Source organism: Dasypus novemcinctus, chromosome 18 (assembly GCF_030445035.2).
Source record: "Dasypus novemcinctus isolate mDasNov1 chromosome 18, mDasNov1.1.hap2, whole genome shotgun sequence".
Classification (NCBI taxonomy): domain Eukaryota; kingdom Metazoa; phylum Chordata; class Mammalia; order Cingulata; family Dasypodidae; genus Dasypus; species Dasypus novemcinctus.
Window position 1 is genome coordinate 74,384,861 of NC_080690.1, and position 72,089 is coordinate 74,456,949.

The window sequence follows — 72,089 nt, forward strand, 5'->3', positions numbered from 1 at the left end:
GAAGGCAAAATATCAAAAACAAACCTTTTACATTTAAAAAAATTTTTGGTATTGCAATTTATTCTTTCTTTAATTTTTCTAAATTAGTATGTATTCTATATCTAACCTTTAAACTCATCACTATATTCCATTTTAGTATTAATGGAACCTGGCAATATATTGGGCTTCATTTTTGGGGAGGTTTTGGATCACAGAGGGGTTTGATGGTGGTGGTGGGGGGGAATACTAGTGTGGGGTATTATTGGTGGGGGGTGGCAAATGGTTGGGAGGGAGTTCTCCAGGGCATACTTGTGGGGTGCATAAAAATGTTTGGATATTTTCATAGTGGTTACAGTTGGGAACAACGGCTGAGGAAGTGCTGAGTTCCTGGCGGGGGGAGCTCTGTCACATTCCATTATGAAGCAGCAACAGTCCTCCAAGTGCAATGGCTAAGACAAATAAGGAAGGATGGTTCAACAAGGAGCCCTTAATGCTAATGACTGTGCTTGTGAGACTGTGTGCCTGAAATAAGAACTAGGCCTAGAGCTGCAGGGTGCCTAAGAGTTACTTCCTGAGAGCCTCCATGTTGCTCAAATGTGGCCAGTCTCAAAGCCAAACTCAGCATGTAAATGCATTACCTTCCCCCCAGTGTGGGACATGACTCCCAGGGATGAGCCTTCCTGGCACTGAAGGATTACTACCAAGTACCAGCTGATGACATGGCTGAAGAATGACCTTGAATAAAAGGGTCAACTCAGACCAGCAGAATATCTCAGCTATATGTAATGTCAGGAGTTAAAAATGCTTTTTGACCTTGAATAAAAGGGGGAAATGGAAAGGACAAATGAGTTTATATGGCTATGAGTCCCCAAAAAAGAGCCAGGAGGTTATCAGAGGGGTCACCCTTATACACACCTCAGCAGAGTCCCAGAGACAGCTAAGGTAGATACAACCCCAGGTATTGGTTCTTCTGAGGGCTACAGAAACCCACAGGGTCTATGGTCATGGCAGATGGTCTTCAGTTCCATGTCAGTTGGCCCTACTTTGGAGTTTGTGTTCCTGAGTGTGATGCAGTTGAACTCAGATGTGATCTTTGTTCACAAGTCTCTCCTGTCACTTTTACTGGACCTGTGGTTGGTACTGGGGTTTACTGTGTACTCAGGGGACCTGAATCTCTGGGCTGCCCATGTGATAGCCAGGCCCTGAGCCTCAACAGACTTGCAACTCCTATGCTCTGGTTTATTGGACTTACCCCACTCAGCTAATAGGGAGTGAAGGTGAGCCACCACACCAGGGAGCCAAGAGTGCCTTCAACTGCAAACAGGAGAATTGCATCCATCATTCAAGTGGAATCTAAGCACCCTCTTGATACAGAGGTGGAGTGGATGTAACCATTCCAGGGTCCACAGAATGGAGGAATAGAGTATGGATTAGAATGGACTTACTGGAACTATTGTGATTATTCTATTCTGGAACTATTGTGATTAGTAATGGAAGTAAATGTACCATTGAGATGGAGAAAGTGGCCATGGTAGCTGCTGAGGATGGGGAGTGGGAAGAAGAGATGTGATGTGGGGGCATTGTCAGAACTTGGAGTTGTCCTGGGTGGTACTGCAGGGACAGTTACTGGACATTGTATGTCCTCCCATGGCCCACTGGGTGAACTGGGGGATAATGTAAACTATAATGTGGACCATTGACCACATGGTGCAGCAGTGCTCAGAGATGTATTCGCCAAGTGCAGTGAATGTCCCAGGTTGTTGTTACGGGAGGAGTGAGGTTAGGGGGGTGGAGGGGTCTATGGAGACCTCATATTTTTTAATGTAACATTAAAAAATAAATCAAGAAAGAGAATTTTTTTAAAAAAGAAGACAATGGGGAAGCAGATGAGGCTCATGTGATTGAGCTCCCACCTACCACATGGGAGGTCCCAGGTTCAGTTCCTGGTGCCTTCTAAAGAAGATGAGCAAAACAGCAAGCTGATGTGATGGGAAGGCACATTGAGCTGATGCTACAAGATGACACAACCAGAGACACAAGGAAAACCTAATGAGAGACAAAACAAAGCAAGTAGCAGAGGTGGCTCAAACAATTAAGCACCTCCCTCCCACATCAGAGGCCCTGGGTGCCTCAAAAAAAAAAAAAAGACCAGCACACAACAAACAGACACAACAAAAGCAAACAACAAGGGTGTGAGGAGAGATAATTTTTTTAAAGAAGACATTGGATGAGCACAAAGAAGAGTTTGAAATGATACATAGAAAAATATCAGATATTATGTGAATGAAAGGCACAATAAATGAAATAAAAATACACTGGAGTCATATAACAACAGATTTGAGGAGGCAGAAAAAAGGATTGATGACCTTGAAGACTGCCTCCTAAAGCAAACATACAAAATAAAAGAATGGAAAAAAATTGAACAAGATCTCATGGAACTAAATGACAGCAAGAGACAGAGACATACAAACATATTTGTCATGGGTATTCCAGAAGGAGAAGAGAAGGGAAAAGGGACAGAAGGAATATTGAAGAAATAAAGGTAGAAAATTTCCCAACCCTATTGAAGGACATAGTTATCTGTGTCCAAGAAACACAACATACTCCCATCTGAAAAAAATCCAAATAGACCAATTCTAAGACACATATTCATCTGAATGTCAAATGCCAGAGACAGAGAATTCTGAGAACAACAAGAAATAAGCAATATATCACATATAAGGGATACCCAATAAGATTAAATGCTGATTTCTCATCAGAAACTGTGGAGGCAAGAAGGCAGTGGTGTGATATATATAGGATACTGCAAGAAGAAAAATTCCAGTCAAGAATCTTGTATCTGGCAAAATCGTCTTTCAACAATGAGGGGAGTTTAGTATATTCACAGATAATCAGAAACCAAGAGAATATATAATAAAGAGAACAGCCTTGCAGGAAATACTAAAGGGTGTGTTACAATCTGAAAAGAAAAGACAGGAGAGAGAGGCTTAAGAGAATCTATAAATGATTATATCAGTAAAAGTATTAATAACTAAAAGTCTCAAAATTGTGGTGAGGTGAAAGTGTGGTGAGGTGCCCTATGGGATCTTACCCCTTCTCAGTTAAGCAGAATGGATATCACCATTCCCAAATCCTCAAGATTGGGGAATGAACAGTGGACTAAAGTAGGCTTATTATTATTCTACTATAGATTTATTGTTACTCTAGCAATGGAAGAACTCTGGTTTTTTTTAAAGGATATAATTCTATCTTTCATGTCTTTGACTCTTTTTTTTAAAGATTTTTTTTTTTTTAATTTCTCTCCCCTTCCCCTCCACCCCTCCACCCCGGTTGTCTGTTCTCTGTGTCTGTTTGCTGTATCTTCTTCATCCACTTCTGTTGTTGCCAGTGGCACAGGAATCTGTGTTTCTTTTTGTTGCATCATCTTGTGTCATCTTGTTGTGTCAGATCTCCACGTGGGCGGTGCCATTCTTAGACAGGCTGCACTTTCTTTCACACTGGCCGGCTCTTCTTATGGGGCTCACTCCTTGCGCGTGGGGCTCCCCTATGCAGGGGACACATCTGCATGGCAGGGCACTCCTTGTGCGCATCAGCACTGCACATGGGCCAGCTCCACATGGGTCAAGGAGGCCTGGGGTTTAAACCGCAGACCTCCCATGTGGTAGATGGACCTTCTAACCGTTGGGCCAAGCCCATTTCCCAGAAGAACTCTTATAATTGACATAAAGACAATTGGCCACCAGAAGTTCTGAGGGATGGGAGAGGGAAAAATAGGTGTAATATGGGGGCATTTACAGGATATTCGATTTCTTCTGCATGATATTGCAGCGACAGATACAGGGCATTGAATATTTTGTCATAACTTACGAAATTGTGGACAGACTGTAAACTATAATGTAAACTATAGTACATAGTAGATAGCAGTGCTTCAATATGTGTTCATCAATTTTAACAAATGTACAACACTAATGAAGGATGTTGTTAAGGTGGAAAAGTGTGGGAAGGTGAGGGATTTGGGAATATGAGAATGCTTTTTTTTTTTAATGTAGCACTTATGTAATCTAAATCTTCTTTTAAAATAAAAAAAAATTTAAAAAAATTTGTTGAAGATTAATTATGACAGATAAAACCCAAAGGTCAAAATGGGTGAAATAAAAAGTGCCTTTACAGTAATAACATTGAATGTTAATCGATTAAACTTCACAATCAAAAGACATAGACTGGCAGAATGGCTAAGAAAATATGAACCATCTATATGCTGTCTGTAAGAGATTCACCTTAGACCCAAGGATACTGTAGCAGTTTGATATGGTTATGAATTCCAAAAATAGATATTGGATTATGTTTGTAATCTGGTCTGTACCTGGGTATGATTAAATTATGACTAGAGTTTTGACTGGACCAGGTCATTAGGGCATTGAGTCCCCACCCCTTGTTGAGTGGGAACTCACAGATAAAAGGCATGATGAAGGACAGAGTTGAGGGTTTTTTATGTTGGAGTTTAATGCTGAAGCCTTAAGCTCAAGTCCCAGGAATTAAGCTCACAGAGGAGAGAAGAAAGCCCCAGGAAGAGAGGAAATCTGAGCCCAGGAAGAAGCAAGCCCTGGGAAGAAAGGAACCCTGAATCCAGAGAGAACCAAGACCCTAGAAGGGAGGAACCCAGGAAGCCTGAATCCTCACAGACATCAGCACCCATCTTGCTCCAACATGTAAAAATAGACGGGTGAGGGAAGTAATTTATTTTTTATGGCCTGGTATCTATAAGCTCCTACCACAAATAAATACTCTTTATAAAAACCAGCCCATTTCTGGTATTTTGCATTAGCACCCCTTTGGCTGACTAATACATGTACCAATAGATTGAAAGTGAAAAGATGGAACAAGCTATTCCACACATGCAGTAACCAAAAAGAAAACCAGAGTAGCTATACTTACATCAGATGATTGTAAGTTCACAACTTCTGTAACAAAAATATATTTTAAAAAATTATAGGGTGGGTTGTGGGGAAATCCACCAATTGTAAGGTATAGACTATAGTTAGTACAATTTTGATATTTTTTCATAATTTGTAACAAATGTGTGACAACAATTAAAGGTGTTGGTGGTGGGTTGATGTATGGAATGATGTTATGCATGTTTGTTTTGTAAGTTCACAACTTTTACTATACAGTGTTTATGTATGTTCATGGATAAATGCTATAAAAATAATAATAAGGGTGGGTTGGGGAAAAAATACACCAAATGTAAGATACTTTGGTTAGTAGTAATAACTTGAGGATACATCATTTGTTAAAAATGTTTCACAGCAATGCAAGGTATGGGTGGTGGGGTGAGGTATGAGAGCACTGTATGATGTTATGCATGTTTGTTTTGTAAGTTCACAACTTTTACTACACACTTACTGTTTATGAATGCTTATATATGAGTATTTACATCAATAAATTTTTAAATTAAAAAAATCAACCAAATGGGCTTTGTTGCAGATGGAAACATGTCCCCCACAAAAGGCATATTCAGGTCCCAATCCCTGGTCCTGTGGGTTTGACACCATTTGTAAATAGGACTTTGGAAGATGTTATTAGTTAAGGTATTCCCAAACTAAATGATGATGAACTTTAATCCAATATGGTAGAAGTCCTTATAAGCACAGGAAATAGGAAATGGAAGGAGAAGCCTGAAAACCAATGGAACCCAAAAGAGAAAGAAGACTGCCATTTGTATTGCCATGTGATGGAAAAGCAAAGAAATCCAAAACATTACTGGGCACCCTGAAGATACTGAATTTGGGAGGATGCAAGCCTTCTAGCCTCTGAAACTGTAAGCCAGTCAATTCCCATTTTTAAGCCAAACGATTATATAGTATTTATTTTAGCAACTGAGAAACTAGAATAGATATACACAACATTTTTTACAACTTCTGCAAAATTCAGATTTTTCAAGCACCCATGGAACATTTCTAAAAATTTATATGTTCTGATTTATAAATAAAATCTAAACACATTTTAAAGGTCTAAAATAATAGATATCATATTCTCTAAGCAAAAATACAGTGTTAGAAATCAATTATAAAAATTAGCTAAAAAGTTTCTTTAACTTTGGCAATTACAAAATAAACTCTATAAATATTCCATGGAACAAAGAAGAAATAATTAAAATTAGGAATTGCTTTCCCAATTTTGCATTCTGATCATTTTAAGTGTAGAAAATTTTGAAAGACTGAAAATAATGATGTATGTACCTACAAAATAGATTCCACAATTGTCACTATTATTTTTCCTACCTATTTTCCATTTTGCTATCTGCCTATTCTCTTTTCTGAAACATTTGAAATTAATTTAAAGATATTATAACAAAAGAAAAAAGAAAAAAGGAAAAGAATTTTTAAGAAGGTATTATAACATTTTACTTCTAACTGTATCAACGTGTATTAATCAGCCAAAGGGATCCTGAGGCAAAGTACCAGAAATCTGTTGGGTTTTATAAAGGGTATTTATTTTGGGTAGAAGCTTACAGCTACCAGGCCCTAAAGAGTCCAACTCAAGGTACTTTTTCACCCAAAGTCATTTGCCACGTGTTGAGCAAGATGGCGAGCAACGTCTGTGAGGGTTCAGCCTTCCTCTTCCTCTTAAGGTTCCATGGTCCCAGTTTCTTCTAATTTCAGCTGTAGTCTGGGATAGGTCTCATGTCTCTCTCAGGGCTCATTTCTCTTCAGTTCAGCTGCACTTGTAGGCCATCAGGCTCATTCTCTTCCCAGGGCCTCTACGCTATCTATGGAGCTGTCTGTTCCTCTATGTTCTTCTCCTGTGTGTTTACTTCCTGGGGCTCCAGCATCAAAAACTCCCACTCTTAGGAAATGGATGTGGCTCAAGCAATTGAGCTCCCACCTACTACATGGGAGGCCCCATGTTCCATTCCAGGGACCTCTTGGAGAAAGTGAGCTGGTGCAACAAAATGATGTAACAAAGAGACACAAAGAGGAAAGGCAATGAAAGATACAACAAACCAGGGAGCTGGGGTGGCTCAAGCAATTGAGCATATCTTTTCCACACAGGAGTTCCCAGGTTTGGTTCCCAGTGCCTCCTAAAGAGAAGACAAGGAGATAGCAAGTTCAAACAATGAGGGGGGATAAAGAAATAAAATTTTAAAACTCCCACTCTGTCCTATGCCATTTCATTTTCTCTGTGAGTTCCCACCACCAAGGGGGTGGGGACCCAATGTACTACTGATGTGACCAAATCAAAACTCCAATCTTAATTTAATCAAGTAAAAGTGAAACCTCTGAATCTAATACAATCTAATATGCCCAGAAGAACAGACCAGTTTATAAACATAATCCAATATCTATTTTTGGAATTCATAAATAATACCAAACTACTACAATATGCATCCCTTAACTACCATTATGATACCTAAGAAAGCAAAATAAATATTTTAATATCTAGTCATAGTATTCCCTTCAGAGTAAAGAATACAAATACATTTAATGTCTAATGTGGCAAAGAAAAACTTAAAAAACACTTTAAATGGAAAGATACTGAATATACTATAGAACAGAATTTGTGGGATGCAGCCAAATTTGTAAATGAAAAGAAAAAATGTATGGCTGAAATGTATGCACATCAAAGGTTTGGAAAAAATAATAAACTGAAAGAAAGGAAGGAAGAAGTAATAAAAGAGTAGAAATTAATGAAATGGAAAGCAGATGTGACTCAAGCAATTGAACTCCCACCCACCACATTGGAGGTCCCAAGCTCAGTTCCTGGTGCCTCCTGGAGAAGACAAGCAAGACAGTGAGCTGGCATGATGGGCAGACATGGCAAGCTGATGCAACAAGATGACACAACAAGGAGACACAAAGAGAAAAGACAATGAGAGACACAACAAAGCAGGGAGCTAAGGTGGCTCAAGGGATTTAGCTCCTGCCCACCACATGGGAGGTCCTGGGTTTGGTTCCTGGTGCCTCCTAAAGAAAGGATGAGCACAGAGAGGGTGGACACAGGGAGCAGACAATAGTGAATGGACATGGAGAGCAGACAGTGAGAGAGAGCAAGCACAAGCAATTAGGGGGCTGGAAAAATAAATAAATTTTTTTTAAAAAATTAATGAAATGGTAGAAAGGCAAAACCAAAAAAAGATTAGAAAATACTGAAATAATTGGCTAATTTCTGGAGAGCCTGGATAAGAAAAAAGTGTGTGTGTGTGTGTGGGGGGGATTTCACCAATAAATAATCAGGAATGCAAAAGGGACATCATTACAAATATGTAGATGGCAAATTGATTATAAAAGATCCCAGGTTTGGTCCCTGGTGCCTCCTAGAAAAACAAAAACAAGAAGCGAACAAATGAGAAAACCAACTCAGGGAACCAATGTGTATCATTAGTTGAATACACATTACCAACCGTTTGTTAAAGCTGCACTCAGGGTTAGGAAAGAAGTGTATGAAGAAGGGTCTTATTTTTTTGGTATGTGTACTTTGCAATCATAGGAGTTTTGTTTTGTTTTTTTTTACCTTTAAAAAAGTCCATACTCATTTGTATGATTAAATTAAAAAGATAGGGGAGTGGGTGTGGCTGAAGCAGTTGAGCAACTGCTTCCCACACGGGACCTTCTGAGTTCAGTCCCTGGTACCTCCTAAAAACTAAAAACAAACAACAAGCAAACAAATGAAAAAACCAACTCAGGGAAGCGATGTGGCTCAGTGGTTGAGTGCCAGCTTCTCGAATATGAGAATATACCTAAAAAAAAAAAAAGTTATTATGGGTTTTCAGAGGACGATCCAAGATGGTGACAGAGTAGAAAGCTTTAACAACCAGCTCATCCCACAGCGCAACTAATAACCACCAAGGATCTGTCCATACCAACTGTTTGGGACACTCCAGAAACCAGAAGAACACAGTGCACCTATTCAGGGAAGAATGGGAAGAAGAGACTGACAATCTATGGTGAAGACCTGAGTAGATTCCTCCATATTGAAGAGGCAACTGTCCACCCCCCACTGGCTAGGTGGGCTGCCTCGGGACCCACTCCCCTGCTGGAAGCCCAAGCTCTCTTTCCCAAAAGCAGGGGAGGGCAAGTTGCTTGGCACCAACAATAGCTATTAACCTGCAAATTCAGCTAGCTGGATTCCAGTCTCGAGCACAGCTGTGGTTTAAACCTGCTCTAGCACAAAGAAGCCAGCAGCCTTTGTGCTGTCTCCACCCCTGGCAGGAGTGGAAGCAGGGATTATTGAAAAACACACTGGTCCCCTGAAAGGTAGGGATAGATTCATCATGCCCAGTTTAAAAAAGCCACTACTTAGGGCCCCACACCCTGCAGGAGTGGAAACTGGGTGCAGTTTGAACACTCTCTTGGAGCAGAGCAGGCAGATTCACCCCATCTACCTTAAAGGGCTGCTACACACTGGGGCCCAATACTCCCTGGAAGGAGGGGAAGTGTACATTATCTCACGGGCAGTGTGGGAAGATTCACTGCACCCACCTTGAGGCGTTGCTGCACACTAGGCTCCAATGCTCCCCTGAATGGGGAGGAAGTGTATACTCAACAAGGGGTCTATGATCTTGAATTGAAACTGAAAAAAAAAATTACTTTTATGGGGACATGTTGCTGTGGGTGTGATACATTTATTAAATAATACACAGGGAAGCGGATTCGGCCCAGTGGTTAGGGCATCCACCTACCACATGGGAGGTCTGCGGTTCAAACCCTGGGCCTCCTTGACCCATGTGGAGCTGGCCCATGCACAGTGCTGATGCGCGCAAGGAGTGCTGTGCCACACAGGGGTGTCCCCCTTGTAGGGGAGCCCCATGCACAAGGAGTGCGCCCTGTAAGGAGAGCCGCCCAGCACAAAAGAAAGCGCAGCCTGCCCAAGAATGGCACTGCCCACATGGAGAACTGACACAACAAGATGATGCAACAAAAAGAAACACAGATTCCTGTGCTGCTGACAACAGAAATGGACAAAGAAGACACAGCAAATAGACACAGAGAACAGACAACCGGGGTGGGGGAGAAGGGGAGATAAATAAATAAATAAATCTTTTAAAAATAATAATAATACAGAGTATAATGTGGACTTAGTAAAGGGTCAGTAGTTTTCACGTGACTGGCAAAGGGGTCCATGGAACAAAAAAGGTTAAGAATCCCTGCTCTAGAGGTAGTGCTGGCAGATTCATCCTGCCCACTTTGAAGGGCTGCTGCACATTCAGTGCCCCTGGATGGAGAGGAAGCAAGAACACTCAAGCAGTGCCAGCAGATTTACCCCATCCACCTTAAAGGGCCCTTGCACACTTGGTCCCAGTGCCCCATACAAGGAAAGGAATTGCACACTCTAGGGCAGCACAGGTAGATTCACCACGCCCACATTAAAGGGCTACTGTACTCTCATACCCAATTTGCCCCAGGAAGGAGGAACTTAGAGTGGTCAGGTCACTCTCTCTCAGGACTGTTCAGGCAGACACCTGGGGGTGTCCAGCACAGGAGGTGGTAGATGATCAGAGAACTCAGATCTCAGGGCCTGGGAGTTGTACAACAGTTTCAGCCCAGGTAGGCTGGCAACCTCAGCCTCAACCATGCTGTTACCAGGAGCTAAGTCATCTGACAAAGGTACAGAATAACCTTAGGGCAGCAGGGAACAACTGGATAATGAGTGCTACTTGCTGGGTACCTTAGTAAAGCCTAGATTGGGGCAGACATCAAAGAGAAGATTGGGGGACTCTAGGGTCTCTTCTCCAGAGCACATTGGAATCATTCTTTTCTCCCATCATAGGTCTCTTGAGCCTGTTTTGACTGGGAAACCAGAGCTGGAAAGTTTGTCCTCAGGGGGACACTTCTAACAAAATTAACCTTCCAGGTAATAGCAGTGAAAGAAGACAAAAGAAGTATTAAAAATATGCAGAAGCAAATAGGAGGAACAGGGGAAGCTTTAGCAAAAAGCCAACCAATAAGAAAGCCATAGGCTAAAGAGAGAAACTGAACACAGAATAAAAACATTAAAAAATCAAATGTCAAGACACCAGCAAAAAATTACAAGTCATTCTAAACAATAGGAAGATATGGCCCAGCTAAAGGTACAATGAAACTTTCAGATGAAACACAGAATTTGAGACAACTAATCACAGATATCCAAACAAATCTCCTTAATAAATTCAAAGAGATGGCTAAAGAGATGAAGAATATAAAGAAGACACTGATTGAATACAAAGAGGAATTTGAAAGTTTGCGAAGAAAAGTAACAGACTTATGGGAATGAAAGACACAATGGATGAGATTAAAAATACATTGGAGAGGCGGCAGACTTGGCCCAGTGGTTAGGGCATCCGTCTGCCACATGGGAGGTCCACGGTTCAAACCCTGGGCCTCCTTGACCCGTGTGGAGCTGGCCCATGTGCAGTGCTGATGCGCACAAGGAGTGCTCTGCCATGCAGGAGTGTCCCCCGCGTAGGGGAGCCCACGTGCAAGGAGTGCGCCCTGTAAGGAGAGCCACCCGGTGCAAAAGAAAGTGCAGCCTGCCCAGGAATGGCGCCACCCACATGGAAAGCTGACACAAGATGACACAACAAAAGGAAACACAGATTCCCATGCCACTGACAACAACAGAAGCAGACAAAGAAGACACAGCAAATAGACACAGAGAACAGACAACTGGGGTGGGGTGGGAGGGAGGAGAGAGAACTAAATAAATCTTTAAAAAAAATACATTGGAGAGGGAAGCAGCTGTGGCTCAATCAATTGGGTTCCCATCTACCATATTGGAGACCTTTGGTTTGCATCCTGGGGCCTCCTTGTGAAGGCAAGCTGTCCTGCACACTGCGGAGAGCTGATGGCCTGTGCACCATGGAGAGCTGGCACAGCAAGATGATGCAATAAAAGGAGACAAGCAAACACAGAAGAATGTGCAGTGAATGGACATGGAGAACAGACAGCAACCAAGCCGTGGGGGGTGGGGAATAAATTTTTTAAAAGTACATTGGAGGGAAACAGATGTGGTTCAAGTGATTGGGCTCCCACCTACCATATGGGAGTCCATGGTTTAGTTCCCAGTGCCTCCTAAAGAAGACAGTGAGCTGGTGCAATGAGTAGGCATGGCAAGCTGACACAAGTTGATGCAACAAGAGACACAAGAAGAAGGGAAAAAAAACATAATGAGACACAGAACAAAGCAGGGAGCAGAGGTTCCCAGCCCCTCCTAAAGAGGATGAGCAGAATGGTGAGCCGGCATGGTGGGCAGGTGCAGTGAGCTGATGCAACAAGATGACACAAGAGACACAAGGTGAAAATCATAAGAGACACAACAAAGCACAATGGAGGTGGCTTAAGTGATTAGGCACCTTCCACATCAGAGGCCCCAGGTTTGGTTCCTAGTGCCTCCTAAAGAAGTACAGAAGACAAACAGACACAGCAGATGCAAACAATGAGGGGGTGGGGAGAGATAAAAAATTCAGAGGACAGAACATCTGAATTTGAAAAGACAGTACAGAAAGAAAAAAGAACATAAAAAATGGAACATAGTCTCAGAGAATTGAATAATAATGTGAAATGCACAAACATATATGTTTTACATGTCCCAGAAGGGGAAGAGAATGGAAAAGGAGTGGAAAAAATATTTGAGGAAATAATGACCAAAAATTTCCCAGCCCATAAATATAAATATCCAATAAGGACAATTCACCTCAAATAGAATAAATCCAAATAGACACCTGCTATTCAGAATGTCAAATACCAGAGATAAAGAGAGGATTCTGAAAGCAGCAAGAGAAAAGAAATTCATCCCATACAAAGGATGCTCAATAAGACTAAATACTGATTTTTCATAGAAACCATGGAGGTGAGAAGGCAGTGGTATGCTATATTAAAGGTTCTGAAAGAAAAAACTACCAGGCAGGAATTCTTTATCTGGAAAAACTGTCCTTCAAAACTGATGGTGAATTTAAAGTCTTCACAGATTAATGAAAACCAAAATATTATGTCACCAAGAAACTGGATTTACAAGAGTTACTAAAGAGAGGGCTGCAACCTGAAAGGAAAAGACATGAGAGAGAGGCCTAGGGAAGACTATAAGAATGGAGATTATAAGTAAGGGTATCAAAAAAAGGTAAAGAGGCAGATAGTATTAAGATAAATCAATGGAAAGCCAAGAAATATAATGGATGATGTAAGTAATGCCTTTACAGTAATAACATTGAATGTTAATGGATTGAGCTTCCCAATCAAAAAACACAGACTGGCAGAATGGAATTTTTTTTTAAATGAGTCGCCTATATGCTGTCTACAAAAGACTCGTGTTACATGCAAGGACACAAATAGACTGAAAGTAAAAGTTTGGAAAAGATAGCCCACACAAACAGTAATCAAAAAACAACTGGAGTAGCAATACTAATATTGGACAAAATAGGCTTTAAATACAAAGCTGCTATAAGAGATGAAGAAGGACATTATATATTAATAAAAGAAACAATTCATCAAGAAGAAATAACAAAATATTTGTGCACCTAACAAGTGTGCCCCAAAATACATGAGGCACACACCAGCAAAACTGAAGAGAGAAATAGACATCTCTACAATAATAGTTGGAGACATCAATATAACACTTATCTTTGAATAGAATAACTGGACAAAGATCAATAAGAAAAAAGAAAATTTGAATAATATGATAAATGAACTAGACCTCATGGACATATATAGAACATTGCACCTCCAAACAGCAGGATATACCTTCTTCTCTAATGTTCATGGATCCTTCCCCAGGATAGGCCATATGTTGGGTCACAAAACATGTCTCAATAAATTTAAAAAGATTGAAATTATACAAAGCACTATCTCTGATCATAATGAAATGAAGATGGAAATCAACAACAAGTGGAAAATGGGAAAACTCATAAGTATATGGAAGCAAAACAACATACTCTTAAGCAATCAGTGGGTCAAAGGAGAAATCACTAAATATCTCAAGATGAATGAAAATGGGAATACAACATATCAAAACCTATGGGAATGGATCAAGGATTTAAACATAAAAACTACAATCATAAAACTCCTAGAGGAAAATGTAGGAAAACATTTTCAAGGTCTTGTGGTAGCCAGTAGTTTCTGAACTTTCACCCAAAGCACAAGCAACAAAAGAAAAAAATAGATAAATGGGACCTCCTCAAAATTCAACACTTTTGCATCTCAAAGGACTTTGTCAAAAGGGTGAAAAGGGAACTGACCCAATGGTAGAAAATACTTGGTAATCACATACCTGATAAGGGTTTAATATTCATGATATAAAAGGAGATCATACAACTCAACAATAAAAAGACAAAGTATCTGATTAAAAAATGGGCAAAAGACTTGAAAAGACAACTGTCCAAAAAAAGAAATACAAATGGGGAAGAAACACATGAAAAAATGTTCAACATCACTTGTGATTAGGGAAATGCAAACCAAAACTATAATGAGATATCATTTCATACCTATTAGACTGGCCACTATTAAAAAATCAGAAAACTGTAAATTTTGGAGAGGATGTGGAGAGATAGGAATGTTTATTCTCTGTTAGTGGGAATGTAGAATGGTACAGCCACTGTGGAGGCCTGTTTGGCAGGTCCTAACAAAGTTGAATATAGAATTGCCATGGGACCTAGCAATACCATTGCTAGGTATATACCAAAATGAACTGAGAGCAGTGACACAAATAGATACCTGCACACCAATGTTCATAGCAACATTATTCACAATAGCCAAAAGGTGGAAACGATCCAGGTGTCCATCAACTGATGAATGGGTATACAAATTGTGGACTATACACATGATGGAATATTATGCAGCAGTAAGAAGAAATGAAATTGTGAAACATATGACAACATGGGTGAACCTGGAGGACATTATGTTGAGGGAAACAAGCCAGATACAAAAGGACAAATACTGTATAATTGCCCTATTATGAACTAAATTTATTATGTGAAATATAAATATATTTTGTGAAATATAAATGTGGGTAAAATTGCATATATAAGACTGATTTTCCTTGAAGCTGAACAAATGTAAGTTAATACTATACAGTGTTAATATCAGACAAAAATACACGTTATACTAAGTGAAGAAGACCAGATACAGAGTACTACATATTGTATGATTCCCTTTATATAAAAGGTAAATTCTATAAATCAATTCATAAAGGTGAAAGATTAGTTGTTACATAGGTCTGAGGAAGGAATGCTAAGAAGTTTGAAGTCTTTCTTTTTGGAGTAATGAAATTGTTCTAGAATTTTTAAGATAATGATGACTGTATTAATACAACATTGTGATTATACTAAAAGCCACTGATTATACACTTTGGATAGGATAGCCAAAAACAGCAGTTATGTACAGTGGGGGAAGCATAGATAGACTGAGAGGTGAGGGATTTTGTTCGTTTCTTTGTGGGTTTTTTGTTCATTATTATTATCATCATTGAAATAATGAAAATGCCCTACTATTGATGGAAGTGATGAATACACAACTATGTGATTATAGCAAATACCATTGATTGTACACCTTGGAGGAATTGTATGCTGTGTTAATAAGTATTGATAAAATTGATTTTTTTAAAAACCTATGGGATGCAGAGAAGGCAATGCTGAGAGGGAAATTTATAACCCTAAATACATTAAAAAAGAAGAAAGACTTAAAATCAAAGACCTAACAGAACACCTACAGGAATTAGAAAAAGAACAGCAAACTAATCCTGAAGTAAACAGAAGGAAAGAAATAACAAAGATTAGAGCAGAAATAAATGAAATTGAGAGTAAAAAATTAAAAAATTCAACAAAACCAAAAGTTGGTTCTTTGAAAAGAACAACAAACCTGACAAACCCTTAGCTAGACTTGACAAAGGAAAAAAAGAGAAGATACAAATAAAGAAAATCAGAACTGAGAGGGGGAACATTTCTGCTGACTTCACAGAAATAAAAGAGATCGTAAGAGGATACTAGGAACAACTGTATGCCAACAAACTAGACAATGTGGATGAAAGGGACAAATTCCTAGAAACACACATACAACATACACTGAGCCTAGAAGAAATAGAAAATCTCAACAAACACCTCACAAGTAACAAGACTGAAATATTCATAAAAATCTCCCAAAAGAGAGTGTAAACTACAATCCCCATTTAGTGGCAATGCTCCAATATGTGTTTGTCAATTCTAACAAATTACCACACTAATGAAAGATGTTGTTAATGTGGGAAAGTGTGGAAGGGGGAGGGAGTGGGGTATATGGGGAGCCCTATATTTTTATGTAACATTTATGTAATCTAAATATCTTTTAAAATAAAAGTATAAATTTTTTAGAACTCCCAAAGATGAGAAGCCCAGGACCAGATGGCTTCGCAGGTGAATTCGACCAATCATTCAAAGAAGAATTAATACAATCTTTCTCAAACTCTTCCAAAAAAAAAGAACAGGAAGGAACACTACCAAACTCATTCAACAAAGCCAAATTCACCATAATACCAATGCCAGATAAAGATAACATGAAAAATGAAAATTCTAGACAGATTTTTCTAATGAATATAGATGCAAATATCCTCAACAAAATACTTGCTAATTGAATCCAACAGCACATTAAAAGAATTATACCTCATGATTAAATGGGTTTTATCCAAGATACGCAAGGGTGGTTCAACACAAGAAATTCAATGTAATGTATCATGTTACTGAATTGAGGAAGGAAAATCACATGATCATTTCTATTGATGTGGAAAAGGCATTTGACAAAATCCAACATCCTTTCTTGATGAAAACACTCCAAAAGATAAGAATAGAAGGAAACTTTCTTAGCATGATAAAATGTATATATGAAAAACCCATAGCTAACTTTGTACTCAATGGAGAAAGACTGAATGTTTTCTTGCTTAGACTGGGAACAAGACAAGGATGCTCACTATCACCTGCTACTCAGTGTTGCACTAGAAGTTCCAACTAGAGCAATTAGGCAAGAAAGAGAAATAAATGGCATCCAAATAGAAAAGGAAGAAGTAAAACTTTCACTATTTGCTGATGATATGATCCTATATCTAGATAGTCCTGAAAAATCCATCCACAACAAATCACTACACTGATTTTCTAATGTTGAGCCACCTTTGCAAACCTGGTGTAAAGCCCACTTGATCATGATGTATAATTTTTACATGTCTTTGGATTCAATTAGCAAGTATTATGTTGAGGATTTTTGCATCCATATTCATTAAAGAAATTCTGTAATTTTCTTTTCTTTTTTTTTTTTGTAATATCTTCATTTATTTGGTGTTAGGGTGATGTTAGCTTCATAGAACGAGTTTGATACCATTCCTTTCTGTTCAATTTTTGGAAGAGTTTAAGCAAGATTGGTATTAGACCTTCTTTAAATGATTGGTCAAAATCAACTGTGAAATCATTTGGTTATGGACTTTTCATTTTGGGGAAATATTGGCTTTCTTTGTATCAGGATTTGTCCTTCCTCTTTAATTATCTATCTCAATCTCCTCTATGTGTTTTAATATTCATACACAATATTGATCCAAGTTTAAGTATATTGGTTTACTTGTTGGACCATTGTTTGAGGTGGGAATATGTTGTGGAAAGGATGAGGAGACTTCTTTCTGATTTACTTTTGTTTCTGTTAACTGTATTTGATAACTTATCCTTTCAATAGAACAGAACTTGCCCACATCTGCCACTTCAAAATCAGAGTAGCTCTTGGAAGCAGATGTGGCTCAACTGATAGAGCATCCATCTATCATATAGGACGTCCAGGGTTCAAACCCAGGGCCTCCTGGCCTGTGTGGTGAGTTGGACTATGTGCAGAGCTGCCGTGTGCAAGGAATGCCATGCACAGGGATGTCCCCCTAGGGGAGCCCCACATGCAAAGAGTGCACCCTGCAAGGAGAGCCACCCTGTGCCAAAAAAAAAGCACAGCACACCTAGGAGTGATGTTGCACACATGGAGAGCTGATGCAGCAAGATGATGCAACAAAAAAGAGACACAGATTCCCAGTGCCGCTGAGAACAAAAGCACACACAGAAGAACACATAGTGAATGGACACAAGAGAACAGACAATGGGGTGGGGAGGAGGGGAGACAAATAAATCAAAAAATAAATCTAAAAAATAAAATCAGAATAGCTCCCAGAAGCTCTGTACAAGATGAGGACGACCACTGTCTTAGTTTGCTAGAGCTGCTGTGACAAACACCACACACTGGATCAGCTTAAACAGGAATTTATTGTGTCATGGTTTTGGAAGTTAGAAGTCCAATATCAAGGTCTCATAAGGCCATGATTTCTCCAGAAATCTATAGCATTCTGGTGCTGGGTTGCTGTAATCCTTGGGGGTCCCTTAGCCTGCAGTTCTGTCTGTGTCACATGATAATCTGTCTCCTCTTATGGCTTTCTTTGAAAAAAAGGCCTACTCTGACTCAATTTGGTGTCATCTAAAAAGAATCTTCAAAATTCCTGTACTAGCTGGCCAAAGGGGTGCTGTTGCAAAATACCAGAAGTATGTTGGCTTTTATTTGGGGTAAAAGCTTACAGTCACAAGGCCCTAAAGAGTCCAACTCAAGGTTATTCCTTACCAAACTTTGTTGCCACATAGTGAAGCAAGATGGCAGGTTATATCTGTGAAGGTTCATCCTTCCTCTTCCTCTTAAAGCCCCGTGGATGCAGCTTCTTCTGATCTCAGCAGGCTGGCATAAGTCATCTCTCTTCTCAAGGCTTGTTTCTTTCCTGGCTCAGCTGTTCTGTTCTCTTCACAAGGTCAGCCATAAACTATCAGGCTCATCTCTCTCCCCTGGCCACAGGATCCTGTGTATCTTCTCTGTGTGCCTACTTCCATGTGAGAGTCTGTTTTATCAGCCCACCAAGGAGGTGGGGACTTAATCTTGCATGCCCTAATGACATGGTCAAATCAAAGCCCTACTCTTAATATAATTTAATCAAACACATCTCAGCTGAATCTAATACAGTCAAAGGGTATCATGCCCAGAGGAACAGATCAGTTTACAAACATACTCAATATCTCCTTTCTGGAATTCATAAATAATATCAAGCTGCCACAGTTCCCATTCACAGTGCATCCATATCTTATCTAATAATGACATCTTCAAAGGTCCTATTTACAAATGGATTCAGACACAGATTAAGACTTGAACATGTCTTCTATGAGGGACCTGATCTAATCCCCAGCTGCAACCTTTCTGATAAGATTTATTTTGCTAACAGGACATCACCTTTTCAATGGTTGCCTCAACCCCATGGCAGAAGATCATTTGTTTTTAGATGTAGACTATAAAGATATATCTGTATTTCTGAGGTCCAGTATTAATTATTTGTTGTTTTGTGTTCTGAAAATAGAGCATAATATAGGGGAGAAGAATATTTATTCACCTACTAATAATTAGGGAAATCTGGCTGCACATCACATTTAACAGGGAGCTTAGTGAATAAATTCTGGTTGAGATTTTATTAATTAGATGCTGCAGTGTCCTAATTCGTATTTTAAAAAGACACCTCCCTTGGGAAGCAGATGTGGCTCAACAGATAGAGCATCTGCCTACCATATAGGAGGTCCAGGGTTTGAACCCAGGGCCTCCTGGCCCATGTGGTGAGCTGCTGCATACAAGGAGTGCCATGCCATGCAGGGGTGTCCCACTTGTAGGGGAGCCCCACGTGCAAAGAGTGCACCCCTCAAGGACAGCTGCCCCAAGTAAACATTGCAGCCCACCCAGGAGTGGTGCTGCACACTCAGAGAGCTGATGCAGCAAGATGACACAACAAAGAAGAGACACTGATTCCTGGTGCCACTGAGAATGCAAGCAGACACAGAAGAACACACAGTGAATGGACACAAGAGAGCAGACACCGGGGCGGGGGGGGGGGGGGGAAGTAAATGAAATAAATCTTTTAAAAAAAACACCTCCCTAGCCTGGAGCCAGGATGTAGATCAATATTTGGGAAACATTTATCTAGATGATACTTCAAGCTTGCAGAAGTTGGACACAGGAATATGAGGGAATAAAAACCTGAGTGACAGATATGAAACATTGACACACATTTTCTTCTGGTAGCAGCGGAATGAGATAAGGAAAGATTTCCAGATTGTCCAATCCCTGGATTATACATTCTGGAATAAAGGGTACTTGCTGGTTTAAAAAAAAAAATTCCACGTTCAAATGCACTTAGAAATTCACTCTCAGAGAGCAGACAGTGAAATAATCAAGTTCTCCTAAGGGTTCTCTGTCAATAAAGCAATCAAGTTGAGAGCTATTATTGCTATTATTGCAATGTTTTTTATTCTTTTAACTGTTTTGATAATTAAATAACATAAATACATCAGTAACAATGGATTTTTTTTCTTGTTTTAGGCATTATCTACAGATTTATCACGAAGGAGGCTGCAAAATAATTTTCTTGCAAGCACGAACACTCCACCTGACACAACGCATCTCCTTTTCCCCATTCTTCCAATGGCATTATAATTATGCTTGGATCCAATTTAGTGTTTACTTTATAGTGACTATGTAACTCAGCTCTATGTAAAATTCTTGATGACAACTTTCCAAGAGATAAGAATAGAAGGAAATTTTCTCAACATGGTAAAATGTTTATAGATCATTTAAGTATGATTTACAAGCCACTTTGTAGTAACATATTGACAATTATTTTTCCTTTCTTAGACAACTTTTCATTCTCCCTGGAGCCGTCATATTGATTCAGTCCAGAATTTCTGGGCTTTGGGGCTCAGAAATCAAAGTTTTAGTGTTAGTTCTTAGTTGTTACTATGCTCTAATAATAAAGCATAATTTAGGGCAAAGTTTTCACTCTTCTCTGTTAGTCATGTAGATAGGTAAGACTGCATTTTTCTCTGCTCATAATTTTAATGTTTATTGTTTTAATTATAATCATTTTCTAAATACTCTAACTACAGTTTTGTTTACTTATTTGATCCCACATACTTTATGGGAGGAATATTATATATTTCTAGGTGGTTGCAATCTTTCTCCTCAATTTTGGTTATTTATTCCTGTGCGTGTGTGTGTGTGCGCGCGCATCTAAAATGCAGTCTGTACTACTTCTATTTTTGTTCTAATATACTGCCAATTTTTGTAAATATGGGTGATTAAAATAAAGCACAATTGAGCCAAATATATACTATGGACATGATAACAATCAGATGATACTATCTTATCTGTAACAAATGTTCCACCACAGTGTGGTGTGTTGATAGAGGGGTGTTGTTTCGGAATTCTTCACATGTGCATGATTATTTTATAAGTTTACAACTTCTGTCATAAAAAATACATTTAAAAAATAATAAGAGGGTAGGCTGGGGGAGAAACACACCAAATGTAAGATAAGGACTATAATTAGTAGTAAAATTTTGACGATATTCTTTCATAATTTGTAACAAACATCTCACAGTAATGCAAGGTGTTGGTGGAGGATTGGTGTATGGGACCCCTGTATGATGTTATGTATGCTTGCTTTGTAAGTTCACAACTTTTACTATACACTTATTGTTTATGTATGTTCATATATAAATGATATAACGATAATAATAATAGGGAGAGTTGGGGGGAAACTTTGGTTAGTAGTAGTATTTTGACAGTGCTCTTTAATCATTAGTTAAAAAGGTTTAACAACAATGTAAGGTGTTGGAGGTAGGATGAATTATGAGAGTCCTATATGATGTTATGTTTGTTTTGTAAGTTCACAACTATTACTCTACACTTACTGTTTATGTATGTTTGTGTGTGGGTGATATATTTCAGTAAATTAATTTTTTAAAAAAACAAAAAATAAAAATAAAACACATTCTCTATTATCAGGATATAACATTAAAACAACAGCAACCAAAAAACAAACAAACAAACAAAAGCCACCATCCTCCTACGTGCATGTTCTTCAGAAGTGTCCCAGGGCATTTGCTTATAGATTTGATCATTCCTGGTTTCCCTCTCCTGGGAAAGTGTCTTCATTTGTACGGACACACTAATTTCTAAGACGATCCCGTCCACCGAGGCGTTTCCAAATCTTTGTGTAAAATGGAAAAAGGGCGCGACCATCTTGCCCTCTCCAAGCCCTCTGAGGTGGGCGTTGTCCGCGCCTCGTTTGCCTGGTCCGTGACCGAGTTTCTCAAAATTTATGCAATTCGCGCTGCGCTGTCAGTGACCCTTAAAACCGCGCAGCGAGGCGGTTAAAGCGCCGATAAACGGGGGTGGTTTTAGTGACTTTCCACTGTTTCTGGCCATCCCTGACAACTGGAGCAGACCGTGCCTCTTTCCCTTCTGTACGTCAAAGATTGAAAGATGGCCGCCCCCAGGGCGCCAAGGGTGGTGGGCGCAGACATGTTACCTCCTAACGGTGAGCCGGAAATGTCGTTGTCTTAGCCACTTAAAAACGTTTCAGACCCTCGTCGGCCGCCATAGGCAGGCACGGAGGCTGAGCGGGTGGTCAATTGTGGCAGAATTCACGGAAATGCAGCTTCTGGGAGGTCGCGGTGGGGTCACGGTGGGGTCACGAGAAAGTCAGGTCAGTTTCTGGGTGTGTCCCTGAAATGAGGTGAGGGGCAGTCTGTGGTGTCCGCGTAGGTTGGGACCGTGGGGTCCATGGGAAGAGCAAATGAGAGTCCGTGACGGAGGGGTCTATTGTGTGGTGTCAGTGACGGGGTTTCTGGTGGTCAGTTTTTAAAGGTCTGTGGAGAGCGACAACCGAGAGTCCTAGGTCAGACTTTGGGGTCTTTAAGGTCATCCCTCTGTCTATGGGGCTTAGTAATTGAGACCTGGGATGTAGTGGTATTTGTCAGTGAGAGCTATGTCTGGTTCTGTTTCAGGATTTACCTGGTAGCCGGATATGGTCAAGTGAGCATCTGACCCAGATGATTAATCCGGGTAGGGGTATTGTCAGTGTTTGGGAGGCCCAGGACCCTAGTTGGGAGGATGAGTTCAGGTTCAAACTTCGATTGCAGGCGAACATTACATTCCCTTCAGGTCTCCAAATCCAAATCCTTCTTCAAGAACTACTTTACAAATCTCCTTTGGCTTCTCAAATCCCCTTCCGCCCGTCCTGTTAGATAGGAAAACTGGCGAGGAGATCAAGGATTAAGAAAATCCGAGGTGGTAAGTTTTCTATTTAAGATTAAAATTTTGTCCTTCTTCTGCAAGTTTACTGTATGTGTATATGTACACACACACGCACACACATTTTAAGTTATTTCCTTGAGGTTCGTTCTGACATCAGTTAAATAAAGTCTGTTACCCCGAATTCTCTTTCCCACTGACAATTTTGTTAAGATTCTGCTACGTTTCAACTTTAGCCTTTGTTTTTCTATTCTTGATTTTCATAATTCAGATAAGCTAAGGAAAACATTGGTCTAATTTGCCATATCACTTATTTCCATTTCATAGACATTTTTATGTCCACATTTTTTGTCCAAAAAAAAATTGTTTTTTAATTTCTACAACAGTATACTTTCAAGAGGCAAACGCCTGACATTATGCCTGGAATTACATTAAATACATAAAACATTTCATTGGATTTTAAATACTTATAAAATTCAGTTATTGCTTTTAAGACCAGGTTATGAGTCTCCATTTACCCAAGGACCTGGCTCCCTGACCCTCATTCCCACCTTGATTTTAATTTTTTTTTGCAATTATAAATGTCTTTTATTTTTGACTTGTTTGTTCTCTTTTCCAATTTCCTGTTACAGAAAAGAGAAATTACTTTGAAATTTTTGTTTCTGGTTATCTCACTGAACACTTATTATCAGGAGCTTCCATGCCCCCAATTATCAAACATGGTAAACTTTAAAGAATGTTACAGTTGAATACCTGTTTACCTACCACCTAGATCTTATAATTAACATTTTATTGTATCTCCTTTATTATGTGTCTATCCATATATTCTATCTATCATTAATCCATCTTTAAAATTTCATTTTAATTCATTTCAAAATAAGTTGCTTATAGATAAACTCATAGTCAGAATGCATCACCCTCCTGGCATCTGATTTGTATTACCAATTGCTTTCTAACTCCAGGAGAGGACACAGAAGTTATGTGTCTCTTCTTATTTGTGTCCTTTTTGCTGTAATAAAGCCAATCATAAGTGTAAGGCTTTCCTGAGTTCTGTGAATTGTTTTAGTGAATTATCGAACCTGACATTGTAGTAGGAACCCCCAAATTTGTCGGCAGGTGGTGAGAAGTGCATATTGTCAGTCCAGAGATTCAAATCCCCTAGATATATCTTAAACCCCAGCACCAACTACAATTCCAGTAAAGTAGCATGAAAGTCTTGTGAAAAGAGATCCCATCTGAGTCCAGTTCCATCACGCAGAAACACCAGCTCCAAAGAAGGGCCAATTAACATGGCAGTGAACCCCATCTGCCATGACCATAGAACCCGTGGGTCTCTTTAGCCCTCAAAAGAACCAACACCTCGGGTTGTATCTACTTTTATCTGTCTCTGAGACTCTGCTCAGGTGTGCATAAGGGCAATCCTTCTGACAACCTCCAGACTCTTTTTTAGAGACTCATAGCCATATAAACTCATTTCTCCTTTCCATTTCCCCCTTACATTTGGTCAAACAGCATTTTAAAGTCCTGTTATTATATGTAGACAGGGATATTCTGCTGATCCGCATTGAACCTTTAATTCAAGGTCATTTTCTAGTTCTGTCATCAGGTGGTATTTGGTAGTGATCCCTTGGTGCCAGGGAGGCTCATCCCCGGGTGTCATGTCCCATGCTGGGGGGAATGCACTGCATCTACATGCTGAGTTTGGCCTTGAGACTGGCCACATTTGAGTAACATGAAGGCTGTCAGGAGGAAACTCCCAGGCACAGTGCTGCTCTAGGCCTTGTTCTTATTGCAAGCGTATAGGCTCACAAGCATAGTCATTAGTATCAGGGGCCCACTGTTGGACCCTCATTCCTTCCTGGTTCTTACCGTTGCACCTGGGGAACTGCTGCTGCTCCCCTAGGGACCACGACAGAGCACCCCCGGCCAGGAACCCAGTACCCCCCCAGCTGTTGTTTTTATTTGTTTCCACCATGAGTATATCCAAACATTACCATGCACCCTGGACATATGCCCTGTATAACTCCCTGTCAACCATATATCACCTGTCAATAACATCCATACCAGTATTCCTCCACCGCCATTGTTGAACCACTCTGTGATCCAAGCCCAATATAATGTCAGGTTCCCTTACTAGTAAAATGGAATATAGCGATGAGTTTAAAGGTTAGATCTAGAATACGTATTGATTTGGAAAAATTCTACATCCTATCTTTTTCTTTTCTTTTTTCCTAATTATTGAGCTCTTCACAAGAGCCTTGGATCACATTAATTCATATATACAATATACAGTACTCCCACACATCCACCATAAAACCTTTTCCCTTCCACAGCGATAATCCTTTAACTTATTCATATCATATTTACTGAAACTGATGTACAGGCTCCGAAACAATAGCTTTCAAACAAGGTGACATCTGTGCTTATATTGTGTTCCATACTTTAGGGTATACAGTTTTCTAAATTTTTTAGTTATCCTATGTTTTACATTATGGTTTACATTATTACTCTGTTGTCCCCTATATGTTTTTGGTGTAATAGTACATGTTTTATATTCATCCTTGTGTACTCGCGAAACTCCTCTCTTGCCCCCACATTTACCTTGGTTCCATCCATTCAGCATCCATTTTCCCCTCACTTTGGGGCCCACAGTGACAGCCAATCCATTTCCTGAGGAGCCACATCCAGAGATACTTGCAACAGTGTTCAGGGCCTGACTTGCTCAACTGCCCTAATGCCCTGGGAGCCACCCTTTCTCTCGAGAGATACAGTTCCCTCTATTTGATGGCATTAGTCCTCCCCAGGATGTGGGTCCACCCCAACTCTCACTACTTGGGACTGTACCCAATGGTACCACCCACCCTGGCAAAATTAGCATTCAGACATTCCCCAGGAGTCCGTCCCGCATCAGACCATCCCCTCCGAGCATCCTAAACAGGTAACCCTCCTAATTATATTTTGATATGATTTTCTCAGCATTTTACTCTCAACCAACACCTGACACTCTCCTATGTTCATATGTTGCCCCTCCCTCCCCCCAACTTTTTGGGCAATATTACCCATCCGCCCATCCCCAGCCCCCCTCAAACCTGCAAAGCCCCACCCAAAGGCAACCCCTTGCCCCCATTTTATCTCTTCTTTGTGCTCATACTTACCACCAGCTCATCATAGATTCCACCCCTGCAGATGTCGGCTCACATCCTTCTTCCACCCCCCGATTTCCTGTAAGCCTATTTTCCAGTCTCTAGCTCTCTGAGGCAGCTTGCTTATTTTATATCATTGAGGTCATGTAGTATTTGTCCTTCAATGCCTGGGTTGCTTCACTCAACATAAGGTTCTCAAGATTCATCCATGTTCTCACGTGTGTTTGTAGTGTATTTGTTCTTACAGCCGAGTAGTATTCCATTGTGTGTATATCCCACATTTTATTGATCCACTCATCTGTTGATGGCCATTTGAGTTGATTCCAACTTTTGGCGATAGTGAACAATGCTGCTATGAACATTGGTGTGCATATGTCGGTTTGTGTCCTTGTTTTCAGTTCTACTGGGTGTATACCCAGCAGTGGAATTGCTGGGTCATATGGCAAATCTATGGTTAGTTTTTTGAGAAACCGCCAAACTGTCCTCCAGAATGGTTGGATCCTTCTGCATTCCCACCAGCAGTGGATGAGTGTTCCCCTTTCTTCACATCCTCTCCAGCATTTGTATTCTTCTGTTTTTTTCATAGCTGCCAATCTTATGGGAGTAAGATGGTATCTCATTGTAGTTTTGATTGGCATTTCCCTGATAGCTAGAGATTTGGAGCATCTTTTCATGTGCTTTTTAGCCATTTGTATTTCTTCTTTGGAGAAGTGTCTGTTTAAATCTTTTTCCCATTTTTCAAATGGGTTGTTTATCTTTTTATTTTCAAGATATATGACTTTCTTTATATATGCAAGTCATAAGTCTCTTATCAGATATATGGTTGCCAAATATTTTCTCCCATTGTGTGGGTTCCCTTTTTACTTTCTTGAGAAACTCCTTTGAGGTGCAGAAGGCTTTAATTTTGAGGAAGTCCCATTTATCTATTTGTTCTTTTGCTGCTCGTGCTTTTGGTGTGATATTCATGAAGCCATTTCCTATTACAAGGTCCTGTAGATGTTTCCCTACACTGCTTTCCAAGATCTTTATGGTCTTGGCTCTTATATTTAGGTCTTTGATCCATCTTGAGTTGATCTTTGTATAAGGTGTGAGATGGTAATCCTCTTTCATTCTTCTACATATGGATATCCAGTTCTTCAGGCACCATTTGTTGAATAGGCCATTCTCTCCCAGTTGAGAAAGTTTGGTGGCTTTATCGAATATTATATGACTATATATATGAGGTTCTATATCAGAACTTTCAATTCGATTCCATTGGTCTGTTTGTCTCTCCTTATGCCAATACCATGCTGTTTTCACTACTGTAGCTTTGTAGTATGTTTTGAAGTCAGGAAGTGTGATTCCTCCAATTTCATTTTTCTTTTTCAATATGTCTTTGGCTATTCAGGGCCTCTTTCCTTTCCAAATAAATTTCATAGTTAGTTTTTCTAGTTCCTTCAGGAAGGCTGTGTTGATTTTTATTGGGATTGCATTGAATGTGTAGATCAGTTTTGGTAGGATAGACATCTTAATAATATTTAGTCTTCCTATCCATGAACAGGGAATACTCTTCCATTTATTTAGGTCTCCTTTGGTTTCCTCGAACAGTCTTGTGTAGTTCTCAGTGTATAAGTTTTTTACATCTTTAGTTAAATTTATTCCTAAGTATTTGATTTTTTTTTTTTACTATTGTGAATGGTATTTGTTTCTTGATTTCCTCCTGATCTTGCTCATTATTGGTATACAGAAATGCTACTGATTTTTGCGCATTGATCTTATAACCTGCGACTGTACTAAACTCATTTATGAGTTCTAGAAGCTTTGTTGTAGATGTCTCAGGGTTTTCTATGTATAGGATCATGTCATCTGCAAATAATGAAATTTTGGCTTCTTCCTTTCCAGTTCGAGTGCCTTTTATATCTGGTTCTTGCCTCAGTGCTCGAGCAAGTACTTCTAAGACAATGTTAAATAGAAGGGGAGAGAATGGGCATCCTTGTCTTGTTCCTGAGTTTAGAGGGAAGGATTTTAGGATTTCTCCATTGTAAACAATGTTGTCTGTAGGTTTTTCACATATACTTTTAATCATGTTCAAAAAATTTCCTTCTATTCCAATCTTTTGGAGTGTTTTTATCAAGAAAGGGTGCTGTATTTCGTCAAATGCTTTTTCTGCATCTATAGATATAATCATGTGATTTTTTTCCTTCAATCTGTTTATATGGTGCATTACGTTGATAGATTTTCTTATGTTGAACCATCCTTGCATACCTGGAATAAATCCCACTTGGTCAGGGTGTGTAATTCGTTTAATGTGTTGTTGAATACGATTAGCAAGTATTTTGTTAAGTATTTTTGCGTCTAGGTTCATTAGAGAAATTGGTCTGTAATTTTCCTTTCTTGTGGTGTCTTTGTTTGGCTTTGGTACTAGGATAATGTTGGCATCATAGAAGGAGTTAGGCAAAGTTCCTTCTGTTTTGATTTTTTGGAATAGTTTCAGCAGGATTGGTGTTAGTTCTTTGCGGAATGTTTTGTAGAATTCACCTGTGAAGCCGTCTGGCCCTGGGCTCTTCTTAGTTGGGAGGTTTTTAATGACTGTTCTCTCTCTTTACTTGTGATTGGTTTGTTAAGATCATCAGTTTCTTCTTTCGTCAATATGGGCTGCTTATGTGTTTCTAGGAATTTGTCCATTTCCTCTAAATTGTCATTTTTGTTGGAATATAGTTTTTCAAAGTATCCTCTTATGATAGTCTTTATTTCTGTGGGGTCAGTGGTGATATCGCCTTTCTCATTTCTTATTTTGTGTATTTGCATCTTCTCTCTTTTTTTCTTTGTTAGTCTCGCTAAAGGTTTGTCAATTTTGTTGATCTTCTCAAAAAACCAGCTCTTGGTCTTGTTTATCTTTTCAAGTGCTTTCTTATTTTCTATTTCATTTAGTTCTGCTCTTATCTTCGTTATTTCCTTCCTTCTTCCTGTTGGATTACTTTGTTGTTTTTTTTCTAATTCCTTCAAATGTGCAGTTCTTCAATTTTTGCTCTTTCTTCTTTTTTAATATACGAATTTATGGCTATAAATTTCCCTCTCAGTACTGCTGTTGCTGCATCCCATATATTTTGGTATGTTGTGTTCTCATTATCATTTGTTTCAAGGTAGTCATTGATTTCTTTTGAGATTTCCTCTTTGACCCACTGTTTTTCTAAGTGTGTGCTGTTTAATTTCCAAATCGTGGTGTGAAATCTGGGCCTCGGTCCCTTGCAAATTTCCAGCTTCACTCCACTGTGGTCAGAGATATTGTTTTGTATGATTTTGATCTTTCTGAATTCATTCAGCCTTTCTTTGTGGCCTAGCATATGGTCTATCTTGGAGAATGATCCATGTGCACTTGAGAAAAATGTATATCCTGCTGTGTTTTGGTGTAATAATCTATATATGTCTATTAGATCCAGCTCCTCTAATATACTGTTCAAATGTTTTGTTTCTTTAGTGATTCTCTTTTGAGATGTTCTGTCCAGAGTTGATAGTGATGTATTAAAATCCCCCACTATAATTGTAGATGCATCTATTCTTTCACTTAGTTTTTCCAGCATTTGCCTCACATATTTAGAGGCGCCCTTGTTAGGAGCATAAATATTTATGATTGTTCGATCTTCTTAACAGATTATCCCTTTCACTAAAATATAGTATCCTTCTTTGTCTCTCACAATTGTTTTGCATTTAAAGTCTATTTTGTCTGATATTAATATAGCTACTCCTGCCTTTTTTGGTTATTGTTTGCTTGTATGATTGTTTTCCAACCATTCACTTTCAACCTCCATGAGTCTCTGGGTCTAAGATGTATCTCTTGTAGACAGCATATAGATGGGTCATATTTCCTTATCCAATGTCCCAGTCTGAATCTTTTGATAGGTGAGTTTAATCCATTGACGTTCAGTGTTATTAGTTTCAAGGAATTATTTGTGTTAGCCATATTTTGATTGGATTTGTGTTTGTCGTATTTTGTTTGCATTTTTTCCCCTCTCTTTTTGTCTTTTTTGTTGCTCTTACACTCTCCTTCAACTCTGCCTGTCCTGTTTTTTTCTTTCTTCCTGCAGAACTCCCTTTAGAATTTCTTGAAGGGGAGGTTTCTTGTTGGCATACTCTTTCAAGTTTCTGTTTATCTGCAAATATTTTGAACTCTCCATCATTTTTGAATGCTAGTTTAACTGGATAGAGTATTCTTGGTTGGAAATTTTTTTCCTTTAGTACCTTAACTATATCATACCACTGCCTTCTTGCCTCCATGGTTTCAGATGAGAAATCAGCACTTCATCTTATGGAGCTTCCCTTGTATGTGATGTTTTTCTTTTCCCTTGCTGCTTTTAGAATTTTCTCTTTGTCTTGAGCGTTGGGTAATTTGACAAGTATATGTCTTGAGGTGGGCTTGTTGGGGTTTATGACCAGTGGAGTGCGCTGTGCTTCTTGGATATGTACATCTGTCTCTTTCAGTAGATTTGGGAAGTTTTCAGCCATTATTTCCTGCAACACTCCTTCTGACCCCTTTCCCTTCTCTTCTCCTTCTGGAATGCCTGTAATACATATGTTTGATCATTTTGCATTATCATTCAGGTTTCTAAGTCCTAGCTGGATTTTTTCTATCTTTTTATTGACCAATTCTACTATCTGTTTGATTTCCGATGTACTGTCTTCCACATCACTAATTCTCTGCTCTGCCTCTTCTAGTCTGCTGATATTTGCTGCATGTGTGTTTTTGATTTCTTGAACTGTGGTGTTCATTCCCATCATATCTGTTATCTTTTTGCATATGTCTGCAATTTCCCCTCCAAGTGTTGTCTTCATGTTGTTAACTCTTCCTTTACTTCATTAGATTTGTCGGTGATAAATGTTCTGAGGTCTTTCATTACTTGTGCAAAGTTCTGCTCCCCTTCCTGATTTTTAGTTTGTTGATTGGATTCAGCCATGTTTTCCTGATTACTGGTTTGGTTTGTAGATTTTTGTTGCTGTCTGGTCATCATTTTATCTTGACGGGTTTAATCAGTTCCTTAGCTTCTTTGTCTAGTCTTGGAGATTTATTAGCTGTTGTTTTTGCCTAAGTGTTATATCTTCTCTTTGTCACTTTGTTCTTCTTATTCTAATTTCTTATTGCTGGTTGAGTTCACTTCCCACCAAATCAATGTCCAGACACCTCCAGTCCTGCAAAAATCCTGAAACAGCCTGGTCCGATAATGTCTTTTAATGTGCAAAAGTTTTTAATTTTGAAGTCCCATTTATCTGTATTTTCTTTTGTTGCTTGTACTTTTATCTCATATCTAAGAATTCCTTATTAATTCCAAAATCATGAAGGTTTGCCCCATGTTATCTTCTAAAAGTTTTATGGTTTTTGTTTTTATATTTAAATCAGTGATCCATGCTGAGTTAATTTTTGTATATGGTGTGAAGTAGAGGTCCAATTATATTATTTTGCACATGGAAGTTCAGCTTTCCCAGCACCATCCTTCCCCATTGCATTTACTGCTTGACATCCTTGTGAAAAATTAATTGTCCATAGATATGTGGGTTCATTTCTGGATTCTCAATTCTATTCCATTAGTGTATATGCCTGTCTTTATGCCAGTATACCACACTGTTTTGATTACTGTATATTAGTAATATGTCTTAATATCAGGGAGTATGAGTCCTCCAACTTGGGTCTTCTTTTTCAGAATTGTTTTGGCTATTTGGGGCTCCTTTCAATCCCTTATGAATTTGAGGATCAATTTCTTATTTCTGTGCAAAAGGCTTTTGGAATTTTGAAATGGATTATGTTGAATCTGTACATTGCTTTGTATAGTACTACCATCTTAACAATTTAAGTCTTCCAGTACTTGAACATAGGATGTCTTTCCATGTAGTGAGGTCTTTAATTTCTTTCAGCAGTTCTTACAGTTTTTAGTGTTCAAGTCCTTCACTTCCTTCATTAAATTTATTCCTAGATATTTTATTCTTTTAGATGATATTATAAATGGAATTGCTTTCTTCATTTGAGCTTCAGATTGTATACTATTAGTGTATTTTCTATATATAGGACTGTGTAATTGTCAAACAGGGATAGCTTTACTTCTACCTTTCCAGTTTGGTTGCTTCTATTTATTTTTCTTGCCTAATTGCTCTGGCTAGAATGTCTACTACAGTATTGAATAGCAGTGGAAAATTATATTCTTTTCAACTTATGGTACTGAGATAGTGGATATCCATATGGAAAAAAAGGAACTTACTGTCCACTGTATAGAAAAATTGACTCTAGACCCAAATATAAACTCTAAAATTACAAAATTTAGATGAGAACATGGGAGAAAATATTTGTGACCTTGGATTAAGGAAAGATTCTTTAACTCCAGCACAAAAATTGTGATCATTAAGTGAAAAAAAAATGCTAGAGTGGACTTCATCAAAATTTTGGGAAAAAAAAAATTTTTAAACTGAGGATATGGAAAAGTTAAGGCATATACTGGGAGAAAATATTGATAAAGTATGTAGCCGATAAAGGATATGTATCCAGAATACATAAGGAGGTCCTACAACTCACAAGAAGACAAAAAAAAAAAAAAAGATTAAAAGCATATATAACCAAGGCCAACACCAATTGCTGTTCAGTACTTTGTAGGGGAATGCTTACATTTATTTTCAGTCTTATTTTCCCCTAATAAATATTTATTTATTAGCAATCTAGTTCTTTCTTGCTGCATTTTGATATATTGTATTTTTAATACCTTTTAGAACTAAATAATTTAAAACTTACATTTTTGTTTTCTTTGTTGGCTCTTAATTATATGTCTTTTCATTTCCAGATGTATAAATTTTTTTCTTCTGTTTTCATAATTTTCAATCGACTTTCTTTTATTTCTTTCATCTAACGGTGATTAGTGAATATGGTCTGTTTGGTAATGACATCTAGAATTCGTGGAGTATTTTTTTGTGATTTTCTCTACATATATGCATTTTCTCTAATAGCAGTCTGCCTCTTCTGAAATGATCTAGTCACTGAAGGCACCAAGAATGATTACAATGTCCTGAAAGTTCTTAAGGGTGAAAAGTGAGGTTGAAACTCCAGCTGTTCCTGAATGAAAGCCTTGTTATTTGAAGGTTTACACCTGGAGTGCCTCTGAGGCATTGTATTCACTGCCTCTTGCCCATGGCTATTACATTATTTGGACTGGACACCAGTTCCCTCATTTGTGTTTCAAGAAAACAAGTTCAAAGGGTCTACTGCCTCAATAGAAGTGCTTTTAGGATTGAAGTGGGAGGCAGCATATTCAATACTGGGTCAGAGGAGAAGTAAATGTGTGTATTAGTCAACCAAAGAGGTGCTCTTGCAAAGTATGAAAATCTGTTGGTTTTTATAAAGGGTATTTATTAGGGGTAAAAGCTTATAGTTACAAGGTCCTGGGGAGTCCAACTCAAGGTTACTCCCTTACCAGACTGTTGCCACGCCTTCCTTTTCCCTCTTAAGGCTCCTTGGGTCCAGCTTCTTCTGATCTCAGCTGGAGGCTGGCATGGGGCTCGTCTCTTTCTAGGGGCTCATTTTTTTCTGGGCTCAGTTGCTCAGGGCTCTGGTCTCTTCAGTTGCAAACTATCAGGCAGATGGCTTATTTCTCTCCAGGATCCCAGGATCAAGTTCTTTCCTCTGCCATGTCTATGGAGCTCTCTCTATTCCTGTGTATCTTCTTCTGTGTATCAACTTCTATCTCCTTGATTGAGTGTCTCTTTATATAGCCCACAGTGGGGGGGGGGGGGAAGGCAGGGATTCAAAGTGAGTCACCCTAATGATGTGATTGAATCAAAGCCCTAGTCTTACATAATTTAATCAAAGTCATTTCAGCTAAATCTAATACAAAGGGTTTCATGCCTAGAAGAACAGACCAGTTTACAAACAATTTTTCTTTTTGGAATTCATAAATAATCTCAGACTGCCACAGCGTGGGACCCTATTGGCTTGGAAAATGCAGGAGAACCACGGGGAGCATGTCACAATGATTGTACCCTTATAAGGTGGAAGAAAAGCTCACGACAATTTTACTAATTTCATGCCCTCATGATGTAAATCTTTTACTCAAGCTCTGGAATTTGGCCTGTAAAAAGCTTCTGGGCCTGCTAGTCTGTGAAGTGCTGCTTTTGGACAAGGGATGTGGCATGGAGCTTTTGCATTTGTCTGTGGAATAAAGTAGTTGCAGGTGTCTCCGAACTGACTCCAGAATTTCAGGTTATGTCTGACTATGTGGCCATCCTCCATGTGATGCTATGAAAATTAAATTACTTCAAGATGGTAGCAGAGGGAAGCTAAGTCATATTATGCAGGCATATGGCCAAGGGAATACACCAGTGGCTAAGGTCAAGTTCTTGAAAACAGGCAGATCTGGGTTCATTTTCTAGCTCTGTTGGAGCATGTGTCTTCCTGGACAAAATACTTAATCCCCAAGCCTTGGTGTTTTAGTTTGCTAAAAACTGCTGGGAACAATATACCAGAAATGGGTTGGCTTTTATCATGGGAATTTATTAGGCTAAAACTTACTGTCCAAAGACTATAAAAATTTCCAAATCAGTATATCATCAGAGATGCTGTCTCACTGAAGGTCAGCTACTAGCGATCCTGGACTCCTGCCATGTGGCAAGACACAATGGCAGTGGCTGCCAGTCTGGGTCTCTGCCTTTTCTTTCAGGCCCACTTTCTCCCTTAGCTCAGCTGTGGGCACGATGCAGTTTACTCTCCCCACTCCTTTAGGACTCGTTGCTATTTCTGCTTCAGGCTGCTCTGTCTGTGGTTTTTCTCTCCTCTGGATTCCTCTCTGAGCTCATGGGTTCCTTCTGTCCATTTCTGTGGCTTTTTCTGTGTGTGTCCTTGCATATTTCTCCTGTTTATAAAGGATTCCAGCAAGAGGACCAGGACCCACATTCCTGGGTCACACATCTCTGCAGTAATCCAATCTAAGCCCCATCCCACCCCCAAATAACTCTAATCCAATAAAGGGTTCCACACTCACAGGAATGGGTTAACTTCAAGAACATGATCTTTTTCTGGGATCCATTAAGAGTTCAGACTGGCACACTTAGCTTAATGTTGGAACTGGAAAGAATGATTTATACCTTATACAGTATAATGAAGTGAGTGGGTGTATGAGAAATTAAATAAGATAATGCCTCAGCTGAGGCACATCTACACATTAGGTATACAAAGGCTTTTGAACAGGTACCTGAGCATACATGGTTTTGAAGGAATAAATGTCCAGATCCTCACCTTCTGTATGACCTCTTTCCGGATACTCAGTTGCATGAGAATTCCCCTGCTACTGGGGCATTGTGCTGTGCTGGATCAATCTCCTCTCCTGCCTCTCTAAAGCAGATATCCCACTTGTATTTCACAGAAGAAAGGCAGATTGCCCACACATTCAGAATATGTTTTTATGGCAGCAGGCTGTAAAAACCTCTGGGGCCCCAATTAATAGGATGGTTAGAGACAGTCTTAGCTTGAAGTGAGTGCACAGGAGCAGAAATAACATCTAGTCCCAGTAGGAAGGTATCACTCAAAGTGAATTTATTCTTCAGCCCACAGGAGCTGATGTATTCAGGCTCAAGATGAATCAAGGGAAGTAGGAGATGGTTCCAGGACCTAGATATCATATCTGGGAGAAATGACAGAGACTTGCCCTTGGCTGGATTTCTAACCAAAATTTAGGACGCATCTAGACGAGACTAAATGTTACAGCATCCTTGCTACTACTTCCTGATAACACAAGAAAATGATCAAGGACCAGGTAACCTCTGGCTTATTTTCTTCTTTCCTTTATTCCATGATTGATTTGAGTAGGACTTTAAAAGTTAATTGAATTAAGTGGGAAAGTATAAATTGGTAAAGCAAAATTTGTGGGGAAATAAACTTTAACTTCAGTATCAGGGCAAAATAGGATCAGAAATGTATTGTTCATAGGATTTACATTAAAAGACCAATGTTGGACATAATGTGTGACTAGAGCCTCTCGAGGCTTTATTAGCTGGCAACTTGCATCTGATAACTGACAGCCATCACAATCAGCATACCGTGATGTCACATGGTATACACTAACTGGAAGGAGAAAGCAGACCAGTTTCTTAGGGGATGCCAATATTTTGTGACAGTTAGGTCTCAGAAAATTTCTTGGATGGTGGACAGTGTCCTTATTTGTAGCCTTCTCATGGAATGCAAAAGCAGATTTCCTACAGCTATTTCTTCTAGGGTTCCTCAGAGTCTCAGTGGGAATAGACCAAGCAAACTCAGTGGACACAGTTCTTCAGGGGACCACAGCAAGTGACCCAGGGACCCAGCCTTGTAGTAGTCAAGGTTAATCTTGGAATAAAATGAAACCTAAGTGGAAAGATTATATCAAAGGTTCTGTATGAACTGGTGGCTGAATTGTTTGCTTTAGAACTTCTCCCTCTCTAAGATAGTGTGTGCTCCTCCTCCAGGTCAAATCAAATTCTTACCTACCACCTCCTCTTCATTATCTTTTTTTTTTTTTTTTTTTGACATTCCGGGGCTGGGGATTCCTGGGACCTCGTATGTGGGAAGCTGGCACTCAACCACTGAGCCACATCAGCTCCCCTAAGTTGGTTTTCTCGTTTGTTTGCTTATTGTTTGCTTTTTTGGTTTTAGGAGGCACCAGTAAGCAAACCTGGGACCTCCCATGTGGGAAGCAGGCACTCAACTGCTTGAGCCACACCCACCCCATATCTTTTCAATTTAATCACACAAATGAGCATGGATACATTTTAAAGGTAAAAAACTCCAATAATTGTGAAGTACACATAGCAAAAAAAATAAGATCTTTCTTCATACACCTCTTTTCTAACTCCTAGTGCAGGTTTAACAAATGGTTGGTAATGTGTATTTCCCATTACTGTATCTGTGTCCACATATATGTTTTCTTTCTCTCTCTAGATATATATATATATACATATTTATAAACAATTTAAATGTATATATATTAACAAATGTATTTGATCTTTGGAGAATGGAGAATGCCATTCCATTACTGTAATTTTTTTTTTATAAACTGACAAGATAAATGTTAGGCCTCACTCTAGCCCCCATATTTATTAATGTCTCTTCTACAAATCCATCAATCTGTCTTTGTGCTGCAGTTTTTCAGATCCATCTCTAATTCGTTGATTATCATTTCAGTGTAACTAATATACAGTATATGTAATATATGTATATTTTACATATACTAATGTGTTACAGTGTAAAGCTAAATAATAAAATATATACACATGTATATTTTCTAGAGATTCTGGTTTTTTCTTGGTCTAATAATCTTTAATAATCTTGTTTCTAGACATGTTTTAGAAAGATTCTTTGAGGGGAAGCAGACTTGGCCCAGTGGTTAGAGCATCCATCTACCACATGGGAGGTCCGCGGTTCAAACCCCAGGCCTCTTTGACCCATGTGGAGCTGGCACATGTGTAGTGCTGATGCACACAAGGAGTGCCGTGCCATGCAGGGGTGCCCCCCGTATAGAGAGCCGCCCAGCGTGAAAGAAAGTGCAGCCTGTCCAAGAATGGCGCTGCACATACGGAGAGCTGACACAGCAAGATGACGCAATAAAAAGAAACACAGATTCCCATGCCGCTGACAACAACAGAAGTGGACAAAGAAGAGCACGCAGCAAATAGACACAGAACAGACACCTGGAGGAGGGGAAAGGGGAGAGAAATAAATCTTTTTTTAAAAAAAGAAAAAGATTCTTTGTTTTCTTAACATATAAAATATACTTATTATGCATCATCTTGTAATTATAGTGTCTGGAATAGCTTCATGGCTGATTCTGATATTAGCCATGAAGATTCATGATGAATATAGGAATGTGTGTTATTCATCCTGATAGTACTGGAATATATTCAGTGCCTGGCAAATATGTGCTCAAAATATAAAAATACATACATACATATATACAAATATACACACACATATTTACATATACATGTACCTATATCTGAGGTGTTTCTAAATTGCAAGATTATTGCGTAATCTTCTGATTTGTTGAATGAATTACTATAATTAAGGATATTTTGCTAGGATTTTGCAGCTATTACAATGTATTTAAAAAAACCTACCTAGGTATATAGATGTAACCTATATAGAACAACTTTCTTCACATTGCTTTCATTTCAATAACAGAAAAACACTTCATGTTAACCAGGCCTTTGTTATTATAGGAATCACTGGCATTTGACGATGTGGCTGTGCAGTTCACCTGGGAGGAGTGGCAACTCCTGGGCCCCATGCAGAAGGACCTGTACCGAGATGTGATGTTGGAGAACTATAGCAACCTGGTGTCACTGGGTGAGGAGAGCTCTCCTGTGTCACTCAGAGGGTGCTCAGTCAGAGACCTTGTCTTTCCCAGCTTCTGAAAACTTTGGAATGTCTGTGGTACTCTGCATTAGATTATCCATCCATTCTCTGGCCCCAGATAAGAGAGTATAATTTTCTCTCTCTTGAAAGGAAAAACCTTTACTCTGCAGACCTAAAATATAAAATTCTCCCGTGTTGATGGATCACCATCCACTTTGGTGAGCCTAAGTCTTCTGTCATTTCCCATTAATAGGGTATCAAGCAAGCAAACCAGATGCCCTTTCCAGGTTGGAACGAGGAGAACCATGGACAAAAGAAAAAGAAATCCACAGTCAAACCTGTCCAGGTGAGTGAGAACCAGCAAGGTAGGCTACTGAGAAAGTCATATTTTAGTCATGACAAAAGGTATCACAGCTGGAAGGGTATCTGAGGATATGTAAACAGTGCCTCTACATATTCATTTACTCATAAAAGAGTTCTTCTATTAAGTTTAGAGGAAAATATGCCCCTTTACCTCTTCTTAGATGAGATTCTTGTTTATTCATCTATGTCTTGATTTTTTCCCAAGGTGTCTTCTTTCTAGGATTCTCAAACCTTAGTATTCTTCTTCCCTTATCAGAGTAACACAATCTGTTCCTTCTACTTCCCTTGCTATGAAATTCTGCCTTCGAGGCTTGCCTCCAAAGAGAGATCCTTTATTTCAGTATGATCTTTTGGTTTCTCCGTTTTCCAGCCCCAGTGCATAATGTTGACTTCTTTTTCTGACATTTGACCTCACCTTAAGTGTTGTGCTCCCATCGTTACCTGGACTATTGCTGTGCATTTATCTGTTTCCTTAGTTTCTCTTTCCCCACTCTGAGCTTTTCCGTTTCCCAGTTTTTGCTCTGGCCTTGTATGACTTTAAAGTTTCTTTCATTCTAAAGAAGTGAAGCTTTTGTTCTTTGTAGAGACTTTCAAGTTGATATCTCCTTTAATAATGTGTAACTAACATATTCCTAGCATATAATTTGCCCATCTCCATGGCAACTCCCCTGTGTTAGTTTGTCTCAGGGCTGCCAATGCAAAGTACCAGAAATGGGTTGGATTTTATAATGGGAATTTTATTTGAGTTAAAAGCTTAAAGTTCTCAGGTCATGAAATGTCCAATCAAATCAAGGCACCATCAGAGATGTTTTCTCTCCAAAGGTTGGCTGCTAGCAAATCCTGGAGTCCTGCCACATTGTGAGGCAAGATGGCGGATCTACTGATATCTCTCTACTTTCTCCTGGAGCTCAGCTGTGAGCAATCAGGCATCTCTCCTTGGGGCTTATCTCTTCAACCTTGAGCTTCTACATGTGCCCAGCCTTGTGGGGCTTTGTTTTGCCTCAGCTTTGGCTGTTAATGATTCTTTCACATGGCCAGGTCAAAGTGGAAAAGCTCCCTTTTCTGTGTGTCTTCTTTCTCTATATATCTCTGTTTATATAATGCTCCAGTAAGAGGGCAGAGACCTGAGTCATGCTTCACTGATGTAGGCCAATCAAAAGCAATCTAGGGAAGCAGACTTGGCCCAATGGCTAGGGCATCAGTCTGCCACACGGGAGGTACATGGTTCAAACCCCATGCCTCCTTGACCCGTGTGGAGCTGGCCCATGTGCAGTGCTGATGCACACAAGGAGTGCCCAGCCATGCAGGTGTGTCCCCTGCATAGGGGAGCCCCATGTGCAAGGAGTGCGCCCCACAAGGAGAGCTGTCCAGCGCGAAAGAAAGTGCAGCCTGCCCAAGAATGGTGCTGCACACATGGAGAGCTGACACAACAAGATGATGCAACAAAAGGAAACATAGATTCCTAGTACTGCTAATAAGGATAGAAGCAGTCACAGAAGAACACACAGTGAATGGACACAGAGAGCAAACAACGGGGGGAGGGGAGGGAAAGAATAAATCTTTTTTTAAAAAAGCAATCTAATCAAGGTCCCTTAACCAAATCTAATGCAATCAAAAGACCTCACTCACAGGAATGGATTAGTTCACAAATAATCTTTTTTGGGGGATTCACCAAATTCAAACTGTCACATCCCCAATGAGTCCTTATTTCCTGTTCAAAGAACTAGAATCATCTCCCCTTTGAGAAGACTCCTTTTCTCCATCCTTCTTAGTAAATCCCCTTCTAGTCTTGTATATCATGTCCTGGCCATGGTAGAGTTATCTCGAAACTTTCCTACCTCCTCTGCACCCACATTAAAATCTTTGTTATTCCTGTTGATTTTATAAATTTCTCATTCTCAGTTACCATCCAAAGCAGATCATTAAGCCTCATGCTTGATTTAATTTAATTCCTTTGTATAGTTGTTAATTCTGATCTTTTTTTTTCCCCCAGTTAATCCTAAATGATACTGCTGGATTTATTCCCTTTAAGCTTCCCTTTTGCTTTTCATAATTTTATGTCATTAAGTCCCAGTTAATCACATTATCTAGCTTATAAAATGGAAATTATTCTTTTGTCAAAGACCTCCATGATATAGTATCACCTCGCTTGGGCAGAGTTTGCTTTCCTTTTACTAAACTCAAGGTCAACTGCAAATAATGAAATTTGACTTCTTCCTTTCCAATTTGAATGCCTTTTATATCTGGTTCTTGCCTCAGTGCTCGAGCAAGTACTTCTAAGACAATGTTAAATAGGAGCAGAGACAATGGGCATCCTTATCTTGTTCCTGAGTTTAGAGGGAAGGATTCTAGGATTTCTCCATTGTAAACAATGTTGTCTGTAGGTTTTTCACATATACTCTTTATCATGTTCAAAAAATTTCCTTGTATTCCAATCTTTTGGAGTGTTTTATCAAGAAAGGGTGCTGTATTTTGTCAAATGCTTTTTCTGCATCTATAGATATAATCATGTGATTTTTTTCCTTCAATCTGTTTATATGGTGTATTACGTTGATTGATTTTCTGATGTTGAACCATCCTTGCATACCTGGGATGAATCCCACTTAGTCGTGGTGTGTAATTCGTTTAATGTGTTGTTGAATATGATTAGCAAGTATTTTGTTAAGTATTTTTGCGTCTAGGTTCATTAGAGAAATTGGTCTGTAATTTTCCTTTCTTGTGGTGTCTTTGTTTGGCTTTGGTACTAGGGTAATGTTGGCATCATAGAAGGAGTTCGGCAATGTTCTTTCTGTTTCAATTTTTTGGAATAGTTTCAGCAGGATTGGTGTTAGTTCTTTGCGGAATGTTTTGTAAAATTCACCTGTGAAGCCGTCTGGCCCTGGGCTCTTCTTAGTTGGGAGGTTTTTAATAACTGATTCTATCTCTCTGCTTGTGAATGGTTTGTTAAGATCATCAATTTCTTCTTTTGTCAATATGGGCTGCTTATGTATTTCTAGGAATTTGTCCATTTCCTCTAAATTGTCATTTTTGTTGGAATATAGTTTTTCAAAGTATCCTCTTATGATAGTCTTTATTTCTGTGGGGTCAGTGGTGATATCGCCTTTCTCATTTCTTATTTTGTGTATTTGCATCTTCTCTCTTTTTTTCTTTGTTAGTCTCGCTAAAGGTTTGTCAATTTTGTTGATCTTCTCAAAAAACCAGCTCTTGGTCTTGTTTATCTTTTCAAGTGCTTTCTTATTTTCTATTTCATTTAGTTCTGCTCTTATCTTTGTTATTTCCTTCCTTCTTCTTCCTGTTGGGTTACTTTTTTGTTGTTTTTCTAATTCCTTCAAATGTGCATTTAGTTCTTCAATTTTTGCTTTTCTTCTTTTTTGATATATGAATTTATGGCTATAAATTTCCGTCTCAGTACTGCTTTTGCTGCATCCCATAGATTTTGGTATGTTGTGTTCTCATTATCATTTGTTTCAAGGTAGTCATTGATTTCTTTTGAGATTTCCTCTTTGACCCACTGTTTTTCTAAGAGTGTGCTGTTTAATTTCCAAATCGTGGTGTGAAACCTGGGCTTCTGTCCCTTGCAAATTTCCAGCTTGACTCCACTGTGGTCAGAGATATTGTTTTGTATGATTTCAATCTTTCTGAATTCATTCAGCCTTTCTTTTTGGCCTAGCATATGGTCTATCTTGGAGAATGATCCATGTGTGCTTGAGAAAAATGTATATCCTGCTGTGTTTGGGTGTAATGATCTATATATGTCTATTAGATCCAGCTCCTCTAATATACTGTTCAAATGTTTTGTTTCTTTAGTGATTCTCTTTTGAGATGTTCTGTCCAGAGTTGATAGTGGTGTATTAAAATCCCCCACTATAATTGTAGATGCATCTATTCTTTCACTTAGTTTTTCCAGCGTTTGTCTCACGTATTTAGAGGCGCCCTTGTTAGGAGCATAAATATTTATGATTGTTCGATCTTCTTGACAGATTGTCCCTTTCACTAAAATGTAGTATCCTTCTTTGTCTTTCACAATTGTTTCACATTTAAAGTCTATTTTGTCTGATATTAATATAGCTACTCCTGCCTTTTTTTGGTTATTGTTTGCTTGTATGATTGTTTTCCAACCATTCACTTTCAATCTCCATGCGTCTCTGGGTCTAAGATGTGGCTCTTGTAGACAGCATACGGATGGGTCATATTTCCTTATCCAATGTCCCAGTCTGAATCTTTTGATAGGTGAGTTTAATCCGTTTACATTCAGTGTTATTACTTTCAAGGAATTATTTGTGTTAGCCATATTTTGATTGGATTTGTGTTTGTCATATTTTGTTTGTATTTTTTTCCCCTTCTCTTTTTGTCTTTTTTTGTTGTTGTTGTTGCTCTTATACTCTCCTCCAACTTTGCCTGTCCTGTTTTTTCCTTTCTTCCTGCAGAACTCCCTTTAGAATTTCTTGAAGGGGAGGTTTCTTGTTGGTATACTCTTTCAGTTTCTGTTTGTCTGCGAATATTTTGAACTCTCCATCATGTTTGAATGCTAGTTTAGCTGGATAGAGTATTCTTGGTTGGAAATTTTTTTCCTTTATTACCTTGACTATATCATACCACTGCCTTCTTGCCTCCATGGTTTCAGATGAGAAATCAGCACTTAATCTAATGGAGCTTCCCTTGTATGTGATGGTTTTCTTTTCTCTTGCTGCTTTTAGGATTTTCTCTTTGTCTTGAGCATTGGATAATTTGACAAGTATATGTCTTGGGGTGGGCCTGTTGGGGTTTATGACTAATGGAGTGCGCTGTGCTTCTCGGATATGTACATCTGTCTCTTTCAGTAGATTTGGGAAGTTTTCAGCCATTATTTCCTGCAACACTCCTTCTGACCCCTTTCCCTTCTCTTCTCCTTCTGGAATGCCTATAATACGTATGTTTGAGCGTTTTGCATTGTCATTCAGGTCCCTAAGTCCTAGCTGGATTTTTTCTATCTTTTTATCGACCCCTTCTACTATCTGTTTGATTTCTGATGTACTGTCTTCCACATCACTAATTCTCTGCTCTGCCTCTTCTAGTCTGCTGATATTTGCTGCAAGTGTATTTTTGATTTCTTGAACCGTGGTGTTCATTCCCATCATATCTGTTATGTTTTTGCGTATGTCTGCAATTTCCCCTCCAAGTGATGTCTTCATGTTGTTAACCTCTTTCATTACTTCATCAAATTTGTCGGTGATAAATGTTCTGAGATCTTTCATTGTGTGTGCAAAGTTCTGCTCCCCTTCCTGATTTTTGGTTTGTTGATTGGAATCAGCCATGTTTTCCTGATCACTGGTTTGGTTTGTAGATTTTTGTTGCTTTCTGGTCATTATTTAATCTTGACGGATTTAATCAGTTCCTTAGCTTCTTTGTCTACTCTTGGGGATTAATTAGCTGTTGTTTTTGCATAAGTGTTATATCTTCTCTTTGTCACTTTGTTCTTCTTATTCTAATTTCTTGTTGTTGGTTAAGTTCACTTTAAAGGAAAGTATTAGTGCTGGGGAAAGGCAATTGTGTAAGCAAGGGAAAAGTGTAAAGTAGTATTGGTGATATATGTTAACAAAGCAAGAATATGAGATCTGGGAGGATGGAGGTTAGATTCATGTCAATTGTGTAGAGTTATAGCAGTAGGTAGAGTACCTATTATGAGGTAGATGATTGAATATGGGAGGAATATGGTATGAGCTAAAAAGCTATTGTTTTCGTGAGAGAGGGAAAAAGAAAAGAAAGGTAATAGTTTCAAGAGTGGATAACAGACAGAAAACAAAACAAAGGTATTAGAAATTAAGACTTAGACACTTCGTGGATCAAAGAAAGGAAGGTGGGAGGTGGAATATAGGAGAGACAGTAGATGATGGCGGATATCAAGATGTAGGGGATAGAGGATAGTGTAGGTAGCCTAAATCAGTTCACACAGAAATGAGGCAGTAGAGGATGAGAAAACCCCAGCAAATGTGAGGTGTTTCCTGCCGCACCTATTGTATAATTGAGTTAAAATAAAATAAGTAGAAGATGAGAGACACGAGGGAGAGAGAAACAGAAAAAGGAAAAAAATTTAAAAATAAAAAAAAGGGGGGGGAAGAGAAGAAAGGAAGAAAGGAAAAGGGGGTGGGCAAAGGGTGGGGAACAGGTAGGGGAAAGAAAAAAAAAACAGATACACGAACCACAATTAAAACACCAACTACACAACAACAACCACAAAAAAACCCCTAAATAACTGAATAAAAAAAAGACTTTGGGGGATACACTGTGAGAAAAGACTAGGGGATAATGCAATGTTAGCAATCAGGACATTAAAAAAAGTAAAAAATAAGACAAAATGAAAATAAAAACAAAACAAAATGAAACGATAAAGGAAAAACCCCAACGTTGAAGGCTAGGGCATTCAAGGACCTCAGATGGACCTCAGGGCATGATGGATTCAGGGGTGGAAAGTCTGAGATATTAAAGACTCAAGAGGTGTGATTCTCTGGGTTGTGGGCCACCAGAGTTTAGGGGATTCAGACCTGGCAACCTCCAATCTGGTCAACAGGAAGCCTAGGAGCCCCGTAGTGTAACACAGCCCTCAGGGATCCCCACAGCTGGGTGCCAGCCGTATGGGGGAAGTCAGATCCGCAAACTCTATATTATGTCTGAACCCTGCAATTCACTTACTTAGTAGGGCTCATTAATGTGGGTATATCGTCACTTCAGCTTTTGGACAGCTCCCGCGCTGTGCTTCCATAACACTGCCACTTGAGGGCGCCTTTACACCGCAGCCACTTTTTTGGCACAGATCCGAGGCCCAGCCCGTGACACCGAAAACAGATTCCAAAACTGGAATTCCCAAGCTTCGCAAAATATTCCCTAATCGGCTTCCAGACGTGTCCCCCTCCCTCACTGCACCCTGAAACAACTTCCCAATTATGTCCCTTTATTGCCTACAGCCTAATTCGGTTGCAGATCAGCAGCTGGGCTTGTGGGGACGGGGCTTCAGGCAGAAGCGCTATTATTTGTGTCCGCAATCAAAAATTTCCCCCGCTTCACAACAAAACACCATCTATCTCCCCAAATCGATCCGCAAAGGCGACCCGTCGCATCAACCCGCCAACAGCCCGCCCAGGACTCGCGAACTCCTCAGCACCGCAGAGCCACCAAAAAGCTGAGCTGCTGCACAGCACCGCGGCTCCACCCACCCCCAAGAGGGAGGAACCCGTGTGCGGGTCTCACCTCCAGGCAGTAGAACCCAAATTATATCTTATAGACCAATCCTCTCCGTTACCTTTCCACCAAATCGATGTCCAGACACTTCCTGCCCTGCAAAAATCCCGAAAAAGCCCCGCCTTGGAGAACCTCTAGCTGCACCCAGCCGTCTCTTCCCAGGAGAGACTGCAAGGCAAGTTCACTCAGCGACCATCTTGCTTCTTCCCCCTCGGTCAACTGCAATTAAACTTATCACCCCAGTGTGTTCCTGATTCATGGCTTGCCTTATTTATTTATTTATTTTTGTCAGACATAAGCTTTATTGGGACTTAAGGACAGCAGAGAATCTCAGGTGGTGGCGGTTGAGAGAATGAAGATAGCACTCTACAAAGAGATGGGAAAATGAGGGGTGATGTAAAGGGTTTCAGAACAAGGACATTCCATAGGGTATGAGAACAGAGTTTCTACTAGGGTCACATGATGTGTACACATGGGGTCTGGTGATGTTTTCACTACATTTGAAGGCAGAATGTTTACCAAGGACATTTACTGCTTTGGGAAGATTATAGTTTATGATAACTCTACACATTCTCTCCTCTTGGGGAGGGTTGTTAACCTTTAATTTATGTCTAGGTCATGTTGGCAGCTATGAGCTGAGGACTTGGGGGCAAGGGGTCCTGGGTCCCCACAGTCCACCTCCACATAGCAGCCTACATTGACCATAGGACAAGCATTGCATCCACATTTCACAGCAACAGTATAAAAGACAACAGCTAAAGCCATTATGTGTCTTTCAGTGACAATTGCAGTTCCACCTGGCACAAAAATGGCCAATGGGTAGAACCACCAGGGGGCACACTTTACTCTCTCTAGCCTTGATAGTAAAATTACACAACTCAGGGTAACCACCCCACACCACAGATTCCCTCTTCTTGTTCCAGGCAGACAGGGACCATGCGATCTAGGGTGACAGACTCAGTCATTAACCATCCTACACATTATTATATACAGCATATCCTAATAAAGAACTGGGCTTATTCACTTGTTCCCTTAAAAGGGAAAAAATATAATTAGGAGTCTCATTGAAAGATGGCAGCTGAATCTCAGTCTTAAGTGAGAAGGTCCTGTTCCAAACTTGTTGATGGGTTATATTCTGCCATGGTAGCAAGGTGTTCCATGCCATCCAATTTGCAGGAATGACAGTCCAAGGAATTGCCTTAAATATTTTTTATCTCCTTTTACATACTGGCAGCTGACAGCAGTGAAAAACAAAATACCAAGCCCCTATTCTTCTTGGAGATAACGTTCTAAAAGGAGAAAGCAGGAGTAGATGTGGCTCAAGCAGTTGAGTGCCTGCCTCTCACATGGGAGGCCCTGGGTTTGGTTCCCAGTGCCTCCTGAAGAAAAACAGACAATGAGCGGAAAGGAGTAAAACAACAAGCAAACAGACAAGGGAGACAACGGGGGTAGAGGGGACTAAAAGGCAAAGGCATGAAATTAATAAAAAGTAATAATAAACACTGTCTTGTGAAGTGTTGGGAAGAACAGTAAAACAGTATAATAAAGAGCTTGTCAGAAGGCTGTGGCTAGTCTTTAAGAATGGGACTGCCTCTTGGATACAGTGTCTTTTGAGTAGCTAGATGAGGGATTTGGGTTCCTTGGGTGAGATGAATGTCAAGTAGAATAGCAAGTTCAAACACACAAGGCAAGAGTAAACTTTAAGGATGCCTATGTGGATAGAGCAGAGTGAGCATGAGGGACAGTGGTTAGAGATGAGGTCAATGTGGTAGGAGCTAGAGTTTGCAGTAGACAGATCATATAATACCTTTCAAGGGCATTTCAAGACTTTTTAGTGAGATGAGAAGGAGTAGGCAGTTTTGAGTAAAGAGATAGTTTGGGTTTAAAGTGATCACTTTGGCTCTTTCTAGAATGTAGATAGAAACAGGCAGGGCTTCAAGTTGGAAATGCAAACTAGAGGCTCTTGCTCTACTACAATAGAGTGGTTGGATTCAACCTGAGTAGAGGAGTTGAATATCAGTTTTTGGATGTATTTATAGAGGGGAGAGGAGATTTGCCTTTGAAGCAGATAAATGGTGTGAGTGAGAAATACATATGAAGGATGCTTGTAAAGTTTTTGGCATGGGTCGAAGGAGGAATGTAGTTGCCATTCACAGAGATTGAGATACGTGGGGCAGAGGATGTGCTTTGGGAAATCAGGAGTTCTGTTTTTGGTATTGTGATTTAGAAGTTCTTGTTCACCTTCAAGTGGTGCTCACTGCTGCAGTTCAATACAGAGGAGTTGAGAGAGTTTAGGCCTGGAGATAGATACTTGGACTGGATGAGTATAGAAAAAGAAAAGAAAAGCAGTGTGTTAAACAATAAAAGATCAGAACAATGAATGTTCATTAGGTGCATGCTTTCATAATACCTGTACCGAGGCCATTTCCTTCAAGAGTCTGATTTTGTTCGATTTGGAATGGCAGCCTGGGCTAGTCTATACATAATAAAATGTCATGACTCTAGTTGGTGAACATATCCCTAATATGTGCTATAAGATTAAATTTAATGAGGAATAAGGGAATACCTTCCAGGAATGAAAATTTTAATAGCAAACAAAAAAGATGAAGGGTAAAGAATGAAGCTGTGAAATTGGAAATGTTCAAGACCATATGAGGGACTGTCAGAAGACTAGCCTGAAGTCAGCCCTATAAAAGCAAACGTTAGAAGGTATTTTAAGGATAACTAGTGAAGTGTGAACATAAGTAAGTGGATAATCACGGTAATGTTACTTTTTTTTCCAGGCTAATTATTATAGACTTTATATGTTAGTAATTGAGGTAGAATAGTAGGGTTGATGTTAGTTTTGTATTATTCTAGCTATACACAGTCTTACTTTTCACCTGGGTGGGAGCAGTGTGGCAATAGTCAAGTACATCCAATACTTCTAAGAAAAATGAAAGACCAAACTGCCAAGAGTCATAGGATCCCTTAACTAATGGCAATTGAGGCATTTATGGAGAATTTTGGAAGGCGATGCTGTTAGTGGCAAGGTGTTGCTTTGTTGAAATGGGAACAGTTTGACTATGATGTATACAGGTACAGAATGTGACTGAAAAAGCTGATAGTTCTCTAGCAGTAGAACAACCCACCTGCTTCTGGAGAAGACGATGTGGTCCATACTCTGTAGGGATCACAGTTTTTCCCTTTCTATGTGGGTATAGGAAATTGTGTCACAGCTATATAAAATGATGGAGTGTTGGCTACAGGTGTATTCCCCTAAATATGAGATTGATGCTTTGGGAAATTTGGTTGGAATTTGGTCTACAGAATGAAGAAGGTTAGCAGATTAGAGGACCAAGATGACCACGAGTCTATCAGTTATATTTAAATCAAATGCCAAGTTTACAACATTTTGACTCACCTCTTAGGGATAATAGTTCTTACTATCTGTGCCTGCTTATTTCCTGGTCAGTATAGTCAATGTTGGTGTTCCTCAGGGGCCTTTTCCAAACCCAAAGTCTAAATGTTGCAATAACTGAAAACTTGGTCCCATGACCACATCTTCTTTCAATCTACATGTTTTTCCAAACATGATTTCATCCAGTCCTCTGTCTTATATAGTTTTTATATACTGATTTCCCATTATCTCCAGTCAAGGCTGTTCTCAAGATTTACACATTTAACTGAGTTCTTAGATATCTAATAACCATCTCAACATGGTGTTTTAAAATGCACATTTGATTTCTCCCTCATTCTGAACCTTAGTACTATTTCCTCTCTCATTAAAAGGCACTACCCACTTATCTAGTGGCTTCAGCCAGAGTTGTCCTTGGTACCTCACTTTGATTAATTTCCCCATATTGAAATCATGAGTAAACCTTGTCTTTTCTTTCCCCAAAATATGTCCTGATTTCCTCCACCTATCTCTCCATTGCTCCCTCAAGCCACTTTCCACAATCTGCACCTGCCTTTTTTATTTCATTGCTTCCCTTGTATATTTGATTATCCAAAGTAAGATGTATGCTCAATGAAAATAAGGAATATATTTGTATATCTCCATTACCAGCACAATGCTTAGTACATAGTCATAATGTAATAAGGATTTGTGGATGTATGAATGTATCCCTTACCATTTTGAAACAAGTGCCCCTCCAACTTCTGTGGTCCAGTATTAACAGAGACTTGATTTTATTTTAATGTCTCAGCATATTTTATAAAGTCACATTTAGAAAGCAGCCAATAGTATATCTATTCATTTTGAGTGATCTAACCTTGCTTACATACTGACTGCTTTTACCTTTTGTTTTATGTTTTACTACTGTCTAAGTGATGAGGTACATATCTACTTGGAGTTTCTTTAAACCAAGGTCAAAGGGTTGTCACTAAAGAGCCAGCCCACACAAAGCCATTGTAGAGTAGCTTTGTTCTATACCATGCTCATGGAAGGAGTCATTGTTTTTCTTCTTTCCTAGAAATCAAGAAAGTTGATCATCTACAGGGGTGCTTGCAAAACCAAAAATGTCTGAAGAAAATGGAACAGTGCCCTGAATATAATACATTTGGAAATATTGCTCATTGGAGCAAAAATCATTTTTCCTTACAGCAAAGTCATGATATATTTGACTATTATGGGAAAACACTGAAATCAAGTTTAAATTTAGTTAGCCAGAACAGAAGCTATGAAGTAAAGAACCATGCTGAGGTTAATGGAGATGAAGAATCCTCTCTCCATGCTAAGCATGAACAATTTCATCCTGAAATTAAATTCCCTAAACATGGAAAACCTGTGCACAAAAAGTCCCAATTCATTAAGCATCAAAGAACTCACAAAATAGATAAACCACATGTATGCATAGAATGTGGGAAAGCCTTCACCAAGAAGTCTCGCCTGGTTGATCATCAGAGAGTTCATACAGGAGAGAAACCTCATGGATGCAGTGTATGTGGAAAAGCTTTCTCCAGAAAGTCTCGGCTTACTGAACATCAGAAAACCCATATAGGAGAGAGATATTATGAATGCACCGATTGTCACAAAGTCTTCCCCAAGAAATTACGGCTAATTATTCATCAGAAAATCCATACAGGAGAGAAACCCTATGTATGTGATGAATGTGGGAAAGGCTTCATCAAGAAGTCTCGGCTAACTAATCATCAGAGGGTTCATACTGGAGAGAAGCCTCATGGGTGCAGTATATGTAAGAAAGCATTCTCCAGAAAGTCCAGGCTCATTGAACATCAGAGAACTCATACAGGAGAGAAACCTTATGAATGTACTGAGTGTGACAAAGCCTTCCGCTGGAAATCACAGCTCAATGCACATCAGAAAACTCATACAGGTGAGAAATCCTATGTATGCAGCGATTGTGGAAAGGGCTTCATCCAGAAGGGCAATCTCATTGTACATCAGCGAACGCATACTGGAGAGAAACCTTATATATGCAGTGAATGTGGAAAAGGTTTCATCCAGAAGGGCAATCTTCTTATACATCAACGAACTCATACTGGAGAAAAACCCTATGTATGTAGTGAATGTGGGAAAGCCTTCAGCCAGAAGACATGCCTCATATCCCACCAGAGATTTCACACAGGAAAGGCTCCCTTTGTATGTACTGAATGTGGGAAATCCTGTTCACACAAGTCCGGTCTTATTAACCATCAGAGAATTCACACAGGGGAGAAACCCTATATATGCAGTGACTGTGGGAAAGCTTTTAGAGATAAGTCTTGTCTCAATAGACATCGGAGAACTCATACAGGAGAAAGACCCTATGGATGTTCTGACTGTGGGAAAGCTTTCTCCCACTTGTCATGCCTTGTTTATCATAAGGGAATGTTACATGCAAGAGAGAAACATGTGGGTTCAGCCAAATTGGAAACTCCCTTTTCAGAGAGTCATGGCTCATCACATACAAGTGGTCTCATAAAGGAGAAAAACTCTGTTAATACAGGGACTGTGCAAATGCCTTCTGTAGCAACTCAGACTTCATTAAACATCAGTGGGCTCCTAGAAGACAGGAACGTAGCTGTTAGGCAACAGCCTATTGCCAGATGTGCACCCTCAGCTGATAAGTCAGTTTGCACAGAAGAGAAACCTTATGAATGCTGTGAATGTGGTAGTGCCTTTAGTGACAAATTACATCACATTTTATGTCACAGAAAACACACTGGAATATATTGTGATACATTTAAAGTAGAAAAGCCTTGAGTAAAACCTAGTTCATTATATGGCTGATAAGTATATATTGAGAGAATTCATATGAATGCAGAGACTGGGAAATCCTTTGTAGGAAGGTATACCCCATCATGTAATCATTATAGGTAATCAGTGAGCTCAAAGTGCTAGAATATAACAACTGTGGAAAAGCCCTTGTCCAGAAATTAGATGTCAGTAGGTGTCAAGCATTCACACAGGAGAGAAACTGTTGGAGGGCAGTAAGTGTGGTGGCAGGGTTTTCAGTAGTATGTTCTGCATGCAGAAATAAAACTCTGTGAACACATTAACTGTGAAATATCTTCTGCAAAATGTCAGAGAACTCATGAAGGAAAGCCCTATGTAAATCATGACTATCTTAGAGACAACTATTATAAGTCTAACAGCATACATGAAATAATACAGGTGATGTGCATTTTAGATCAATATATATGTGGACTCAAACTCTTAATTACTATGTCAGTGATTGTATAATTTAAAGGTGGTGGTGTGTGTTCTGATCACTAGTTATAAAATGCTATCCCTCTTTTTGTTGTTTCTTTTTTTGTTTTTGTTTTTTTTGTATTTATGTTTGCTGCCCACTCAGAATCATATGATTAGCTCTTGTATTTCTTTGGCTCTTAAGTTTATTGACTTGTCATTTCAGACTACTGAAATCTTTCCAAAGGAAACAATATATTCATATAAAAATGTTTGGATTTTTTAAAGACTGAATTTATAAATGGCTTCCAGGGGAAACAAAGTTAAAAACTTGTGAATTACCTGTCTGCTTCATTCTTACCCTAGAACACAGTTGCCATGCTAACCCTATGGTTTGTTTCGTTGTTACCACTACTCAGAAAATATTTTTATCAACTATTAATATATCCTTTACGTAGTATTGTTTTAGGAACTATAACGATGACACTGATGAATAAAACAAAAAGTCCTTGCTGTCTTTGAGCTATCATTTCATTAGCTGGATTATATGCTATATAGCATTTTTACCTCCAGCAAAGGTAGGCAGAGGATGTATATACCTATAGTAGTTGAAAAGGGTATATAGTATAAAGAGCAAAGTATTTGTGTTTAGAATGAGGATGAACTTAGAAAACCCTAAACATTTCTTATGATACTTACTTGTTCAAGGGGCAGGTTATTATTTGGGGAGAGCAGGGAGGACTTCTTGATGTTCTTTATGTATCCAGTGTATAGGTAAGTTTTTGTAAAAAAAAAAAAATTGTGTTCTTGTCTCCCCAAGGAATTATAAATTCTTTGATAATTTATTTCTCAGCTCATAGCAGAACAGGAAAAAACACATGGATTTGGAAGATGAAAAATGGAATGAATGATGTAATGGGCTAATTGATCAATTTTTTTTTTTTATTTAAAGTAAGGAACTGTTGGAAAGGCATTCTAAGAATCAGTATTGTCCCTCCCCCCAAAAACCATATTTTAAAAAAATCCTGAATAGAACTTCATGTCAGAAATGTAAACACAGATCAAAGAATTGATAGGACCTTCAGAATAAGCCAAATTAAAAGGAAAATGACTCTTGTAAAATGGAGGACATTATGAAAAATGGGAGAAGGTGTGAGGCCTTTGGATGTCTTGAAGACCCCTTATATTTGTCCATAGGTCTATTACCTTTGAGAGTTGCCACCATTTCTATAATCCTGGCTTCTCTGTTACATGGTGAATTGAGATATGCAACTTCATCATTCCTTTCACTTTCCTGGGAGTGAGATCTTTGTCCTCCATCCAGAGTTCTTTTCCTTTGATCCAATAAGATATATCCAACATCAAAATATGAAGTCTTTCTTAGAACAGGGAGAGGGTGGAAAAACTGCTACCCAGTACTAGAATTGAATCCCAAGCTTGGATTACTGGGTAATTTGTTGCCTCAAATATTTTGAAATCGTCTATGCTGTGCCAGACACTTGTAGACACTGAGGATACACTGGTGACTAAAGCATGCAAAGTGATGGCCATCCTAACTGGATGTTTTCAGGACATATACTCTCCAGCAAAACCTGCACATCTTGCCACAGCAGTCCTGTCTCACTCTCCACGCATCTGTGAAGTTCCCAGAATGGATTGCCTGGGTGAGGCCTGAACCCTCAGGACCAGGTGCTGAACTCACCCTTCAGAGTTTGGCACTGTATTTAAATGAAAACTTTTAATTGGATAGACAATTTGAGGTTGCCACTTTAAAAGGTGGTTCTGATTTATATTCTCTACTACTAACCTCATATAAATTAAAGTTCATATAAATTAACGCTAACAGGTGTAGTGTTTATTTTCTTATTTAGGAATTATGCCAAAACATAAATGCACTTTTATTTAATAGTGTCATATGTTCTGTCTCCATCTTCATTATGTCAGGAAATATTTGTATACATTTGAAGCCTCATTCCTTTCACCTTCCTTGGTAGAGGTAACCACATGTAGTTTTACATGGGCAGTGACCTTCACAGAATAGCCCCAGACCATTCTTCTCACTTAGATCAGCCTTACCCACTCTCCTCTCCATCCCCTCAACAGGACTCAAAATGCCCATTGCTTTTATCCACTCTGGCTGACGCCCGTACCATCTGACCCTGCATAAACCTTGCTGGTCCTCCAAAGGCATCACAGCCAGAGGCACTGCAGGGTACACGCCAGTTCCGCCCTATAAATGCCCTATAAACGCCCATGACCTATTCCAGGCAGAATGGAAACCGGATTTCCCCTAAGATGGCTAAGTCCATAAGGCTTCTTCCTAATAAGCCAGAATGTGGGTAAAAGTTGCCGTCATCTTACTCTTTTGCTCATCCTGCTTAAGTTTTTACACCACAGCTTAGAAGTACTGCAGTGAACCCACTGGCTGAGGAGCTCGGATTCCTCCCCACCTCGCCGAGCCTTAGGAGCCCTTAAGCTCGCCTACGTCAGACATGTGGCCACGGACGTGGTGGCGTGACGTCACCACGCAGGGACTACAGCCAGAACTGAGACTTCCGGAAATGCCCAGATGTCTCAACCCCTCCGCCTCCCTAACGTTGGCGAAGGCCGGAGAGCAGAACAGGAGCCCCGGAATCGGAAGTGATGGGTTCAGCCTTTTCTCATTACCAGTGTGAGAGACTGAGACTCCGCGGGGTCCAGTTGAGGATCCTGTGGGGGCCAGCTACGGCTGCGCGGGTGTTATTCCTAGGTAACATGCTTTTTGTAAGTCTCTGTGTAATTATCAATCATGTCCTGTAGAAGAGCAAGTAATTTTTTAAAAACACCCTAATTGAGGTTTAATTTGAATACCATAAAAGTTACCAGTTGTAAGAGGTTCAGTGATAATAATTTTATTGCACTGTGCAATTCAATTTTAGAACATTTGGCTCACCCCAGATCATTATCTCAATTGTATTTTTAGTCAGTCACCAGTCCATCCCAACCTCAGGCAACTACTGATGTAATTTTGGTTCTATAAAGTTGCCTTTCTGTACGTTTAGTGTTATTTAATAATACAGTATGTGATCCTTTGCATCTGGCTTCTTTAACTTATGGTAATGATTTTGAGGTTCATTCCTACTGTACCTTGTATAGGTATTTTACTACTACTTATTGTTGAGTTGTAATTTGCTGTTGTATAGCTATGCCTCAAGTGGAATGGCTGGAACAAAAGTAAATGCATTGGTAATCTGATAGTGTGAGAAATCCTCCATACTGATTATCATCATTTTACTTCCGCAACAATAGCATATGTATTCATATTTTTCCAAATGTGCTTGCCAACACAGTTGGCACCCATGTTTTCAAATCCTTTCATTTTTGCCAATCTTAGAAGAGAGAAAAACTAGATCTGTGTTGGTTTTGTGGGGTTTTTTTTCAGTTCTCTTAGTGAGTTGGCCAAATATGCTCATTTTCTTCTTAAAATTTTATAATTTAATGTTATCAAACATATAGATGCAAAAAGTTTAGATATCAATTGTATAATCTTCAAACTGAATTTTTATATCTAAGTAACATGCTTCTATTGAAGATATGCAATTTTTCTATTTCAGACATTATAGATTTATCATAATGGAAGCTGTAAAACAACTCTAACACACACACACACCCATACGCATACACTCTACACCCCCCTCCCCTGACCTTTGCCTTTCCCCCATTCCACTGTATTTTAGTTGGATGTATATTTCATGTTTACATTATTATGACTAAGATAGTACTGGCAGCTGAATCATGTCATATACCTTGATGACTTTTCCTTTATTGTGCTTTTTATTCTCCTTATGGTCATATTTTATATTTTCACAATTTCTGGTCTGAAACACACAGAAGGTTCTGCTCTTGTCTTTGGCTCCAACCCTGACACAAAGGATAGTCCTGGCTCTGGGCAAAGGCCTGGTTTTTCCAGTGATTGGTTCTCTCTTTCCCATTCATTCCTTATCTTTACAGAACTTCATCCCATGTCCCACCCAGAAATACAACGCCTCTCTGTCACAGTTTTTGCCTATTAAGTTACCTGTATCCCTGTATCACCCCAACTTTTCAAAATCCAGTTCACCCCTTAAAATCTGTCTCTTGCTAGTCATCTTTTGCCAGAAACATTCCCGGGGGATTGCGCTTACGGGCTGGTTGGTCTTTTCCCTTCCCAGGAGGCCATGTCTCTGCTAGAGCACTTCCTTTAGGATGGCTGCACCTATTGGAGGTAAAGGCAAGGCCATCTTCTCCTAACCTGCTGAGAGAACTGTAATCTGTGCCATATCTGTTTTCAGTAAACTCAAGCTTCTAAAAATCTAGGCAGATTGCATAAGGCTTTAGGTGTAAAAAATGTCCTCTTTTGTATGTCAGGTGTTCAAAGATGGCCACCCTGAAGAGGCAGGGACTTGGTACCTCCTAAGAAAGACGAAAATAGTTTCCTGTGGTGTGTAGTAACTTTTTAAACATTTAATTGTTTTTATTTATCTCCTCCCCCCTGCCCCACCCCACCTGGTTGTTTGTGCTCACTGTCTGCTTGTCTTCTTTTTTGGAGGCACCAGGAACTGAACCAGGGCCTCCTGTGTGGGAGAGAGGTGCCCAATTGCTTGAGCCACCTCTGCTCCCTGTAGTGAATTTTTAGACCCTCTTTGCTTGTCATACACTAGCAAGGGCACTAGGAAAGGTGACCAGAAATTGAAATATTTCACAGAACTAAATACACCTTCTCTATCTCCTTGTGGGGTCTGGAAAAAATTGGGGTTTGTCTCTGGTTTTAGGCATGGGATGGGGGAAGGAGTGGTCTGTGGACATCCTGTAAGGTGAATTAGTGGGATCCTTTGGGAAAGCACCTAGGTGTGAGTAATTTGGGAGGAGCAACTAGGAGTCTGTGACAGGGCCATCTGTGGTTGGTGCAGTAATGGAGAGCTATCGACTTCAACAACTAAATGGTCTTTGCAGGTCATTCTAGTAGGCCTCTGTGATGGAGAAGTGGAGTGAGGGATGGAGTTTGTGAATGAATATGGTTCTGGTTCATAAATTTGTACATGGCTAACAGAGGAGCCTTTAGGTCATCAGTGAACTGGAGTATCTTTGGGATTAACACGGGGTGGGGCACTATAGTCCGTATCTGGGCAGGTGCATATATGTCTATGATTGAAAGACTGAAGTTTGGAACCCCAGGACCCCCTGGCTGGTGATGGGGTTGAGGCTCAAAAGTTTGACTGACCTGATGACCATTACTTTCCCGTCTGACCTTCTAGTCTATGTCACTCTTCAAAGACTAGTTTTAAAATCTCCTTAGTAGGACCAAGGTTCAAACCCAGGGCCTCCTGACCCGTATGATGAGCTCATCCACACACAGTGCTGATGCACACAAGGAGTGCCCTGCCACACAGGGGTGTCCCCCACGTAGGGAAGCCCCACACGCAAGGAGTGCGCCCCATAAGGAGAGCCACCCAGTGCAAAAAAAGTGCAGCCTGCCCAGGAGAGGCATCACACACACAGAGAACTGACACAGAAACATGATGCAACAAAAAAAACAGAGATTCCAGGTGCCGCTGACAAGAATACAAGCAGACACAACACACAGCGAATGGAGGGGGAAAAAATCTCCTTAGCTTCTCACATCACAGAAATAAAAATTTGAAGGGAGATCAAAGACTACACAAATCTGTTTGTTTTAAAGATGTGATTCTGTCCTCCCTGAAAGTTGGTGCTTTTTTAATTTTATTTTTCCTTTCCTATTCTTTGACACAAGCAAAATAGGATCTCTAACACCCCAAATTCTTTTCCCCAATGATGTCCCTTGCTAAAATTTTACTATGTTCAAAATATTACCTTATTTTCTATACTTAATATTCACAATTCATATAAACTAAGGAAACTGGCATAATTTTTTCCAGTTAATTTCATTTTCTGGACAGTTCCATAATACAAATCCCATTAAGAATTTTTGTAATAGCTGTAGTAATTATACCAATAAGGGTTGTGAACCAGTGATATTGTGACTCGAATCTGAATATTTGTTTTGAATTGAAATACTTAAAATATTCATGTATCACTTTTTGAAATATGTTATGATTCTGCATTTACCAAGGATGTGGTTCCCTGCCCACCATTTCTATCTTGATTTTTAATTTTGTTGCAATTTTAGATACCATTTCATAACAGCTCACCTTATTTCCTCTAATTTCCTTTAACATAGAAAAGTAATTAATTTTTAAATATTTTGTGGTTAGTCCCCTTACTGAACTTGATATTACTAAATAGCTATTTCCTACCCAGCATTTCATTATGAAAAATTCCAAACACTTAGCGTGGCCAAATGAATTTTACAGTGGACACCAAATGCCCACCACCAACTGTGCTTCCATTGTTTCTCTGGCTTTCAGTTGGACTGAAAATAAGTACAGTTTGCTTATATGATTTTAACTTCTTTTTTGAAATAAAACGATTCTAATCTAGTCAAGTCCCCTCCGATATTTTATCTCCTTTCCTCCCCAGAGATTACTGCTATTTTGAAATTGTTTTATAGCGTGCATGCTTATTACTTCAACTAATTGTGTATAATTGTGTATATATCCACAATGTATTGTTTTCTTTTTTTCATGTTTAAAAAATGGTAGTATGACAGAGTGGGTGTAGCTCAGTGGTTGAGTGCCTGCTTCGCATGTATAAGGTCCCAGGTTCAATACCCCATACCTCCTTAGAAAAGTGATAGTATGGTTTATGTATGCTCTTGAAAATGATATCTAAATGATATCCCCACCACCACCACCATGCTAAGGAAATAATGGCCTGCTCCTAACCTACCAAGCTTAATAACAGAAGTAGATGTTTGACTTCTTGGGAAGATTTTAGTTACAATCTATTTAGGTGATGTGACTTTTCTAATCTATTATCTTGTAGCAGACTCTGTTCTCATTTCCAGCATCCACTCACTCCTCCTTCTCATCTAACAGAATCTGTTTTGCCAACATACCCTTCCCCTTGGGAACGTGTATTCGTCATGGTTCTCTAGGGAAACAGAATCAACAAATGATATCTGTCAATAGTATCTGATTTTATAAGAGCCTCTCACACAGCCATGGGGATGCACAAGTCCAGGTTCCGTAGGCTGGCTGCAACCAGGAGCTATGATGAAAGTTCAGTGAAAGTTCTTGATGAGTTCTGGGAGACGTTGACTGTTCAAAGATGAGCTGGGAAATTCTCACCCAATGCTGGAATCACTTCCCCTTTTAAGGCATTCATCTGGTTGGATAAAGCATCACTCATTCCTGATGGCAATCTCCCTGATTGATATAATTGTAATCAGCGATCTATGATTTACCACTGCAGTAAAGTCAATGATGACTAAAGCCCATAAATGCTCTTGTATTACAGTTAGCCCAGTGCTTGCTTGACCAAACAACTGGGCACAATTACCTGGCCAAGTTGACACATAGCCTAACCATCACAGTCCACCCCTTGCCAACTCAGCAACCATGCACATTACCTTAAACCATACTTAGTCTCTAAGTGAAAACAATAACATATGCATATATATATATATATATTTCCACCTAACAATATTCAACTCTCATGTGTACAACCAAAAACGGACAGTTAGAAATATCTGGGGCTTTGTGTTAAGATGAGTGCAGCAATGACAGCATCTGAACTATTGGAAATATGTCATTGGAGTCAATTTGCTCTTCATCCCACAGGTCCTGGAGCAAGAGACAAATGAAGGAATAAAGAGTTGGTTCCTGGACTTGAGTACTGTCATTTCTGGGGACACCTTTAATCAGACATTGAGATTTCTGTCCATAAGAACTTTATGGACACATTCAGAAGAGACAAATAAGAGAACATCACAATTATTAGCCATTTCCTGAGAAAAGATGAAAATGATGAAAGCCCACATGGCTTTTGGCTTATCATTTCCTTCACATCCTGATAAATTTGTGTAGGTTGGTAGAAACCAAATGTAGTAATAATGAAAATGTAAATTGGTAAGAGCAGAATCTAGGGACAAATAAACTTAGACTCTAACTTCTGTATAAGGGCAAATTAGGATCAGGAATATATTGTTCCTAGGATTCACACTAAGTGACTTATATGAGAATATAATGTGAGGGAAGTGGATGTGGCTCAAGCTATTGAGCTTCTGCCTATGATGTGGGAGGTCCCTGGTTCAGTTCCCAGTGCCTCCTTAAGAAGACAGCAAGTTGGCATGACAGACAGGTGCAGGAAGCTGATGCAACAAGAGACACAGGAAGGAAGAACATAATTAGAGAAACAACAAAGCAGGGAGCAGAGATTCCTGGTGCTTCCTAGAGAATGAGCCAGACAGTGCATTGATGGGATGGGCAGGCATGGCAAGCTAGCACAACAAGATGACGCAATAAGAGACACAAGAAGAAAAACACAAGAGACACAACAAAGCCGGTGGCTCTAAGAGATTAGGTGCCTCCCTCTCATTTTGGAGGTTCCAGGTTTGGTTCCCAGTGCTTCCTAAAGAAATAAGGAAGATGAACAGACACAGCAAGTGCAAAACAATGAGGGGGTGGGAAGAAATAAATAACATCTTTTTATAAAAAATAAAATATGAGACTGGAGTATCTGGGGTTACATTAGGTGTCAACTTGCATTTAATATCACTGGCAGCCATTACCACAAAGAATCAGATAATTTACATGATATGAAAAAGCAATGTGGTTCCTCAGAGGATGTCAATATTTCATGAAACTTAGGTCTCAGGAACTTTCTTTGACAGTTCTTTCTGGAAGTGATGTAGCTAGTGTCTTTAACAGCAGCCATCTAACAAATGAACAAGCAGGGTTTGTATGGCTATTAATTACATGCTTCCTCTTGAGTCCCAGTGGGAACATATCAAGCAAACTCATTGGACACAATTCTTGGGGGACCACAGCAAGGCAACCCATGGACCCAGCCTTGTGTCACTCTGGGTTTTTTATTCAGAAGTAAAGCCTAAATTGCATAGGAAGATGAAATGTTGTACAGCTTCAAAGGCCTTGTGTGAATCAGTGGCTGATCTGGCATACACATCTGGCATTAGGGAGTTGAAAGTACAGTTCTCTGAGAGGGTCTTGGATTGTTGGCATCTACAGGGTTCACTGTATAACTTTCATCCCATCTCAGAAAATGCTGAATCCTTCATGTTCAAGTCCAATTAATTTCCATTCTTTTATTGCCTTTATTTTTTAAAAGGACACATTTAATCATGGATACATTTTAAAGGTAAAAGATTAGAATGATTACAAAAATATATAGATCAGACAGGTAAGTTTCCTTTAATGTCGGGTCCCCAAGATCACCCTCACATTCGGTGATTTGCTAAGTCTTAAAAAAGAACTCAGAAAATCTATTACACTCAGGGTTGCAGTTTATTACAGAAAGGATGGAGATTAAAACTAACAAAGAAAAATGGTGCATAGGATGGAGTCCAGGAAAAACCAGGCACAAACTTCCAATTGTCCTCTCCCAGTGGAATCACATGGACAGGATTTAATCCTCCAGCTATGGTGTGTGACAACACATGCAAAGTATTGCCAGCCTGGGAAGCTCTCCCAAGTCTTGGTATGCAGGGTATTTATTGAGAGTCAGTTACGAAGGCATGGAGTCCCTGCATGACTGACCTTAGCTACTCAGTCTCTAAGCCAAATCAATACAGTGCGGCCAACAGCTTCAGTTATGCAAAAAACAAAAACAAAACAACTGGTTCACCATCAATCACATCAGCATAAATTATCTGGTGTGGCCCACGGTCTCAGGTAGAAAAAGACACTCTTATCAAGTAGTATATTCTAAGAACCAGGAGCCAGTCAGAAGCCAGTCCTGATGACCTTTGGAATGTGCAGGGTTTGGGCAACTCCAAGCCTGCTGAGTTTAAGCCTTTAATGTACTTGTATTAGTCAGCCAAAGGGGTGCTGATGCAAAATACCAGAAATCTGCTGGACGTTATAAAGGGTATTTATTTGGGGTAGGAGCTTACAGTTACCAGGCCATAAAGCATAAGTTACTCCTCACCAAAGTCTATTTCTGCATGTTGGAGCAAGATAGTTGCTGACGTCTGTGAGGGTTCAGGCTTCCTGGGTTCCTCTGGACTCAGCAGCTCTGTTTCCTCCACAAGCAAAGCTGTAGACTATCAGGCAAATGGCTCTGTCTCTTTCCCTGGGGCTCAGCTTAAGACCTCAGCATCAAACTCTAACATCAAAACTCCAACATCAGAAACCCTCAGCTCTGTTTTTGCCATGTCTTTTATGTGTGAGTCCCTACCTACCAAGGGGTGGAGACTCAATCATAACTCAATCATACCCAGGTGACAGATCAGATTACAAACATAATCCAATATCTATTTTTGAAATTCATAACCATATCAAACTGCTACAGTGTTTTTCCCACTATGTCTTTATTTTAACAAATCAATTTTATGATACATATTAATAAAGCATAAATCTACCCAAAGTGCACAATCAGTGATATTTGGTATAATCACATAGTTGTGCATTCATCACATCAATCATTATTAGAGCATTTTCATTATTCCAATAGTAATACTGAACAAAAAACAGACAAACAAAACCTTGTCACCTCTCGATCTCTCTGTGCTTCCTCTGCCATATATAGCTGCTATTCTGTTTCTCTCTGGTATATTTGTATTTATATTTTGTAAGAACAGTCTTTTATATGCAATATTACCCATGTTCATACTTTACATGATATTTCACTATGTTATACAGTCCCATGTTATATTTTTTAACTTTCCTTATAGTAATACACATGACCTTAGACTTTCCCTTTCAACCATACCCATATGATAGCTCTGCTAGTTAAAAACACTATGATGTGCTTTCACTATTTTGATTTATTTTACCAGTTCTTTATAGATTAACCCTTTATGTACTTTTTTTTAGATTACAGCTTTTTTTTTCCTTCCCCTCCTCCTCCACCTCCCCCTCCCCTATCCTGCTGTTTTTGCTGTCTGTGTTCATTCACTGTGTCATCTTCTGTATCTATTTCTCTTTTTGTCTTCTCATTTTTCTCCTCTAGGATTTATTGGGATTCGATTCTGGGGTCCTCTGATGTGGAGAGAGGTTCCCTGTCAATTGTGCCATCCCAGTTCCTGGTGTCTACTGCACTTCACCTTGACTCTCCCCTTTATCTCTCTTTTGTTGCATCATCATCTTGCTGCATGACTCATTTGTGTGGGTATTAGCTCACTGTGCAGGCACCCAGCTTGCTGTGTGAACACTTGGCTCACCACGTGGGCACTCAGCTCACCATGTGGGCACTGGCTTGCTACATAGGCACTCATGTGGGCAGTTGGCTCACCATGTGGGTACCTGGCTCACCATGTGGAATGCTTGGCTTGCCATGCAGGCACTGGCTCACTGTGCAGGCATGCTTTCTCTTCTTCTTTTCCACCAGGAGACCCCTGGGATCAAACACAAGTCCTCCCATATGGTAGGCAAAGGTCTTATCACTTGAGCCACATCCGCTTCCCCCCTTTAATGTACTTCTTAATAGTTTCTTCTCAGTCCACTAGTAAAATGTAAACAGATGATTGATAATGGGTACTTCATATCACTGCACCTGATACACATATCAATGTGATATGTGTATATCTATGCATATTTATGTATTTATTTTTAAATATAATTTATTTTTAAAAGATACTTTGTTTATGTAAAATGTTACATAAAAATATAAAGGATTCCCATATGCCCCACTCCCCACACATCCAACTTTTCCCCACATTAAACTTCTTTCATTAGTGTGGTACATTCATTGCAATTGATGAACACATTTTGGAGCATTGCTACTATAAGTATGGATTATAGTTTACATTGTAATTTATACTCTCTCCCACTCAATTCTGTAGGTTATGGCAGGATATATAATGGCCTGTATCTGTCATTGCAGTGTCATTCAGGTAAATTCCAAGTCCTGAAAATGCCCCCATATCATACCTCTTTTTCCCTCTCCCCAACTTCAGCACCTTCAGTGGCCACTGTCCCCTCATCAATTATATAATTTCTTCCATTGCTGGAATCACAATAAGTGTATAGTAGAATACCAGTAAGTCCACTCTGGTCCATATTTTATTCACCAGTCCTCAGGATTCTGGGATGGTGATGCCCACTCCACCTCTAATTGAAAGGCGACTTCAATCCCTTATGGCTGATGGATGGGAAACTCTTGCTTGCAGTTGTAGACTCTCTCAATTCCTTGGTGTGGTTGTCCAGCCTCAGCTCCTTTTTGGTTGTCTTGGGTGAGTCCAATGAACTGTAGAGTAAGTGTTGCAACTCCTCTGAGGCTCAGGGCCCTGCTGGCACATGGACAGCCCAGAGATTCAAGTCTCTTGGATATACACCTACCAACTCCAGCACCAACTATAGGTTCAAATAAAAGGGACAGAAGTGACATGTGTAGAGAAGTCACATCTGAGTCCAACTCTATCACACTCAGTTGCACAAACTCCAAAGTAGGGCCCATTGGCAAAGTATCAAACTCCAGAGCTATCTGCCATGAAGATAGGACCTGGATGTCTTCAGAGCCCTCAGGAGCCTCACTATTTGGGGTAGTATCTACTTTGGCAGTCTGTGAGATCCTGCTGAGAGGTACTTAAGCATTATCTTTCTGATGACCTCCTGACTCACTTTGAAGTCTCCTAGCCATATAAACTCATTTGTTTTTACCTTTTCCCCCTTTTATTCAAGGTCTTCTTCCAATTGCATTATCAGCTGGTGCTTGGTAGTAATCCCTCAGTGCCAGTGAGGGTCATCCCCGAGAGTCCTGTCCCACTCTGGGGGGAAGGTAATGCATTTATATGCTGAGTTTGGCTTAGAAAGAGGCCACATTTGAGCAACATTGAGGCTCTCAGGAAGTGACTCTTAGGGACCCTACAATACTATGCTAAGTTGCAAATTCAAGAGAAAAAGGCTCATAAGCATTGCTGTCAATTTCAAGAGTGATCAATGGACCATCCTTCTCTGCTAGTCATTGCCCGTATGCCCAGGGGAATGTTGCTGTTCCGTTGGATAATGTGGCAGAGCTCCCAAGGATGGAAATTCAGTATTCTTTCAGTTGTGTGAATCTCTACCCACAGTGGCAATGCCCCATGAACATTTGAACATACTTATATACCTTATATGTATGCCCAGGTGAACTTCCTCCCCTGTATCCCCATCACTGATACCCCACACCAATGATCCTCCCTTGCCATAGTTGTAACCCTTCTGTGCCCCAAAACTGCTTCAAAAATGAAGCCAAGAATATTGCCAAATTCAATTAATAGGAAGATGAAATATGATAGGCTTAAACATGTGAAATAAAATACATAATAATTTAGAAAAACTAAAATAAAGTTTTAAAATTGGGGTGTTAAAAAATGAAAAATATTTTTTTTAATTTTTTTACTGTTTTGCCTTTCTTCACTGTAATATCTGTTGTCCTGTATGTACAGTGGTGTTTTCTTCCATTTATTCCTCAGTGTCTTACTTTTTTCCATTTGTCTTCAAAGAACTTTTAGGCCACAGTAAAGTCACATACAAAATATAGGGGACTCTCATATACCCAACATCCTCCCCTTCTCCCCCTTCCCTATTTTTAAAAAAGATTTATTTATTTATCTCCCCTTCCTCCCCTCCCCTACCCCCACTTGTCTGCTCTCTGTGTCCATTCATTGTGTGTTCTTCTGTGACTGCTTCTATCCTTATCAGCGGCACTGGGAATCTGTGTGTCTTTTCTTTGCGTCATCTTGTTGTGTCAGCTCTCCATGTGTGTGGTGCCATTCTTGGGTAGGTTGCACTTTCTTTTGCACTGGGTGGCTCTCCTTACAGGCCACGCTCCTTGCACATGGGGCTCCCCTGCACGGGGGACACCCCTGCATGGCATGGCACTCCTTGCATGCATCAGCACTGCACGTGGGCCAGCTCCACACAGGTCAAGGAGGCTCAGGGTTTGAACCATGGACCTCCCATGTGGTAGGCAGATGCCCTATCCATTGGGCCAAGTCTGCTTCCCCCCTTCCCTATTAATAACCTTTTTACATGTGGATGGTACATTTGTTACAACTAATGTACAAATATTTAAACATAGCTACTAACCATGGTCAATAGTTTACACTATAGCTTACATTTTAGCCAATGCACTTTTATCATTTTTTTATGGTATAGCCTTTTATTTATTAATTTAGCTCCCCCCACCACCACCACCGCATTGTCTGCTCTCTGTCCATTCACTATGTGTTCTTCTGTGTCTGCTTATTTTCTCATCAGGTGGCTCCAGGAACCAATCCTAGGACCCTCCAGAGTGGGAGAGAGGCAATCATTCTCATGTGCAACCTCAGCTCCCTCATCTGCTGCATCTTTTATTGTCTCTCCTCTATGCCTCTTCTTGTTCCATCATCTTGCTGCACCAGCTCTCGACATGGACCAGCATTCCTGTGCAGGGAAGCACTCCTGTGCAGGGCAGTATTCTGTGCAGGCCAGCACTCCATGCAGGTCAGCACTCTGCATGGGCCAGCTCACCACATGGGTCAGCTTGCCTTCACCAGGAGGCCCTGGGCATCGTACCCTGAACCTTCCACATGGTAGATGGGAGCCCAACTGCATGAGCCACATCTGCTTCCCAGATTTTTTATGAAATTTAACATGGCTGTATCTATCATTGCAAGATCATGCAGAACACATCCATTGCCCCCTAAAAAACCCTTCTTCCATCTATTCTATTCCTCCCTCCCCCTCCCCTCAGGGCCCATGGCAACCACCAGGCTTCACTCCTTGAAGTACAAGATTCATAGATACTTGCCACAACACTAAAGGCTTGACACACTAGTCTGTCCTCCCCTCTTAGGAACTGTCCATGCTCTAGAGAGACACCTTCCCCTCTGTTTGAGACCATATCAGACCTCCCCAGTATGGAAGTCCAACTCCTACCCATTCATTATGTGGGTCTCCCCCCACTGATACAACACACTATAACAAAATGATCACTCACACATTCTCTAGAATACTTCCCCAGGCACACCTTGTCCCAAATGCCTCCCCCGTCCAACTCCCTAACCCAGTAACCCTTCCTTGTCATAGTGCCAAAAGAGTTTCCTCAACATTGTAGTTTCAACCATATACCCACCAATCCCCAGTGTTTACTTGCTCTCTCCCCCAACCCTCTCCCCAGTTCCATGGACCATCCAACCCATCCTCCCCACCCTAGCCCCATGTCAAGCTTGCACCACCCAACCCAATAGTATCCCTACCCTACACCCCTTTCCTATCCCTTTACTGCACAACTAACTTCCACCCTATCATGGATTTTGCCAGTGTGGGTATTGGCTCACAAGCTTCTTCTCCAATTCTATTTCCTGTATATAAGGTGTTTTGTTTTGTTTTGGTGTGTGTGTGTTTTACATGAGGCTTTACTATCTCATACAGTACCATGTTATATTTTTAGTTTTCCTTCTAGTAATATACATGGCCTTAGACTTTCATTTTAATGACTGTCATACCCATACAACAGCAGTCCTACTTACACCATGATATGCTTTAACCACTTCTATTAATTTCCATTATCTACCCTCCTGTTTTACACCATCATTTTTTAAAGATTTATTTATTTTATGCCCGTCTTCCCTTGCTGCCTGTGCTTGCTGTCTGCTCTCTGTGTCCATTTGCTGTGCATTCTGCGTCTGCTCATCTTCTCTTTAGGAGGCATGGGGAAATGATCCTGGGACCTCTGATGTGGGAGAGAGGCACTCAATCTCTTCCGCCACCTCAGCTCCCTTCTACTTCCTGTAAACCTATCTTTCAGATTCTATCTCTCTGAGTTGGCTCAGTTTGCTTAATTCCTATCAGGCAGGTCATGTAATATTTGTCCTTCAATGTCTGGCTTGCTTCACTCAACATAAGGTCCTCAAGATTCATCCATGTTAATCCATGTGTTAATACTGTATTCCTTCTTACAGCCTCCGTTGTATGTATATACCACATTTTTTTAATCCATTCATCTGTTAATGGGCATTTGGGTTGATTCCAACTTTTGCCAATAGTGAATAATGCCACTGTGAACATGGATGTGCACATATCTGTTACTGTCCTTGCTTTCAATTCTGCTGGGTATATATCCAGCAGTGGAATTGCTGGGTCATATGGCAGATCTATAGTTAGTTTTTTGAGGAACCACCAAACTGTCCTCCACAATGACTGGACCATTCTACATTCCCACCAGCAGTGGATGAGGGTTCCCATTCCTCCATATCCTCTCCAATACTTGTAGTCCTCTGTTTTTTTAATGGTCACCAGTCTAATGGGTGTAAGATGGTATCTCATTGTAGTTTTGATTTGCATTTCCGTAATAGCCAGTGATGTTGAACATTTTTTCATGTGTCTTTTAGTCATTTGTAGTTACTCTTTGGAAAAGTGTCAGTTCAAATCAATTGCCCATTTTTATTTTTTATTTTTTTCATCCTTTTTAAATTCATTTTTTAAACTATTACATTAAAAAAATATGAGGTCTCCATATATCCCCCACCCCCCTCACCCCACTACCCCCACACACAGCAACGTTCTCCTCCATCATCATGACACATTCATTGCACCCGGTGAACACATCTCTGAGCATCTCAGCATCCCATGGTCAATGGTCCACATCATAGCCCACACTCTCCCACATTCCATCCAGTGGGCCATGGGAGGACATACAATGTCTGGTAATTGTCCCTGCAGCACCACCTAGGACAACTCCAAGTCCCGAAAATGCCTCCACATCTCATCTCTTCCTCCCATTCCCCACACCCAGCAGCCACCATGGCCACTTTCTCTACACCAATGCCACATTTTTTTTCTTTTTCTTTTTTTAATTTTATTTTATTCATTTTTTTAAAAATATTACATTCAAAAAATATGAGGTCCCCATTCACCCCCACCGCCCCCACCCCACCACTCCCCCACAGTAACACTTTCCCCCATCATCATGACACATCCATTGCATCTGGTGAGTACATCTCTGGGCATCGCTGCACCCCATGGCCTGTGGTCCACACCATAGCCCACACTCTCCCATGTTCCATCCAGTGGGCCATGGGAGGATATAATGTCCGGCAGTTGTCCCTGCAGCACCACTCAGGACAACTCCAGGTCCCAAAAATGCCTCCACATCTCATCTCTTCCTCCTATTCCCCACACCCAGCAGCCACCATGGCCACTTTTTCCACACCAATGCAACATTTTCTCGATTATTAACCACAATAGTTCATGAATAGAATATCATTAAGTCCACTCTAATCCTTACTGTATTCCTCCTTCCTGTGGACCTTAGATTGGTTGTGTCCATTCCACATCTATGTCAAGAGGGGGCTTAGATTCCACATGGATAGTGGATGCAATCTTCCTGCTTTCAGTTGTAGGCACTCTAGGCTCCGTGGTGTGGTGGTTGACATTCTTCAACTCCATGTTAGCTGAGTGGGGTAAGTCCAATAAATCAGAGTGTGGGAGCTGAAGTCTGTTGAGGCTCAGGGCCTGGCTATCATATTGTCAGTCCAGAGATTCAAATCCCCTAGATATATCTTAAAACCCAGCACCAACTACAATTCCAGTAAAGTAGCATGAAAGTCTTGTGAAAAGAGATCCCATCTGAGTCCAGCTCCATCACGCAGAAACACCAGCTCCAAAGAAGGGCCAACTGACATGGCAGTGAACTCCATCTGCCATGACCATAGAACCTGTGGGTCTCATTAGCCCTCAAAAGAACCAATACCTGGGGTTGTATCTACTTTATCTGTCTCTGAGACTCTGCTCAGGTGTGCATAAGGGCAATCCATCTGACAACCTCCAGACTCTTTTTTAGAGACTCATAGCCATATAAACTCATTCATCCTTTCCATTTCCCCCTTACTTTAGGTCAAACAGCATTTTTAACTCCTGTTATTATAGGTAGACAGGGATATTCTGTTGGTCCACGTTGAACCTTTAATTCAAGGTCATTTTCTAGTTACATCATCAGGTGGTACTTGGTAGTGATCCCTCGGTGCCAGGGAGGCTCATCCCCGGGTGTCATGTTCCACGCTGGGAGAGGCATTGCATTTACATGCTGAGTTTGGCTTTGAGAATGGCCACATTTGAGTAACATGGAAGCTGTCAGGAGGGAACTCTTAGGCACAGTGCTGCTCTAGCCTTGTTCTTATTTCAGGTGTATAGGCTCACAAGCATAGTCATTAGTATCAGGGGCTCACTGTTGTACCCTCATTCCTTCCTGGTCCTTGCCATTGCACCTGGGGGACTGCCACTGCTCCCACGACAGAGCCCCCCCCCCCAGCCAGGAACCCAGTACCCCCCCAGCTGTTGTTTTTGTTTCCACTATGAGTATATCCAAACATTTCTATGCACCCTGGACACATGCCCTGTAGAACTCCCTGTCAACCATATGTCCCCTGTCAATAACATCCCATACCAGTATTCCTCCACTGCCATTGTTGAACAACTCTGTGATCCAAAACTTCCTGAAAAGTGAAGCCCAATATAATGTCAGGATCCCTTAATAGTAAAATGGAGTATAGCAATAAGTTTAAAGGTTAGATATAGAATACATATTGATTTGGAAAAATTCTACATCCTATCTTTTTCTTTTCTTTTTTCCCTAATTATTGAGCTTCTCTTCAGAAGAGCCCTAGATCACAGTAATTCATGTATACAATATACAGTACTCCCACATATCCATTATAAAACCTTTTCCCTTCCACAGCGATAATCTTTTAACTTATCATATTTACTGAAACTGATGTACAGATATTGAGACAATAGCTTTCAAACAAGGTAACATTTGTGTTTACATTGTGGTTTATACTTTAGGCAATACAGTTTTCTAAATTTTTTAGTTATGTTTTACATTATGGTTTACATTATTTGTCTGTTGTCGCCTATATGTTTTTGGTGTAATAGTACATGTTTTATATCCATCCTTGTGTACTCTTGTGAAACACTTCTTTTGCCCTCACATTTACTTTGGTTCCATCTATTCAATATCTATTTCCCCCTCCCCTTGGGGCCCACAGTGACAGTCAATCTTCATTTCTTGAGGAGCCATGTCCAGAGATACTTGCAACAGTGTTGAGAGCTTGACTTGCTCAACTGCCCTAATGCCCTGGGAGCCACCTTTTCTCTTGAGAGATACAGTTCCCTCTATTTGATGGGATTAGTCCTCCCCAGGTTGTGGGTCTACCTTCACTCTCATTATATGGGTCTCTACCCAACGGTATAACCCACTCTGGCAAAATGAGCATTCAGATATTCCCTAGGAGTCTGTCCTGTGTCAGATTATCCCCTTTGAGTATCTTAAACAGGTAACTTTCCTAATTA

The 72,089-nt window shown here is 39.9% G+C and overlaps 1 protein-coding gene across 1 annotated transcript; it reads left to right on the plus strand.

The window, feature by feature from the left end:
- The first annotated feature begins 22,390 nt into the window (after positions 1–22,390).
- On the plus strand, positions 22,391–53,236 carry LOC101444980 (zinc finger protein 613). Its single transcript, XM_004454639.5, is given in 7 exon segments — positions 22,391–23,093; positions 35,747–35,955; positions 36,831–36,952; positions 38,393–38,519; positions 38,782–38,874; positions 50,561–52,160; positions 52,162–53,236. Coding segments are annotated over 6 exon segments (2,121 nt in total). The 5' UTR covers positions 22,391–23,093; positions 35,747–35,897; the 3' UTR covers positions 52,283–53,236.
- The last annotated feature ends 18,853 nt before the right edge of the window (positions 53,237–72,089 follow it).